The 72,089-nt window shown below is 43.2% G+C and overlaps 1 protein-coding gene across 1 annotated transcript; it reads right to left on the reverse strand.

Annotated features, from left to right (window-relative positions):
* Positions 1 to 27,451: 27,451 nt before the first annotated feature.
* Positions 27,452 to 28,198, reverse strand: LOC141134818 (olfactory receptor 5G25-like). Its single transcript, XM_073624252.1, has one exon. The coding sequence runs from the start codon at positions 28,196 to 28,198 to the stop codon at positions 27,452 to 27,454; it is 747 nt and encodes a 248-aa protein (XP_073480353.1).
* Between the last annotated feature and the right edge of the window lie 43,891 nt (positions 28,199 to 72,089).

The raw sequence follows: 72,089 nt of genomic DNA on the forward strand, positions 1-72,089 counted from the left end.
CATTATGAAATGGTGGGGAATTGAGTCTGGTACTGAGTAAGTTTCAGGATCTAGCTGTGCCCCATTATTAATACTTTTAAAGTCTGGTCTTAAGAGTTCCATTCCGAATTTTAGGAATTGGAATTTTGATTTGGGGGCCTTTTTCAGACTGGTGTCATTTAATGGTGCAAAGGGCGCATATTTTGATCTCCTGTTTTGAATGACTTGATTGATTCCTATGTCCCTGAGTTTGGCCTTTTTAAACTTAGATACTAAATTTTGGCTTGGTCTATGATTGGGGCTCATACACCAAGTTTTCTCTACTCCCTTATATGTGGCTGTAAAGACAATGGCTGCTATGTGGCAATTCCCATCCCTCCTTTGAATATGATACCCTGTAACAGCTTGAGCTTGGGCTTTGGACATTTGTCCGGCTACCTGAGTGCAGCAAGGATAAATAGAATTTCCCATGAAACCTCGCCGAGTACGGTTAGTATGATTTGAGGGGGGCTGAAACCCACAACTATTAGTCATCCAACATACAAAAGTGGCTAGCAGAATAATCTTAAATGTAATCATGATGGCAAAGGCTAAGATTATTTGAGTGGTGCATTTCCAGGGCCTCCGTTTGGGTGGATCCTGGAAACCTGGGAGAAATACTTGAACATCTACTACTCGAATGTCATTAGGTTTAAGGTCTCTGGGGCTCCGGAGTCCTCTAGGGAGGGTGCTGCAGGGGGGTTTGGGGGGGCTTGGGCAGGGGTTTGAGTTCAATGTCTCTTTCTTTTTTGGTTCTTGACTTGCTTCCAGGTTTGGTACTCTTTTTATCCTTGATGCATGGATCCATTGTGGTCTTGGTCTGTGAGGATGGCGGTTCGGGTTGCTTTAAGTACTTCAAATGGTCCTTGGTAGATGGGCCCTGGTACCTTCCTTGCTGCAAGCTGCTTTATCAAGACCTTGTCACCAGGTATGAAGGGGTGTGTAGGCTCTGTGGAGAGAGGAGGAAAAGTGACAGCTACCTTGTCATAGTTTTCAGTAAGGCTACTTACCAGATGTTTCACATGCTCTTCCTGTAAAGAATAAAGATTAACCTCCTCTCCCTCAATTGCTTTCTTCTGGGCCAGCCTTCCTATTAGTATTTCATATGGGAATAAGCCTGTCCTACTGCGGGGGGTGGTTCTTATCTGGAAGAGGACCCCTGGCAGGTATTTTAGCCAGTCTTTCATGGTACCATTGGTGACCTTTTTAAGTTTGTCCTTGATCGTTCTATTCACTCTTTCCACTACCCCTGAACTCTGTGGGTGGTATGGGATGTGTAGCTTCCACTGTATGCCTAATACCCTTGTCAATTCTTTCACCAGTTTTGAAGTAAATGCTGGGCCTTGGTCAGAGTATATGGTAGCAGGAAGTCCGTATCGACTGATCCAATGACTGATCAGACACCGGGCTGCAGTGCCTGCAGTTTACCCTGTAACGGGTATGGCCTCTGGCCAAGTTGAAAATTTGTCCACCATTACACACAAATATTTGAGATTACCTCTCTGCCTGGGCATGTCTGTGAAGTCTATCTGTGATGCCGCGTACACACGGTCGGACTTTTCGTCTACAAAAGTCCGACAGCCTGTCCGACAGACTTCCGACGTACCTTCGGCGGACTTGCGGCAGACTTTCTTACGAACGGACTTACACACACACGACCACACAAAAGTACGACAGCCTAGTACGCGGTGACGTACACCAAGTCCGACGAGACTATAAAACGGAAGTTCAATAGCCCGTACGACACCCTTTGGGCTCCTTCTGCTAATCTCGTGTTTATCTCGTGTTAGTAGAAGTTTGGTGAGAGACGATTCGCGCTTGTGAGACTCGTATTTTTCAGTTCGTTTTAACTGTTGTCCAGTCTGTGCTTGTGAGGTTTGTATCTGCTTTTCAGTGCGTTTGGTCAGTTGGCATTGAGAAATCTTTGTTTTATTGGCCGCTCGTTCCTGATTTTCAGGTCGTTCTTCACAGGCCTTGCTGTTCTTCAGTGCGTTCTGTTTAGTGCGTTCTGACCAGCCGACCGTTTTGAAGCCATGTTACCTGTACGTACTCGTCGTAGAGCTCGTGCATTGTATGTGCTTGGTGCTGTAGTTTATTCTTCAGCCCAAGACCAGTCCATGAACAGGGCGAGGAGGAGTTCATGGACCAAGAATTGGTTGCTTCAGCGTGACCAGTTCTGTCACATGCCTTTGCTCCGTGAGATCCGTGAGAATAATCCTGAGGATTTCAGGAACTTTCTCCGGATGACGGACCCCGTTTTTGACCGTTTGTTGGCTTTGCTGACCCCCTATATCAGCAGGCAGGATACCTGCATGAGGCAAGCCATCACTCCGGAGCAGAGGTTGGTCGCTACCTTGCGGTATTTGGCCACAGGGAGAAGCCTGCAGGACCTTAAGTTCTCGACAGGCATCTCCCCCCAGGCTCTGGGGATCATTATCCCAGAGACCTGTTCTGCCATCATACAGGTCCTGCAGAAGGACTATATTAAGGTAAGATATTTTTCTTTTATTAGCATCACATGTTCTTTTATGTAATCTTTGATAATATAATGTATTTCTTGCTTCAAACACTACTTACCATCATTGCAATATAGTGTGAATGTCCCCTTTTTATCCTCACACATGCTGGATTTTTTTCCTGTTATTTTTTGTCATGCATGTATATTTTCCTTCAATAACCTTCCCAGCATGAAGTGATGGGAACATATCCACCTAGTCTACTCATTTGGAATGTATTTTGTTTGAGTGTATTTAGTGTGCTGCTAATGAGCAATTATCTAGATTTCACAAACCCCCCCCCCCCCACCTAAACTCACTCCAAATAGTGTGCTGCTAATGAGCAATTATCTAGATTTCACAACCCCACCCCCCCCCCACCTAAACTCACTCCAAATAGTGTGCTGCTAATGAGCAATTATCTAGATTTCACAACCCCACCCCCCCCCCACCTAAACTCACTCCAAATAGTGTGCTGCTAATGAGCAATTATCTAGATTTCACAACCCCACCCCCCCCCACCTAAACTCACTCCAAATAGTTTGCTGCTAATGAGCAATTATCTAGATTTCACAACCCCCCCACCCCCACCCTCGTTAAAATTTGCTGGAATGTTCTGTGGTGTTGATTTGTCTAAAGCAAATATATGTTGCACTTTGCAAAATGCATGTGCACTCTACAAGTGCATTTGTTCCAGTGCTTTAGTAAATGAGCAGAAGCTCTGCTGATTTCCATCATCAAATCATATGCAAGCCTCAAAGTGTTTTCATTAATTGCCCTTGCATGTGATTGTGTACTCCTTGCAACATGAATGCCTTTTTACATTACCTCATTTACTGTAAGCTGGTTAGCAACTGCACCTGCAGAGTGCGACAACTGCAGTCTTGTAGCCTTTTTAGTCCCTAAATTCCTGCGTGTCCTAAAAGTAATTTTTTTTAGGGATTTCACAACCCCCTAAAATGTAATCAATGTTCCATCAGAGGGGGTGAGCAATCTGATAAGTGTGCCTTTCCATATTAGTTATTCCAGAACAATTAAATTATTGAATGTTATACTGATGCTGGGGAATAATGTTTTTAATTGTCTAATTTTCTTGCAATGTTAGCTTCCAAATTAATTGATTTTGGTTTTCTTGTTTGATTTCCCAGTTTCCTTCAACGCCACAGGAATGGCAGACTGTGGCATCCCATTTTGCCAGCCGTTGGGACTTTCCCAATTGTGGAGGGGCTATAGATGGGAAACATGTCCACATTGTGCCACCACCCCATTCGGGGTCATATTATTTTAATTATAAGGGGTTCCACAGTATTGTTTTAATGGCGGTGGTGTCGGCACACTATGATTTTTTATATGTGGACGTGGGGAAGAATGGCCGGATGTCGGATGGAGGAGTATTTGCCCAGACGGAGTTCTGCCAGCGTCTCCAGAGTGGTGGCCTGGGATTGCCACCTGATGAGGATAACGTGGAAGGACTCCCCTTTGTCTTCATTGCCGATGAAGCCTTCGCTCTCAGCAAGCACCTCATGAGGCCATTCCCCCAAAGAACACTCACCCCGGAGAGGAGGGTTTTTAATTACCGGCTGGCCAGAGCTAGAAGAGTGGTTGAGAATGCGTTTGGAATTCTGGCCAGCCGGTTCCGCCTGTTTCAAACAGCCATTAATTTGGCGGAATACAAACTTAATTTTATCATTTTATCGTGCTGCATTCTGCACAACTTTTTAAATAAGCATGCTCCAAATTATATAGGCACAGTTGGGCCTGAGGCCGGACAAATAGAAGCCAACCTTACAGGCCTGGATACTGTCCGTACTGGCTTGGCCCCCCAAAGTGCCCGTCAAGTTAGACAGCAATATGTTAATTATTTTATGGGTAGGGGGGCCATTGCAATGGGCCAGGATATATAATTTTTGACAATAAAAAAATTATTGATGAAATCTTGCATTATATTTATTGCTTGCCTTTCTTTTGGGCTGTCTCCTAGGTTATGGTCGAGCAGTTGTAGTGCCAACTGTATTGTAATTTTAAATGTCTAAATAAGCTCCATTGCCACTGTAAACAACTTTTTTACAATTATAACTAAAATGATACTGAGCCTTGAAATAACAAACCACACATTTATTTAATTCCTATAAGGAGATGTTTTTATTAATGGTTGTTATGCATTCAGTTCTGCATTTAGTAGAAAATGTTCATAGACAAAAATAGAATGATATCTTAATAATGTAGCAAAATATAATTATATCTAAATATTTATACCTAATCCACAAAAAAATATTTTTGGCTTTTTGATTTTCACAAACAGGCTTTTTTTTTTGTTTTGGGAAAATCAAGTTTTGTTTTGTGTTTTTTTTTTTTTTTTTTTAAAGCAATTTTTTTGTTTATGTTTTTTTTTTTTTAGCAAGTTATTTTTGTTTTTATTATTTTTTTTTAAGAAAGTTTGTATATTTTTTTTTTTGCTTTTTTAAAATCAAGTTTTTTATTTTTTTTGCTTTTTTAAAATCAAGTTTTTTATTTTTTTTGCTTTTTTAAAATCAAGTTTTTTATTTTTTTGCTTTTTTAAAATCAAGTTTTTTATTTTTTTTGCTTTTTTAAAATCAAGTTTTTTATTTTTTTTGCTTTTTTAAAATCAAGTTTTTTATTTTTTTTGGTTTTTTAAAATCAAGTTTTTTATTTTTTTTGGTTTTTTAAAATCAAGTTTTTTATTTTTTTTTTTTTTTTTTAAATCAAGTTTTTTATTTTTTATGGTTTTTTAAAATCAAGTTTTTTATTTTTTATGGTTTTTTAAAATCAAGTTTTTTTTTTTTTTTTTTAAAATCAAGTTTTTTATTTTTTTTTTTTTTTGTGTTTTTTTGAAAATCAATTTTTATTTTTTTGTGGATTTTTGAGGTATTTCCGAGAAACAGCCCTCCTTTTTTACATTAGGTTAAACAGCCATTTATGTTCTGGCAAAAAAAAAGAGAAGGCCCAGAATGGGGTCAGCAAAACAGGAAATGAAGGACATGATTGATGTTTTGGGGTTTAAAAAAGGGCATTTAGATTCAACCCAAAACATCAATCATGTCCTTCATTTCCTGCTGCATACAATCCAGCCGATTCCGCATTTGATCGATCTCCCCATTCCAGGCCATGATTTGAGCAATTAGCCGTTGGGCACTGTCTGTGGTGAAATAGTCAGTTGGACCTAAAGTGGAATGAAAAAAAAAATATGTTTAGAAATATGCACACATAAGTTTACCTTACCATAAAGCTGGTGTCTCAAACACTGACCTGGTGGGGTGCCCATGTCGCAAACTTCATGAACATCCTCGGGGGTGGCGCTGTTGCTTGACTCAAGCACAACCAGATCACCTAAAATAGAGTAGAAAAATTACATAAAATAAAAGGCAGCCATGCATAGATTACCGTAAGCTGGTGTGTCAGACACTCACCTGGTGGGGTGCCCATGTCGCCCACCTCTCCTTCCTCCACATCCTCAATGGGACTTGGGCTTATTTCCCAATCATTTTTTGCTTGGGGTGGACTGTCTTCTGGTTGTTGGCTGAGTGATTTTTCCCCTATGTGAAACAAAAAATTATTAATCTAATTAGCACACAGATATTTTAGTACATAGTAATTTTCCAACATTTGTAATGAAGTGGTTTGTGTAGAGTTCCTATTTTACCTCAATATTTAAAATTAGAAAGACATATCGGATAGATAGATATCAATATCTCAAAATATAGTTAATAATCTTTTGATCTCTCTCTATATCTGGAACAAAATCTCAAACTATCTAACTAAATGTAAAGCCAAAAAATTAAGATAACTTCAAATCTTCAAAAAGAATGTTTTACATTTCTATATCTATCTATCTACCTATCTCTATATTTCTCTCTCTCTCTCTCTATATATTTCTCTCTCTCTCTCTCTCTCTCTCTCTATATATATCTCTATATCTATATCTCAATAGATATATATATATATATATATATATATATATATATCTATCTATCTATCTATCTATCTATCTATCTATCTCTCTCTCTCTCTCTCTCTCTCTCTCTCTCTCTAGTTATATATATATATATATATATATATATATATATATAGTTATATATATATATATATATATATATATAGTTATATATTTATATATATATATATAGTTATATATATAGTTATATATATGTATATATATATATATATGTATATATATATATATGTATATATATGTATGTGTATATATATATATGTATGTGTATATATATATATATGTATATGTATATATATGTATGTGTGTATATATATATATGTGTGTGTATATATATATATATATATATATATATATATATATATATATATATATATATATATATATATATATATGTATATATATATATATATACATGTATATATATGTGTATATGTATATATAGATATATATCTATAGATATGTAACGAGGTTTCTTAAAAGATCGTTTAAAACGATGAAAACAAAAATCGGATAGGAAGGAAAAGCACATGGAGCAATATACAAGGTAATAAACACAAGAGAAAAACACGACAAGTACTTACTTTTTTTAAGAACTTTCCGGATACGTCGGTATTGATCCGGCTCCCTGAGTTTCAGGTCAGACCATCTTTTTCGCAGTTGATCTTTGGAGCGCTGGACCCCAAAAGATGCCTGCAAAGTCTCCACGACCTTCGCCATTATTTTGGCCTTGCGCAAATTTGGCCGTGCGTACGGCCCATAATTGCCATCATAGTCGTCTTTGTGAAGAATGGCCACCATCTCCACCATCTCTTTAAAACTCATATTAGAGGCCTTAAATCTAGGCCTCATAGATTTCGCTGACGTTCCTGCCTCCGGGCTGTCTCCACTACCTGAGGTCGTCAACATTTCAGGTGTCTCCGCCATTCTTTAACTCCACTACGCGCCGTAACAAAAAATGGGCGGAGAACATGAGTTAAAATCGAACGTCAGGGGCGGGCGACGCAGGCGGAGTTTCACACATGCGTAGTGTATAAAGAGGGGCCTTGCGCACGTGTCGTACGTACGTTCTGTGCGTCGAATTAGGGGGCGGAGAACATGAGTTAATTTCGAACGTCAGGGGCGGGCGACGCAGGCGGAGTTTCACACATGCGTAGTGTATAAAGAGGGGCCTTGCGCACGTGTCGTACGTACGTTCTGTGCGTCGAATTAGGGGGCGGAGAACATGAGTTAATTTCGAACGTCAGGGGCGGGCGACGCAGGCGGAGTTTCACACATGCGTAGTGTATAAAGAGGGGCCTTGCGCACGTGTCGTACGTACGTTCTGTGCGTCGAATTAGGGGGCGGAGAACATGAGTTAATTTCGAACGTCAGGGGCGGGCGACGCAGGCGGAGTTTCACACATGCGTAGTGTATAAAGAGGGGCCTTGCGCACGTGTCGTACGTACGTTCTGTGGTAGGTGATAGTGGACCTGGACGTTACAAAACGAAGGTAATTTTAGATTTTTTTTTTTTTTTTTTGGTTTTTATGGTCATGACTTTGTAGCAAGCGGCCTATATGGCTTGATAGATTGATGAGGCCTACATAGGGAGAAGATGATGAGGGGGTTAGCCGAAACCTATAATAAAAGTGTTTTTTGTCTTGTGACTTCATCTTTTCCAGATATAATGAATCCCCTATTTAAGGATCCAGAGTTCCTTACATCTTTTATTTCCAAATATCGAGAGATGAGGAATTTGTGGGAGGTGAAACACCCTCAGTATTATGCTAAGCATGTGAGGAAGTCAACGCTGGAGAGACTTCTGGCCTTTGTCCAGGCGACCATCCCGGAAGCAACAATGGAGACATTGCTCAAAAAAATTGGGGTCTTGAGGAACATGTATAAGAGGGAGCATAAGAAGATCCAGGAATCAAGGAGATCAGGAGCATCAGCAGATGATGTTTATGTACCCAGGCTGTGGTACTACAATCAACTCCGTTTTCTGGATGACCAGAATGAAGCCAGGCCATCACTTTCAACCCTTCCCTCCACCCTTCCCTCCACCCTTCCCTCCACCCCAGCAGAGGCTGATGAGGAGCAAGCTGGGTCTTCCATCCTGGATGAACCAGATATGACCATCTGGAGTCAGGTAAATTATTTTAACAAATATTTACTGTACTAATATTAATGATGTTAACTGGATGTTATAATTGTCTAAAATAATTTGGCACTCAAAATTGGGTATACATATCAATTGACAGTAGTGGCTAAATATGTTTGGCACCTGCTTGAAATAATTAGGGTGTCTGATTAGACTCTTTTATTAAAGAGAAGTATTCACATTGAATTTGCTATTCATGAGAAGCAAACTGTGTGTCATTGATGAACCCCAAAAAATATACTCAAACTATTGTCCTTTTTTTATACACAGGATGAGTCCATCCAGGAGGAATGTGGGGAAAGTGGCAGGCAGGAGGAGACCGGGCCCATGGACAGCCTGGAGGAGGCCGGATTCACCATCATCCTGGAGGAGGCTGGGCCCAGTGTCAGGCAGGAGGTGGCTGCTCCCAGTGAGGTGGCTGCTCCCAGTGAGGTGGCTGGGCCAAGTGAGGTGGCTGGGCCAAGTGAGGTGGCTGGGCCCAGTAGGAGCCTGACCGAATCCCAAGTGCCTCCCCTCCACCTTCCCAAAAAAAGGGCCAGGAAGGGGATGGTCACACAGGACGCATCCCTGCGCCTCATGCAAGAGGCCACCCGTTTTTTAAGGAGCCCCCCCGAAGCGGAAGAATCCTATGGCTGCTACTTAGCCAGCAGGCTTCTTCAGATGAATAGGGAGCAGCGCCTCATTTGTGAGCGCCTATTTGGGGAAACAATCCATAAGGGGCTGCAGGGCACGCTAACACAAAACACCCAACTACATGAGGCAGCCCCCCCTCCTCCTCCTCCTCCTCCTCCTCCTCCTCCTCCTGCCACAACTGAAACACCAGAGCCACAGCCTCAAAAGAAGGCTACAGGGAAGGCTGCAGGGCAGCGTGGAGGAAAGGCTGCAGGGAAGAGAAGAAAATGATGACCTGGGTTCAGTCTGGTCTGACAGAAGACGCAGGCTGTTGTAGGACCACAGTCTGGGGACATCTAGATCATCTGCTGGTGCTGTTGATCTCTGGGATTCTTGGACCAGATTGTGCTCCCTCTTATATGGACTCCTCAAGATCCCAATTTTCTGGTACACCGACTTTTTCCAGCGTTGACTTCCTCTTTATTTTATTTTGACCATGAATAAATGGATATTTTTTGAGTTTAGCAAAAGACTTTATGTGTTTTCTTTGAAATCATTGATTTTACACACAATGTTAAATTAACAAGGGACAACAATCTCATTGAGTTAGAAAAAAAACACACCAAAAATACATTACTAATGTTAATAATGTTCAAGTGGTAAGTCTTGAAAATCAAAAAAATTACGTAACCAAAAACGGTGCTTTGGGTTAACTTTATCTAAAAACTAAAAAATAAACACTATAAAAAAAAAAAATAAGAATGGGTTCTTTGTGTTAACTTTACAAACCTAAAAAAAAAAAAAAAAAAAAAAAAAAAGGGGGAAAAAGTATTATTAGTATGGAAACATTGTTTTAAAAAGGCATACTATATCATTCATGAGATCAAAGAGAAAAAGAATCCAGAAATCAGTTTGGGAGAACTCTGATTATGAACAGCAAAACACCTTCGTTCTTTAGAGCCTTCGTAAAGAAGAAATAAAATGCGCTGCATTCAACGATCACAGATTTTGCAGCGTGATGAATGTGCTACCTACAATACGAACACTAGTTTTACTAGACCGAGTGCTTCCGTTTAGTTTTTGCTTATGAGCATGCGTCGTTTTTTTGTCCGTCGGACTAGCATACAGACGAGCGGACTTCGGGGTCCGTCGTACTTACGACGTAAAGATTTGAAGCATGCTTCAAATCTAAAGTCCGTCGGATTTTAGGCTAAAAAAGTCCGTTGAAAGTCCGGAGAAGCCCACACACGATCGGATTACCAGCCAGCTTTAGTCCGTCAGCGTCCGTTGGACTTTTGTAGACGAAAAGTCCGACCGTGTGTACGCGGCATAAGTCTTGTAACGGGCCTAATGGTGGTGGCAAGTGTCCATGTTTCCCATGTTGAGGGCCCTGAACATTGTTCTGAGCACAAGTCAGATAGGAGGAGACAAGCTGTTGTACTAGGTCGTGTGCTTTGCGTGTACTGAAACACTGGTACTGTTTTAAGAGTGGTTTGGATCCTATGTGTCCTGGACCGTGGAGGTAAGACAATAATAGGGGCGCTGACGCTCTAGGTATGCCTATGATTCCCTCCTTGTTTGTCCAGAGACCCGTAGGGTCTCTGGTTAAACCTACCTCAGTCCAGTAGTCCAGGTCATCAGCCGATGCCTGTTTCTGTAAGAGTGCTGATGTGTGTTGGAATGAGGGGGTTGTAAAGTCATTTTGGAATAACAGAAGCTTTGTGTCGTGTGGCTGTGGTTGTCTTTCTGCTGCAGCTTTTGCGACCCTGTCTGCTAGAGCATTTCCCTGGGACTCTAGGGATCCGTCTGTGGCATGTCCCTTAATCTTGACAATGTTTAATTTATGGGGCTGCTGTATTGCATCTATGAGATCGGACACATACATGCTGTTGTTTATTTTCTTGTTATCTGCGGTACGGAATCCACGTCTAGACCAGATCATGGTGAAATTGTGCGCGACCCTGAATGCATACCTGCTGTCTGTGTAAATGTTAACTTTTTTATCTTTGTGGATTAAGCAGGCTCTTGTGAGTGCATATAACTCAGCCTGCTGTGCGGAGGTTGCGCCAGCAAGGTAACCATCTTCTAGAATGAGATCCGGTAGCATTACCACCGAATATTCCTGTTTTGTATTGATTGTCTGTTGGACGTGTGCAGCTCCCATCTACAAAGACGTTAGGGTAATCGGGGTTAGGTAGATCGGAGAGATCTCTGTGAGGTGCTGTGACAGTGAGAAGTTCCTGTGTGCAGTCATGACAGTCTTGGGGGGTGACTGGGAGTTTTAGTAAAGCATGTAAGAGTTTGATTGCCGGTGTTACTTCAGCACAGCTTTTGATTGTTAAGTTGTGTGTGTTTGTAAGAATGATTTCATACCCTGATGAGCGCTGTGTAGTCATGTGTTGTAGATATAAGGAGTACTGAAGCGCTGATGTGAATAAATAACCAAAAAATCATGTGATGATGAGAGATAGCCAAATAATATAGCTGCAATTAATTAGTGTGTGGTAAGTGATAAATTATATGTAAGTGGATAATTGCGCTAATATTAACCTCTCATATGCCAACCTAGGTGTATTTATATAAACTTATAGTTTACCCAGGAGAATTAGCACAGAATGCACTAAGGTTTTTAACTTTGGACAGAATTTTGGTGATGCACTTAAGTGATTTACGCAGTTTTTGGGAATTTTAGGACTATTGTGGTATTTATTATACTTCACAGTTTTTTGTCAGGTATATTTATACAGAATTTATTCATATATTTATGTAATTTTCTGCCACATACTAAGGTATACACCTAGGTTGGCATATGAGATGTTAATATTAGTGCAATTATCCACTTACATATAATTAGTCATGTGTTGTGTATTCATGTTTTGTAGCAAATGAAGGACACTATGTGAAGTGTATAGGGTGGTTGGAGTCCCTAAGGTGATCTTTTGTGCATCTTTTACGGTCATGGCACAGGCAGCCAATGCTTGTTAGCAGTCCGGCATCCCTTGGACTGTTACCGGCTGTTTTTTTGAGAAGTAGGCTACTGGGCGGTAGTGGGTGCCATGCATTTGGGCCAGAACGGCAGCAAAGGCATGACCCCTGACCACACAGTATAGGGCAAAGGGATTTTCATAATTAGGGAGGCCAAGCGCCGGAGCCGAGGCCAGTGATTTTAAAAGAATTTGAAAGGCTTCACTCATTTCTGGTGTGTATGTGATCAGTTTCGGTGCCTGTGCTGTTGTTGCCTGTCGTAGCAGGGAGTCATAGTAGGAACAATCAGGTATCCACTGCCTGCATTATACTATAGAGCCTAGGAAGGACAATAGTGATACTTTATCTTTAGGTGGGCCGAGACAAGTGAGGGCTTCGACCCGTTTTGGAGACACCATCCATGTTTCTTCTGCAATGACACACCCCAGGTACTCTACCTGCTCTTGGCACCATTGGATCTTCTTACAGGATGCCAAATCGCCCTTGAGTGCTAGGTGTGACATCAGACTCTTGGAATCGACCTCACATTGTGCCCTGGTTTCACTGCATAACAGCAGATCATCGACATACTGCAAGAGTGTGGATTTCATAGGGGGGACCCAATCATGTAAGGTGGCTTTTAGCACCATCGAGAAGACGGCCAGACTGTCCACATAACCTTGAGGAAGCCTAGTCCAGGTTAGCTGGCCAGTGGCCAGTTCGGTGTACCATGTGAAGGCAAAGATATCTTGGAAGTCCTCATGCACTTCTATACTGAAAAATGTATTTGATAGGTCTAGTACCGTGGAGGACCATGCAGGGATATTGATGAATATTCCTGTGATGTCTGCCACTAGTGGGGGTAGGGGTTGTATGCTTTTGTTAACTGCCCTAAGATCCTGCACCATCCTCCATTCCCCGTTAGCCTTTTTAACTGGATTAATTGGTGTGTTCCAGGGACTAATTATACGTCTTAGAACACCTAATCCTAAGTATTCTTCTATCTGGGGCTGTAGTCCCATGATCTTTTCCCTTGGCAAAGGATATTGTTTCTGGAATATGGGCGCTATGTCTGGTTTGAAGGTAGGCACCTACGGTGTACATGGTATGTGTCCTACATCAGTTTTGGATTTTGCCCATATGGGGTGTGTTTCTAGGTGTGTAGGAACTGTCATGAAGTAACACAGAAAATCTTGTCTTTTTGGCATCTGCAAATCACAGTGGGGGATTGGGCAATAATCCCTCCTTCTGCTGTAAAGGTTATGTGCAATTTCAATTTAGACATGAGGTTCCGGCCCATTAGGCATAGGGGACATTGTGGTAATATTGGTTGGTTAATACGCTATTCTCCAAGTCACAGACCTCTAAGAGAGGTGTAATTTTGTGTACCACATCAGTTCCATTGATCCCTATAGAGCAACCCTCCGTACAATCTTCGCACACAAATGTTTCATCGTTTAAACAGCTGCTAGTCGCGCCTGTGTCTAATAAGGAATTGACCACTTGACCCCTGATTTTGAGGGTAACTTGTGGTAAGATTTTCCAATGATCTGAAAACATGTGAAGTACCAGGGCTGGAACCTGCTCTGGGCATCCCTATTGTCTAAAGGGGTTATTGTTGTGGTTGTCTGAATGTCCAGAGTTACCTGGTCAATTCATTTGCACTCTCTGTTGGGTACTGGTGTCAGTTTGGTTGTTCCGGTCGCTTCTAGGGTTTGGTCTGGTTCTGTGGTCTGCCTGGGTTGTATCCTCTACCCCGTCACCTTTGAGGTGGGCCATTACCGCATTTGGGTCTATATCCTCTTCTATGTGGGCAGTCTGATTTTCAATGTGAAGGGTCCCCACAATTGAAACAACCCTGATCTGTGTGGTGAACATTGTCCCTGTTTTGGTATTGTTGCCTGTATGCATAGGTGGGCATTGGGAGAGAAGTACACATTGATGTGATATCTTCTTTTACTCCAGAGTCCTCTACTACAGTAAAGAGTCCTCCTTTTGTGTTAAAGACACCAGATGCTGCCCTTGTTTTTATGTCTTCCATAAATTCCTGTGCTGTTTGTGTTCCCCATTCCGTATTTACTAGTTTTATGATCTGGGCTGATTTGGGATCCCCATTATTCATCACAGTACTGACAAATAAGGGGTCACTTTCTATGCCACAGGAGACATAAATTTTGTATAGTCAAGAGACAAAGGCGTGAAAAGATTCTCCGAGTAATTGTTTAAATGATATTAAGTCATTGATGGGCATCTCAGGTCTATAAGCTTTTCTCCAAGCAGCTAACAATAATGCTCCAAATTTTTCCCAATCTTCCCCATCCGCATATAGTTTACTTTCTGTTACCCATGTGTCTATTTTAATCTCGGCTGTACTGTCAGGGTCCACTGCGTTAATGATAATCTGTAGATCCTCCGCTGACATTCTTCCACCCAAACAATATCATTTTAAAAAGTTAACTGCTTGTTTCGGATCTTTATTAGGTTTGGGGCATGTGTCTTTTATTTCTTTAATTGTGCCCAGTGGGAGGGGTATTTTTACTTGAGTTGTTCCCATTGTGATAAGGGTACATATGGTCTCTTTGGTGGTTAAGGGCATGTCTGTGGTAAACAAAGTCTGTGTATGTGGAGACTCCTCAGTTTGTCCTGCAAAATGGGTGTTCCGGGGGGTTGATGGAATAACCTTAATCTCCCTTATACTCTCCTCTTCGGCCCCTGACTCTTCTGATTCACCTTCCTCCCTTCCTCCCATCTTCTGTCTCCTCCATCAGCTTATGGTTTTCCATAATTGCCTCAAATCTCTGTCTGGCGGCTCTAGTTACCATTTGTCCTTCTTGGTCTATCTCATTCAATATTTTTTTTGTTTTAGCAGTTAGTCTATTTTTTTCTGTCTCTTTTGACTTTCTGTTTTGTTGGATTTTTTTTCACTCTCTAATGTGTAGTGGGTGTCTATAGTGCCGGTTTGAGTATCTATAGTAGATACATATTCTTTGATAGCTCTTCTCTTATTCTCTTGTTCATCTAAAGAGGTTTGACCTTTATCCTGTGCTATAGCCATAAGTCCCCCTAAAGTTAATTCTAAAGAGGGATACAATTTCTTCCTTTCTTTAACTGTAGCTTTCTTCTCATTAATTTCCCTGTCTTTCTCCTCGTTTTCTTGGTCTAGATTTGAGAATATATAAGGGGGAGGTGGGCAAGTCACAGGATCTCTGAATGGATTGGGAGGTGGATATGTATATGTAATATTTGATGCTAGGGGGGCACTGGATATTGGACGGGATATGGGATTTTTGTAGATAAATCTCTACGATCACAGACCGACAATGAATTAGGACAGACAGTATAAGTTTGTTTAAAGAAATGTTCAATAAGACTCCTGACACCACCTACTGTCAAATTTGGTTTTAAAGGAACCTGATTATGAATCTTAGAGTCCAAACCTTTGGATCTCCTTCTTCAAAACAAGGTCCCTTTCCAATTCTATGTACGTAACCTCCTGGACAAGTTGCTTTCAATATTGCGCTAGAACCTTCATACACAAATAACAATCCAAGACTATAATTATCGCAGCGTCCTGTGTGAAATTTATCACTCTTGGTGGCCACCTTAGTTTTATCAGACATATCTCAATACACCATAGGTATTCTTTAGTCCTATTTCTTTTAGTAAAATATTTACAATATTCTACTAGTCCTGGCCAACCTAGCGGGGACACTTATATAATTATTCTTCCTATTATATTTTGACAAGCTACTTGACCTTACCAGATCCTGGAGTCCGGTCAAGCACAAGACCTCTTTGTAAAAAAAATTAGAGACCTTACCTTTTGGCTTTTGGCCAAACCTTTTGGCTTGACCGGAACTTCAGGACCCCACTTCTGGTACCATTTCTTATGGTCAGCTGGTCAACTGGTCAAATGCGCCCCCAAACCTTTTCCTCGCTCGAGCTGGACTTGGACACCAAGAAGATCTTTCAGTCGATTGGGAAATCAAGACACCATACACAGTGATGGGTTATCAAGAGTACAATGTATTATGGGCAATTCACATGTTATATAGGGCAACAACATTATACATCACTAGGGGCAGACTAAGGGGCAGTCCCCTAGTTTATCCAATCACAAGAGTACAAGTATTACAAGTTACATGTTATATGACATATTAAAATTTGCATAGTATTCTGCCCAGAGACGTACCTAAAAAGTCCCTTGTCTAAATATACCTTCTTAGCTTAGTTTCTTAGAAGCTAAATAAGATGGGAATAACCTTTATAGATACTCTCGGTCATGGACCATTGGCTTCAGGCCCAGGTGTGCGGTAAGATGTACTAGCTAGTTCCCGTACATCTATTAAAAGGTTATCACCGCAAGTACTTTCCTGTTTTGCACCTGTGCAGTTAGCTTGCTAGTAAATTTCCATTTGACATTATAAAAGCCTTGCGATAGCATTTCATATAGCATGTGTCATAAGTTCGGGCCCCTTATCAAAAGTGTATAGTGAACCAAAGTGCAGCCATAAGTGCAGCCATTTTCCTTACAGGGGAGACAATATTTGAGAAGCAGCAGAAGAGAGTCCAGTCTAGTAAAGTTGTTGTCAAGATGGATTCAAGCTCTCAACATGAGGTTCCGCAGAGACCACTTTTATCTGAAAGAGGACCACCCGCTGAAGCGGATACCGGGCTTATGGCAGCTATCTACTGCCATAACAATGGTAGTCCTCTTCAAACAGCCAACGTACAACTGTGGCGGGCGGTCCTTAAGTGGTAACGGAACAGGTTAACAAACGATTTAAAGAAAAATTTGTTTGTTCTTGTCTTCATTATTATTTATAGCAAATGTTTTATTTTCGCTACTCTTTTCTAAGTTCCACCCTAGTTCCTGGTGGCCGATTGTAGTGGAGGATACTTAGATCAGATGCATTTCCAAATATTGTAGAAATGAAGTAAACAATTATAGGTTACACATACAAACAGTAGGGTCTACCGTATTTATCGGCGTACAACACGCACTTTTTCCCCCTTAAAATAGGGGTAAAATTGCGTGTGCGTGTTATACACCGATATAGGCTGCCACCGAGGGGAAGGAGGGGTTGAGCGCTGCCGAAATAGAGCCAGATCTCCTGTGTACTCATCTCGGCTCGCCGTTACGCTCAGTCCTGACCCTGGACATCTCCTAGCATTGACATCCCAGCATTGGACCGGAGTTATGTCCATCATAGGATCCAGGCCAAGGGCCAGGACTCGGCGTGACGCTGCGCTGAGTACACAGGAGAATGGGCTCTATTTCGGCAGCGCTCATCCCCTCCTACTGATTAGGCTGCATATGGGCACTGATTAGACTGCAGATGGGCACTGATTAGACTGCAGATGGGCACTGATCAGACTGCAGATGGGTACTGATTAGACTGCATATGGGCATTGATTAGAATGCAGATGGGCACTGATTAGGCTGCAGATGGGCACTGATTAGACTGCATATGGGCACAGATCTGGCTGCACTGAAGCTGCAGATGGGCACTAATCAGGCTGCATTGATGCTCTGACCATTATTTTGCTTCAAAGTGGTTTATTTATTTATTTTTTTTAATTTCCTGAAACGTGTTATATGCCGAAAAATACGGTATTTATTAAAGGCAAGTTTACTTTCCACTACAAGTGCACTTGGAAGTCCAGTCCCTGTAGATCTGAGGGGGACATGCAAGGAAAATAAAAAAACAGAATTTTTGCTTGCACATGATTGGATGATAAAATCAGCAGAGCTTACTCTCATTTCGGATTTTCCCCTCAGATTTACAACGACTGCACTTCTGGGGAGGACATCCCTCCCACTGTTTGTAATAACAGTCAAGTGGCTGCTTAGCCACATGGGTTGTTATCACAAGAAAGCCAACCATCCACTATAATAAAATGTCTGCAGCTGCAAGCATCACCCCAGTACAACACCTTGAAGCACTATCGGTAATATTGGTAAGTTTGTGAACGATAATGATTCTTACAAACGAGTGACTATCGACCACCAATAATCAGTCGACCCCTAGTTTGAGGTGTGTGTATGAACTTAAAAATAGATGGTTGTTAAATAGCTTTTTATGTGTTTTATAAAGCCTGTGTGTAAAGTGTGGACGGTGATGGTGCCTTGTGTCCTGTTTCTTTATATTGGCAGCTTGTGTACTCTACTTACGTTGAGGAGTAATGGGCCGCTGCTTCCTGATAGAATCTGATGCTGGAGGGTCCGGGATACGGCTCAGGCTTTCTGTTGAAGATAGAATAAAAGAGTTAAGGTAACCACTTCTGGACCAAGCCTATTTCTGTTATTGTTTACAATGTAAAAAGTTTTTACTGGAAAATAACTCAGAACCACTAACATTATATATATTTTGTTAGCAACAAAATGGCGGTCGTTGCAATATTTTATGTCACACGGTATTTGCGCAGCGGTCTTTCAAACGCAATTTGAACTAAATGAACTAAACTGAAAAATAAAATTAGTAGTAAATTTATTTTGCCCAATTTTTTTAGATATTGTGAAAGATGATGTTACTCCAAGTAAATAGATACTGAACATGTTACGGTTTTAAATTGCAAAAACTCGTGGAATGGTGACAAACTACGGTACTTAAAAATCACTATAGATGAGCATGGAAATTTTTTTAACGATTACCAGTTTAGAGTTACATAGGAGATCTTTTGCTATAATTATTTCTCTCGCTGTGATGATCGCGGAGATACCTCACAAGTGTGATTTAAACACTGTTTACATTTGAAATTCAAATTTGTTTTTTTTTTTGCTTTTATTTATTTTTTCCCACTGTCTTTAACTCTGGCATGCCGACGGATGTGCCGGCTGGTCGCTCCGGTCTCCCTGGGGGACTGGAAACCCAGACAAAGTGGTGGAAGGCGGCAGGATGGAGGGTGTGTCCTCTCCCGCTCCTTATGATAATAGATCGGCTTCTAAGCCGCATCGGTTGTTATGATGACAAAGCTGACCAACAGCTCTAAAAAATGGTACTGGGGTGAAGGCTGCAGCTGCATATCACCCCGGTATAACCACTTCCTCAAAGCGCTGTACAGGTACGTTGTTTTGCGGGAAGTGGTATGCTACAGGACTTATTTGAGCTTTAATTAATATTTTTTTTTTCCTTGCACAGTGTGCCATTTATTGTCTGAGAACAATCAGCTGATCTCTCGGCCAGAGAATGGACGGCAGAATTGTCATCCCGCTTCAGCAGCACAGCAAAAGCCAGGTTCAAAAATCTGACTTCATAACAAAAAAGGATCCTAGCAAGTCCCAGGTAAGAGGACAAATTGTTGCTAAAAGGTTTGTGCTTTAACAGCCTCTCCTCTTTTATTTCTCAATCCCATTCTTACATCAGTTTCCTCAGTCCCCCTGCATATCACAATCCCCCTTTCACATCACAGTTTACCCTTCACCGTAGTGTTCTGAACCCCTATTCACAATGATATCTTAAATCTTCTCTCTCACCTTCACAGCACCTCCCCACAGCTTTGTCCTCTGCCCCCCTTCATATTTTAACCCCCTGCCACTCTGCCCTCCTTCACATCACAGCCCCCTGAATCTCTGGCCCCCTTCACATTACACAGCGCCCTACATCTCTGGCCCCCTTCACATTACACAGCCCCCTGTATCTCTGGCCCTCTTCACATTACACAGCCCCCTGCATCTATGGCCCTCTTCACATTACACAGCCTCCTGCATCTCTGGCTCTCTTAACATTACACAGCCCCCTGCATCTCTGGCCCCCTTCACATTACACAGACCCCTGCATCTCTGGCCCTCTTCACATTACACAGCACCCTGTATCTCTGGCCCTCTTCTCATTACACAGCCCCCTGCATCTCTGGGCCCCTTCACATTACACAGCATCCCTGCACCCCTGCCAGTTTCACATCTTAACCCTCCCAGCTCTGCCCCCATCACGATACAGCCTCCACAGCTCTGCCTCTTGCTACCTTATTTGGGCACACAGAGCTGGAGACACAGTGGGAGACCCAGCATTACTGAATAGTGGGCAGGAGCGAGAGGCGCTGAAGTTAACCAGCAGGTGATTGGTTGCTAGGGCTGCCTAGCAACCAATCACCTGCTGGTTAACGTGGAAACTTATCTTCAGAAGCTCCGTTCTTGGGCTGTTGGGCTGCTGTGTCTCCCGCTGTGTCTCTGGCTCTGTGTGCAGAATGGTTCTGCCTCCTGCTCTTTGCTCCAATGTGATAGTGACAGCGGCGGAGGCAGGGACCTAAATGGCTGGACTGCGGCGATCTGGATGGCACAGTGACTTGGTCTGCATTCGGCCCACAGTCCGCCATTTAGTGATGTCTGCTTTAAATGTTAAATAGATGTTTGTTATTATTATGCTTTGTGTTTGTTTTAGGTACTCACCATTGCCAGAATATTGAGGGCAGGAACTTGGAGCTGATCCCTCCACAGATGACATTGCTCAATCTGGAAAACATGAATGTAAAGCAAAACGTAAGTCTCACATGAGTAGTCCTAAAAAAAAAAAATAGTGTGCTGAAAACAACCATATAACTGCAATATATAATGATATGTTTCATTTTACTCACCAGCTCTCTGATGCTCGGCTGGACCCTTGCTGCTGACTCCAGGGACATCCTCATCTGCAAGCAGGCCATCTCTCAGTTCTGCCTCCCACTGTCTGAAGACCATGGCCTTTCCTCCAGTAGACTGGACCAGGAGAGGCTTCTCTATCTTTTTATTGACTTAAGACTGACAATCATAAAACCTGCAAATTAACCACTTGCTTACCAGGCACTTAAACCCCCCTCCTATCCAGACCAATTTTCAGCTTTCAGCGCTGACGCACTTTGAATGACAATTGCGCGGTCATGCAACACTGTACCCAAATGAAATTTTTATCATTTTTTTCCTACAAATAGAGCTTTCTTTTGGTGGCATTTGATCACCTCTGCGGTTTTTATTTTTTGTTAAAAAAATGTAAAAAGACCGAATTTTTAAAAAAAAAATTATTTTTTTTTATATTTTGTTATAAAATTTTTTAAAAGGGTAATTTTTCTCCTTCATTGATGTACGCTGATGAGGCGGCACCAATTGGCACTGATAGGTGGCAGTGATGGGCACTGATGGGTGGCAGTGATGGGCACTGATTGGTGGCAATAATGGGCACTGATCTTGTACACTGCTAGGTGGCACTGATTGGCACCACTGGTGGGCATTGTTAGGTGGCAATGGTGGGCATTGATAGGTGGCACTTGTAGGCATTGATAGGTGGCACTTATGGGCATTGATACGTGGCACTGGTGGGCACTGTGGGCACTGTGATGTGGCAATGTCAGGTTGCACTGTCAGTGGGTACTGTTGGCACAATTGTGGCACAATTGAGGCATTATTGCCTCCTCCTCTTCGGGACCGATGTCCCTTGCTGCTGAGCCGGTGATCGGCTTTTTTTTCTCCTCGCACTGTCAGCGCGAGGAGAAAAAAAAAACGATCACAGAGCTTTTGTTTTGATCATGTGATCAGCTGTCATTGGCTGACAGCTGATCACATGGTAAGGGGCCGGGACCGGCCCCTTACACAGATCGGTGATCACCCGAGTCTCAGTGACTCGGTGATCACAGCGCGCTCCACGCGCGCCCTGTAGGGTGCGCGCAGGGCTTGTGCACAGGGGAGGCCGTCATATGACGGCCTCCCGGGAATTCAGGTCCGCGCTGTAGCCGTCATTCGGCTATAGCGCGGATGCCAAGCGGTTAAAAAAAGATACAGTATAGTTAATACACGTTACAATATTATTTTACATGTTACTTTTCTGTATGTGTCTGTGCCAAATAAATATTTGTGTTATGTTCAACTCAGTTTACTTTTTATTGACTAGACTACTATACTGTGTATTTTTCACATATATGTGTTGTGTTCTAAGAGTGATATAATATTTGAATAATTACCTGTATCTGACGCCATTGGTGGTCCTGCGAACCTTGGAGACCGCATTCACTGTGTCCCGGACTCGTTCCCAGGCTGCTCTCTTAGCAGAGGTTGAGACATTTAGGCTGAAGAGTCTCACTTTGTCTCTGTTCACTGCAGAAACCAATGCAGAATTCTCCTCTGGGGTAAATACGGGCCCCCTTGATCTTCTCTGTCTCTTGGTTCACTGGCGCTGGTGCAGGTCGGCGTCAGCAATCTCTTGTAGGGGGGAAACATGCCTCCTTTTTTGGCCATGCTCCCGCTCCACTCCACCTCTATCGGCATGCTCTCTTCCATGCCTTGGCTCCACTCCACGCCTCCGTTCACCTTCACTCCTCCTCTCCCCTCCATGCCTCCTTTTCCCTCTATGCTCTCATACCAACTCTCATACCAATACCAACATTCTCACTCTCAAGACTCACACGTCCATTCTCACTCCCAGACATTCTAATTTCACCAAAAGCACCAAACCACACAAAAACAACCACAAATCCAACAATACCACTCTCTGCTCTATGCTCCTCCCTCACCACACCACTAGGGATGAGCCGAACACCCCCGGTTCTGTTCGCAGCGGAACATGCGAACATGCAAAAAGTTTGTTCGAACACCGTTAAAGTCTATGGGACACGTATGTGAAACAACAAAAGTGCTAATTTTAAAGGCTTATATGGAAGTTATTGTCATGAAAAGTGTTTGGGGACCCGGGTCCTGCCCCAGGGGACATGTATTAATGCAAAAAGAAGTTTTAAAAACATCCATTTTTTCGGGAGCAGTGATTTTAATATGGCTTAAAGTGAAATAATAAAAATTAAATATTCCTTTAAATATCGTGCCTGGGAGGTGTCCTTAGTATGCCTGTAAAGTGGAAAAGTTTCCCTGTGTTTAGAACAATACCACAGCAAAATTAAATTTCTAAAGGAAAAATAGCCATTTAAAACTGCTGGCGGCTGTAATGTATTGTCGGGTGTCGGCAATATACATGAAAATCATTGAGAAAAACGGCATGGGTTCCCCCAGGTTACCAGGCCCTTTGGGTCTGTTATGGATATTAACAGGAACCCCGCACCCAAATTAAAAAAAAATGGTGTGGGGGGCCCCCAGGCACTATATACTCTGAACAAAAGTATATATACTATACGACCTGCACTATATACTCTGCAGAAAATTGGGCCTTACGTGTTGGTGGTACCAGAACACTGTAAGCCCTCACAGTTACTCTTGGTGAGTGCAGGAACAGTGTAAGAGAACTGCTCTAGTGCACACACATGCGCATGAGTGTGCCCATGGGCAACAGTGGACTTCCAGAGAGCTGATGCACACGCATGTGTGCAACGGACTGTGTGCGTGCGCAGGAGCGCATCCCTAATACCAATTGGCGCCTAACGGCCTATTTAAAGGGTGCTCTGACTCACAAACAGCACTGACTGGTCTTCAGCTGTGTCTCAATCTTCTGATTCCTGTTGTACTCTGCCTGATACCTGTTGCTGAACCCGGCTTACCCTGACTCTGCCTCTGGACTCTGATACATTCCTGATCACTGGTTCCTGATCTCGGCTTACATTTTGACCTTGCTTCTGCTCATGCCTTTGTACTTTGCTGCCCGTCTGTTACTGAACCCGCCTATCCTTGAGACCCCGCTCCTGCTCTTCACCTGGCTCAAATACTGCCTGTTGTACCTGTTGTCCTGCCTGTGCCACCGAGCCTACTACTCCATCTGTAAGTTCTGCAAGCAACACTTACAGGCACTCGTGTTCCTCATGGTCCTAGCCACCATCTGTTCCACCTTCAGTGGGGCTTGGGCTGGAGATACAAGGGAGGCCAACCTTGTCATATCAGACTCCGACCAGGTATGTGACAAATGGTCCTGCTGTGAAATACTATATCAAAAATTGTAATTACATGCCCCTCTTAAACAGGGGCAGAAAAATTGGGCCTTTGGTGGTGGTGGTGCCACAACACTTTAAGCCCTCACAGATATTCTTGTTGGGTGCAGGAACGGGCCCTGCATTGAAATATTTCAAAAATTGTAATTACATGCCCCTGTTAAACAGGGGCAAAAAAATTGGGCCTTTGGTGGTGCCACAACAATGTAAGCCCTCATAGTTACGCTTCTTGGGTGCAGGAATGGGCCCTGCTATGAAATATTATATCAATAATTGTAATTACATGCCCCTGTTAAACTGGGGCAGAAAAATTGGGCCTTGGGTGGTGGTGGTGGTGATGCACAACACTGTAAGCCCTCACAAATACACATATTGGGCGCAGGAACGGGCCCTGCATTGAAATATTATATAAAAAATTGTAATTACATGCCCCACCAAAGGCCCAGAAAAATTGGGCCTTTGGTGGTTGTGGTAGAAGAAAGGGGGGATTTGGGACTTTATGTGTGGCACATGTGTGGTGTGCCTCCATCCCTGATTCAGAAAAAAGATTGGGAATTTTGGGACTTTGAAATGAGGTCCATGGAAAGCACGGAGGTAGATTGAATACAATATGTATTTATTTGTCATAAATGTATCAAACATATCACAAACATGAACCACATCAGAGAAAAGAACATTATAATAAATGTAATTCCATAATTGTTTATATGCAGTAAAGGTGATGGATTGGCCAAGCATGTCTCCAGACCTAAACCCTATTGAGCATCTGTGGGGCATCCTCAAACAGAAGGTGGAGGAGCGCAAGGTCTCTAACATCCACCACCTCCGTGATGTCATAATGGAGGAGTGGAAGAGGACTCCAGTGGCCACTTGTGAAGCTCTGGTGAACTCCATGGTCAAGAGGGTTAAGGCAGTGCTGGAAAATAATGGTGGCCACACAAAATATTGATACTTTGGGCCCAATTTGGACATTTTCACTTCTGTTGCCAGTCTAACAAGCTGTACACTCACTACTTTACATTGTAGCAAAGTGTCATTTCTTCAGTGTTGTCACATGAAAAGATAGAAGAAAATATTTACAAAAATGTGAGGGGTGTACTCACTTTTGTGAGATACTATATATATATATATATATATATATATATATATATATATATATATATACTAGACTATCTGTATATATATATCAAATACACCACCTGAAGTACATTGGAAATAGTACACCACGGAATGCACTGTAAATATAGGCTACACTGGATGCTGCAGAGGATATGTATATATATATATATATATATATATATATATATATATATATATATATATATATATATATACTAGACTGTCTGTATATACAGTGGGGACGGAAAGTGTTCAGACCCCTTAAATATTTCACTCTTTGTTATATTGCAGCCATTTGCTAAAATCATTTAAGTTCATTTTTTTTCTCATTAATGTACACACAGCACCCCATATTGACAGAAAAACACAGAACTGTTGACATTTTTGCAGATTTATTAAAAAAAAAAAACTGAAATATCACATGGTCCTAAGTATTCAGACCCTTTGCTCAGTATTTAGTAGAAACACCCTTTTGATCTAATACAGCCATGAGTCTTTTTGGGAAAGATGCAACAAGTTTTTCAACATTTTTTTGTAACCTTGGACAGATCTGTGCCTTGCCACAATTTTATCTCTGAGCTCTTCAGGCAGTTCCTTTGACCTCATGATTCTCATTTGCTCTGACATGCATTGTGAGCTGTAAGGTCTTATATAGACAGGTGTGTGGCTTTCCTAATCAAGTCCAATCAGTATAATCAAACACAGCTGGACTCAAATGAAGGCATAGAACCATCTCAAGGATGATCAGAAGAAATGGACAGCACTTGAGTTAAATATATGAGTGTCACAGCAAAGGGTCTGAATACTTAGGACCATGTGATATTTCAGTTTTTCTTTTTTAATAAATCTGCAAAAATGTCGACAATTCTGTGTTTTTCTGTCAATATGGGGTGCTGTGTGTACATTAATGAGGAAAAAAAATGAACTTAAATGATTTTAGCAAATGGCTGCAATATAACAAAGAGTGAAAAATGTAAGGGGGTCTGAATACTTTCCGTCCCCACTGTATATATCAAATACACCGCCTGAAGTAGATTAGAAATAGTACACCACAGAATGCACTGTAGATATAGGCTACACTGGATGCTGCAGAGTATATATATATATATATATATATATATATATAAATATATATATATATATTAGACTGACTATATATATATACATATATATATATATATATATATATATATATATATATATATATATATATATATATATATATATCAATCAAATACACTGCCACTAACTGAGTAACATACCTGCTTAATCTAAATCACACTATCTCTCCATCCACACCAACAACACTACACAGGGCCACCATGTAGGCAGCCTTATATAGTGTGGGGCGTTGACTTAGTCCCCCTGAGCCATGACTGGCCAAAGGCACCCTGCTTTTGGCCAATTATGGCTCTCTTAGCAGAGGGCACTGGGATTGGCCAAAGCATGCAGGTCAGGTGCATGCTTTGGCCAATCATCATACAGCAATGCAATGCGATCTCGCAGTACATTACTGGGCATTCCATGGCGCTCAAATTTCCTGTGAACGCCCCATAATGTTCATTCTTCGGTGAACAAACGAACACCCGATGTTCGAGTTGAACTTATGTTCAACCCGAACATCAAGCTTATCCCTACACACCACTATAATCCCTCTCAAAATGGTGTACAGGGGCGGAGGCTATAGCCGCATGTCAAAAATGAAAGTAAAATACAAGATTTTGAATCGTTACGAATAACCGCAATGTATTTAGAAAAGTGTGAATCCGTTCAAAGCACGTTAGGCAGCGCCATTGTGAGAGAGACACGGAAAATTTTGAATCAACGGGGGAAAAAAAGTTAGGAAAGTAAGAAAGAGTTGTGTCCAGAATCAACGAAAAACAATGTACTCTACCAAAAGTACAAATTATAAATCAACTAAAAATAAGGCTTACAGAAATACGAATCATTCTGATTCAACGAAAAATGTCACTTGCGAAAATACGAATTCGTCCGAACACGAAAAATCACGTTTTGCGAAATTACAAATGATTACGAATCAATGGCACCGAAAAGAAACGAAACTAAACAAAACTAATTTTTCCATTGTGCACAAGTGTAGCGGAGACTGCGAGTGAGGCCTTGTCATCCAACATCAGCGCCTGACCTCACAAATGCGCTTCTGGAAGAATGGTCAAACATTCCCATAGACACACTCCTAAACCTTGTGGTAATACAGCATAAAGAAGACTAATTGCTGAGAAGAATGTACTTAATATTTACTTATTGATCATGTTTGCATTTTTAATTAAAAAAATTAGGATTTTATTTTTTCAATAGCTTTTTTAAAGTCCTTGTTCCTGAAGGTGTATATGACCGGATTGAGCAATGGAGTCATCACAGTGTAAAAGAGAGAGAGGACCTTGCTTAGAATATCTAGTTGTCCTTTCTCTGGGAACAAATACGCAGCAATTAGAGTACCAAAGAAAATGCACACTACGGTCAAGTGAGAACTGCAGGTGGTGAAGGCTTTCTTTCTTCCTGTAATTGATTTTATTTTGAGGATGGTTATACCAATATAGATATACGATATAAAAATTATCATAAAAGGTGCTACAATACCAATGAGACCTACTACGTATGTCTGAATGGAAATCCATGAAGTATCAGAGCAGGAAAGCTCTAGTATTTTTAGATAGTCACAGAAGAAGTGATGAATGATGTTTGGTCCACAGTAGTATAAACTGCACAAAGACATAGAATTAAGCAATGTAATTTTGAAGCCCAGTGACCAAATGGTAATCGCTGATTTAATGCAATTTGATTGGCTCATTATAGAGTTGTAATGTAGGGGCTTACAAATGGCCAAATACCGGTCATAGGACATCACAGTCAGTAGAAAACACTCTGAGGTCTCAGTATGTGAAAAGAAGGAGAACTGGATGATACATTCAGGAAAAGACATGGTACGTCCATCATGTAAGATGATATAAAGAAGGTTGGGAAGAATATCTGTAGACAGAATTATATCAAGTAATGATAGTTGGGTGATAAAGAGGTACATTGGAGACTGAAGTGTTTTACTCAGATGAAATAAAACCACAATAAAGAGATTTCCAGAAATAGTAACACAATATATAAAAAAAAGCACCAAGAAAAATAAAATGTTATAGTATTTTAGAGTCGTGAAACCTGTTAGCACAACGTTGGTTAAATTATTATGATAGACCACCTGGTAAAACAACATAAAATACATAATTTAGGTTGGAATAAAGAGAACATCCACCATGTTCAATTTTTTCAGTGGAAGGCAAAACAAAAAAATGTTTTTGCCAATTATCCATTCAATTTTGTTAAGAACCGTTTACCATATATTACCATTGGGCCAAGTTTTAACCATTCCTCATAATAAATAAATGTCTTTATTGTATCCAGCTTTATCAGTGGTGTACACCAGTGGTTTCGGATGTGTAGTTTTCCATTGAGGCATAAGAAAATGATTTACATCTCTGCCTACGAATCGGAAAGCACAGAGTCCTGACCTCAACCCGATAGAACACCTTTGGGATAAATTAGAGTGGAGAAAGCAAACCAGACCTTCTCGTCCAACATCAGTGCCTGACCTCACAAATGCGCTCCTGTAAGAATGGTCAAACATTCCCATAGACACACTCCTAAACCTTGTGGACAGCCTTCCCAGAGAAGCTGTTATAGCTGCAAAGGTTAGGCCAAACTCAATATTGAACCCTATAAACTAAGACTGGGATGCCATTAAAGTTCCTGTGTGTGTAAAGACAGGCATCCCAATACTTTTGGTAATATATTGTATTTTTGCTTTAAGAATCAGGCATTGGACATGTTTTTCTACTTAGTGTGTGGCTTCTTTCTAAAGGAAACCAACTAAGATTTGGAACACCTTCTTCTCTTTTTTTCTTTTTATGCACCTGAAAAAAATGTAGCTGCTTTAAAGAGAAAGTTACGTTGGGTCTCAATGAATATGCAATATTTCATCTTTGCTTGACTAAAAATTGAATATATTTTTAAATTGTTAGTTTTTATTCTTGAGCATAAATAAAGACAATAAATACAAAAATACATGATACTTCCTAAAAGAAGGATGGAGAAAAAAAAACAGCAGATAGTCAGTCAGGAAGTTTGATAATTAGACATTGCCAAGTATTTGCATTGTAAGTTCAAAATGTAACCAATATTATAAGAATACACTGAACCAGGAAAGCTCAAAATCCTAGACATACAATGCAATTTTTTTGACATTAGTTGAGTTGAGTTGAAAATGATGGCATAATAATTAGAAAAGACCCAGGTAAATTGAATGATAATAAGAGAAGCTCTGAAGCATACAGTATATAATGTTATACATCTTATACTTCTACACTACTTAATCTGTATGGAAACACAAAACAGCAATTCTATGATGTGTCTATATTTTCATTTATCTCTAAACATACTTACATACTTCACCTCAATTCTGTGAGCATTATTAGGGATGACGTCTGGATGTATTCCTTTACTTTGAAAATCCCTGGCAAACAATGTCAGATCAGCCATGAAAAATGTTACCACTTACAGTGATATTAGTCTATGTTATGTACTGAGTGGATCTGAAAACCTTTTATACCTTTTATACGTTTACTCCTCCTTGGTTGGCTGTTTTTTGCATGGCTAATTTACCTGATTGCTAATAATCTTTTGGGAATTCTTTTTTTTTTTTTAGAATCCGGCTTCCCCTGACACACACCCTTTATTTATCTTAAGTTGAAAGCAGTAGGGGACTTCATGTTTATTGTTACAGATTTTATCCACTCACCTTTTTTCTACCATTGCCTCTGGCTATTAAATTGAACATAAACTACAAGGGCAATATTGGCCATTTAGTTTATCATATTTTAATATGTATATTTCTTATATAGATATGATTATTATAATTTATTATGTTGTAGATAACATTGATTTACCACTCCTGAGGAAGGGCTAAGCACCGTGAAACATGTAGAGGACCATGGGGGGCACATGCACGGCGCGACCAAGAAGGAGGCAAGGGCTAAGAGCTCCGAGAGCCACGGAGACGAACGGCACTTCCCCAGGCCTATCATCACACTTTTTTTTCTCTGATTTCTTCCTGCACTCCTAGCGGAATACTCAGCACATGCCGGGACAGAAAAATCACCACAGTAAACCGGCCCAAAAGTCCCTAACAAAATACTTACTGAGAGTGAGGGAGCAGAGCATGATGTCCCAAGATGGCACCCAGACGAAGCAGACGCAGGCACATCCACAAGCTACAGCCTCCTCACCATTACACTTCCTGGGAGACTGTGAGTATTCTCTGTAACTCACTAAAGATGAGAGTCTCACCCTGATGTATGACAAAATTGCCCAGACATTTCAATCTGAGCTGCACAAATCCACCAACACTTTATCCCTGGAGATTGCAGCCCTGGGTAGCAAAACTGATCTATTAGAGACTAAACACGATGAGCTTGCTCTGGTCTGTTCAGATCTCAGAAAAGAGCAAGAGTCCCTTTCAGAGACTGTCCTGCAGCTATTAGCCCACATTGAGGACCTGGACAACAGGAACAGACAAAATAATCTTAGGGTGCGGGGGGTCCCAGAGTCGGTGATTGACTTACAACCTACGATCCAGAAGCTGTTTCAGGCTCTCTTGCCTGACTCCCCTCTTTCAGCCTTTTCCTGCGACAGGATCCACAGAGCCCTGCGCCCACCCCCCCTTCTGAGAAGCCCCCTAGGGATATAGTGCTATGCCTCAAGGACTTCCTAATTAAAGACCACATCCTTCGGGCCTCAAGGAACACTCCTAATATACGTTTGGAGGGTAACCCCATTCAAATATACCCAGATATATCCCACACCACCATGGACAAGTGCAGGAAGATGAAAGAAGTCACATCAGTCCTCCAGTTGGCCAATATCCACTACCATTGGGGGTTCCCGTTCAAGCTTCAAGTCCCTCATAATGGCACAATGGTTACCACGATCATAGAGGGCAAGGAACTATTGGTGAAGCTAGGCCTCTTAGATGCAGCGGCTCTACCCAGGATGCCATCCACTCCTCGCCATTCTGCCGTTTGGGCCTCCCCATCTCCCAGAAGAGACCACCGGAATCAACATTGAGACTAACTTTTTTTTCTCCCCCTGTTTGATCCTTGGTTATTCATGGTTACGGATAACGGGGTACTCCTGCCATACTTTGCAGCAACTGGACTCTCCCGTCTCAAAGCTGAATTCCAGGCAGGTCCACTTGACTGTCCCCCCTACTCTACACCAGTTGGGGTCTGTTGGCCTCCCATCTGCTCAATGGTGTCCGAGCTGACGCCCCCCCCACAGGTATTTAAGCATAACAAATTACAGTATATGCTGAGTCCACGGACCCACAGGTTTAGAGTACTGGACCCTACGGTCCAAATTGACATTGTTCTTTGGGTCAGTGGGAAGTCTTCTCCCCTGACCCCCCAAGACTATGCATTGCCATTTTATGGCCCAGTTTCAAAGTTACTGGTTCTTCTGTTTTTTCTTGCATTTATTTTTCTTTTTTAAGTTACCAACTTCAGTTTTTTACCACAAATGTGCTACAATTATTGACATTGTACCAGATATGTCCACCAGATGGTGTGGTACCCCACACAAATTCCTTACACCTACTGTATTTACTCTCAAAGGTATTGTGGACTGTTATGTAAATGCGCCTCTTGGCCAGGACTCCCCCTGACCTTCAATCTCCCACTCTTAACATAACATGGGTCTTAAAGTAATCCCCCACAACATTAAGGGGTTTAACTCCCCTCATAAGAGGAGAAAAGTCACTTAAATCACTAGGAGCTGACATTCTCCTACTGCAGGAGATGCATTTTTGGATAAATCATTTAAACAATGTTAATTTTCCACCTATGAGTTCAGGTCTAGAGGGCGGCTGTCCTTATTAAAAATTCTGTGATGTTTCGGGTTCAACAAACTTACAGAGACCCGAACAGTCGATTTGTAATTGTCAGGGGCTCCATCCAGGAAAACTGATAACCTTGGCCTCAGTGTATGCCCCTAATGCATCACAGGCCACATTCTTTAAAAATTTCTTTCAGGTCCTAGACAGAATTCACTCACCCTCCATACTAATCGGAGGGGATTTCAACCTAGTAGCCCACTCTGTTATGGATAGAAGTCATACAGGTTCCTACTCTAATGCCTTCCCAAAATCCCTTCAACACTCCCTAAAGTCCCATCAACTGATAGATGCCTGGAGGGCTCCCAAAGTAGGTGTAACACCTTTTATTCACACCCTCACGACAGCTACTCTCGCCTGGATTATATTTTCTGCACTCCCTCCCTGTCAGGTCACCTTGAGGCTAGGTGACAGATGCACTCTGTAGGAGTCAGAAGTGCACCGCTAAGGTAGTAGACCCTAGGACTGACTGCTGCGGATTGAACCCTGGGAGGTTCAGGAAGCAGGTCTACTGGATCACTGACACAGAACCCACTGGGAGCTAGAGCATAGATTCTCCAGGGTGCGGTGTCTAAGAGCCAGTAGGTGTTCACCAGAGCCTTTAGTGGTAAGGATGGACTGCGCTGCAGTCTGGCTCCAGGTCACGGCCCTGAGGGTCTCACAGCTCACGCTCACAGTGAACTACAGGAGAAGAGGAAAGAGGCAGCAGGCTGGAACAACAAGGAAAGTAAGGGACAAGCCAAGGTCGGGGCCACAAGCAGACAAAGGACAACAGAGTACACGCCAAGGTTCAGGGTCACAGGCAAACAGGGATGGTCGGGGACACGCCAAAGGTCAGGGTCACGAGCAAACAGGAATAGTTAAGAACAGGCCAAAGTCGGTAACTGGAATCAGACGTAGGAAACACAGCAAGTACACCTGAAAGCTAACACACAATGGTTGATCAGCACTGCTGGCTTGCAGTGCACAGGTTAATATAGGGTTTCCTGATAGGGCCTGGGGTGGGGCCATGCTTAGAGGAGAGGTTATAAAACCAGTCAGGTGAGAGGCAGCTGGTCTTTAGAGATGATACACAGGTAAGCTGACAAAGAAACTCTATTGCATAACCATGACAGTACCCCCTCTCTTATGAGGCCTCCCCCTCCCCCGCCTGGGCCCTGGCTTAAAGGGAAACTCCAGATGAAACCTCCTCAACAGATGAGGTGCAAAGATCTCAGATGCAGTGATCCAAGACCTCTCCTCAGGACCAAACCCTTCCCAATGTACGAGGTACTAAAGAATGCCTCTATGGCGCCGGGAATCGAGAACTTGACTAACCTCGTACTTAAGATTATCCTCAGAGACCGAAACTGAGGTAGGGAGAGGACGAGAGGACTTATTGAGATCTAAAGGCTTCTTAGGAATGGGTAAAGGCATAAGAAGGCCATCAGGAGTCTGAGCAGGGTCCCCCAGACCCTTAAAGATGAGCTGGACATCCAACACAGGATCATCAGACTGGGCAGAAGTCAGTGGATCCCTGAGGCCAGGTTGGTTAGAAAGTGATGTGTCACAGAAGTCAAGCTGGATAGCTTCACTGGGCATAGGCTGAACTGGTGCAGAGGCCGACTGAACAGCATTGCCAGGTGCAGCAACCACCAGAATCGCATCACAGGGCGTAGCGACTGTGGAACTGGTAGACGAGTCAGCCTGGGTGTGCGTCCAAGGGGGTCTAGGAACAGGCAAAGGTAAATGACCATGAAAACTGGAGTGAATGATCGGCTCAAGTTTACAGGTGGGCTCCTCATCCAGAGTGCCACATGACCCAGAGAGTGCCTCAGCCCGACTATTGCAGGAGACATTCCAGAAATCGCTATATGCAGCGGGAAGAGCAGAAGATACTGGGATGGTGGCAACAGGAAGTTTCTCTTTTGGGGTAACCTTGAGTAGGCAGGAAGAGGAACAGGAGGAACCCCAAGCCAGGATCCGTCCAGCAGTCCAGTCAATGTGTGGAGAATGGAACCGTAACCAAGGAAGACCTAATATGATAGGAGATGATGCTTTAGGCAAGACAAGGAAGGATATCCACTCCTGGTGGAGTGTCCCTACCAAAATCTTAACAGGAAGGGTCTGGAAGCGGATAGGACCCCCTGGGAGAACAGTGCCATCAATCAACAAGACCACCAATGGCATTGAAAGGGGTAAAAGGGTAAGTCTCATGGAAGATGCAGTTTTCCAATCCATGAAATTGCCAGCGGCTCCAGAATCCAGATGTGCCGAGACCGAACATGAGGAATCGCCGACATGAAGGAACACAGAAAGAAGAAGACGAGAAGGTGAAGGTGATACTTCAGGGTCTAATACTCCACCTTCCAGATGTATTAGCCCTGATCGTTTTTCCGGATGAAGAGAACAAGAGTAAAAAAAAATGACCTTTGGCTGCATAGGTTCCTCAGCGGGCAGGGGGTGCTCCTCGAGTCGAAGAGAAGGGACTGGGAGCTCAAGCTGCCTAAGGAACAGGTAGTGCTGGCATCTTTTTTCAGGATCCTCTCCTGAAAGCGAATATCGATCTGGTTACACAAGGTGATGACACTGTCCAGATCAGCAGGAAGGGATCTTCCTGCTAATTCATCCTTCACTCTATCAGAGAGGTCATGTAAAAAGGTTGCAACTAGGGCCTCATTATTCCAGCTCAATTCAGCTGTGAGGATATGGAACTGAAGAGCATACTGTCCCACAGAAGCGGACTCTTGACGGAGATGTAAAAGAGCGCTAGCCGCTGAGGAGACACGACCCGGTTCCTCGAAGATATTCCGAAAAAGTTTCAAGAAATCAGACAGGCAAGAAACCACTGGATCATTCAGTTCCCACAGAGGGGCAGCCCAAGCTAGCGTCTCGCCGGACAGAAGGGATATAATATAGGCTACTTTTGCCCGATCGGACAGAAAGTTTGGGGCTGAAGTTCAAAATTATTCGTGCACTGGCTAAGGAACCCCCTGCAAGCCTTGGAGTCCCCAGAGAAAAGGGCCGGGGGTGGCAGTTGTAATGAATGTGTGGCTGCGACTGGTTGCTATAGGTGCAGCAGCAGATAGCGGTTGAGGTTGTTGAACCGGGGGTCCTAATGAGGCCTGAACCTGTTCAAAACGGGATGCCAAATCCCGAAGGAATTGCATCACTTGGGTCTGATGCGATTCCTGGGTCTCAAGTCTGCGAACTAAGCCCTGCAACGGATCATCTGCGGGTAGCGGCACATCAGCCGGGTCCATGGCTGATCAAACTGTCAGGTCACTTTGAGGCTAGGTGACAGATGCACTCTGTAGGAGTCAGAAGTGCACCGCTAAGGTAGTGGACCCTAGGACTGACTGCTGTGGATTGAACCCTGGGAGGTTCAGGAAGCAGGTCTACTGGATCACTGACACAGATCCTACTGGGAGCTAGAGCATAGATTCCCCAGGGTGCAGAGTCTAAGAGCCAGCAGGTGTTCACCAGAGCCTTTAGTGGTAAGGATGGACTGCGCTGCAGTCTGGCTCCAGGTCGCGGCCACCAGGGTCTCACAGCTCACGCTCATGGTAGACTACAGGAGAAGAGGAAGGAGGCAGCAGGCTGGAACAAGAAGGAAAGTAAGGGACAAGCCAAGGTCGGGGCCACAAGCAGACAAGGACAACAGAGTTCATGCCAAGGTTCAGGGTCACAGGCAAACAGGGATGGTCGGGGATACGCCAAAGGTCAGGGTCACGAGCAGACAGGAATAGTTAAGAACAGGCCAAAGTCGGTAACTGGAATCAGACGTAGGAAACACAGCAAGTACACACGAAAGCTAACACACAATGGTTGATCAGCCCTGCTGGCTTGCAGTGCACAGGTTAATATAGGGTTCCCTGATAGGGCCTGGGGTGGGGCCATGCTTAGAGGAGAGGTTATAAAACCAGTCAGGTGAGAGGCAGCTGGTCTTTAGAGATGATACACATGGAGACAGGTAAGCTGACAAAAAAATTCTATTGCATAACCATGACACTCCCTAATTGCAAACTCCACCTCAGCAAACATACATGTCTGCCCGTGGTTGGACCACCAAATGGTATCCAGCCACCTTTCTTGTATAGGTCTCCCATACGCTACCAGAACCTGGTGCTTCAATGACGCATTACTTACGGACCCTATAGTATTGACCCAACTGTCTGAGTGCCTCACAGACTACTTTAGACACAACGACATAGACGAAATATCCCCCGCATCCCTTTGGGCAGCCCATAAAGCTGTGATGAGGGGACACTTAATAGAAATCTCCACCACTAGAAAACGCCAAAAACTACAGGAAACACGAAGGCTCACCTCTGACCTTGAGAAACTTTACCACAGGCACAGCCAGACTCCTTCACAAGACTTACTTCTCCAAATTAACGAAAAAAGAAGGGCCCTAGACACCCTACTCTCAGAACACACCGGAAAGTCCCTTAGATGGGCTAAGGCCCACTTCCTCCTTCATAGCAATTCAGCTTCAACTGTGTTTGAACGGAAACTCAAGCAGACCACCCAATCGACACACCTCTACAAACTAAGGAAATGTCCTGAGCATCTTTTCCTCCATCTACCAAAAGCTATTCTATGGCCCTACCCCCCCACTCCCTTCCTGCCCCCAAACCTTGTCAGACTCCCTTGCACTTTCCCAGCTCTCAGAGGAGCAATTGCAAATCATTAATGCCCCATGTACAACAGAGGAAATTGCCTCCATCATTTCCTCCCTTAAACCCTCTAAAATCCAGATGGATTCTCTGTCACTTATTACAAAAAATGAATCCCCAAATTGACCAAACTCTATAACCATATCCTAAAAGGAAAACACTTTCCCGAAGAAATGCTACTGGCTAATATCTCCCTAATACCTAAACCAGGAAAAGACCATACCCTCCCACAAAATTTCCACCCCATCTCTGTCATTAAGCCATTAACAATGGCTTAAAGATCTTTTGACGGATTTTAGCAGACCGCCTAACCTAAGTTATTACAACTTTAATATCCCCTGACGGGCTTTATGCCATCTAGACAAATCACCAACAACATTCGCTTAGCAACAAACATTCTCCAAGATGCTGAAATTCACTCCAAGAAGGTAATATTCCTGAGTCTGGACATTAATAAGGCCTTTGACAGTGTCCTCTGGCCCTATTTATACACAGTTTTATCCGTACACGTATCAAACTCCCAGGGTTCAACTCTGAATACTTCCCTTTAAACCATGGAACCAGACAGGGATGCCCGCTTTCCCCCCCTTTATTTGCTCTTGCTATGGAACCCCTGGCCCAATCCATCTCCAATAACCCTAACATTAAAGGATATAAAAAAGATGATCAGGAATTTTAAATCAGTCTATATGCTGATAATGTCCTCTTATTTATCCCTGACCCCCTAATTTCCCTTCCCAACCTTATGACATCTCTAGATTCCTTCTATCATCTTACAGGCCTAGGAGTGAACCCATCCAAATGTACAGCATTGCCTATCCACCTCCCCCAACCTTTAATGACTACTCTTAAAGACAAATATACATTCTCCTGGAACCACAGCTCACTGCAATACTTAGAAATAAAACTAGCCCTCTCACTTAGACAGATGTACTCATTAACTACCCACAAGCCTTTTCCAATGTTAAACGCCTTCTTAACCAATATATCATTTTTAGGTTGCATTCAAGCAGTCAAAATGTCTATCCTCCCAAAGCTCTTGTTCTTCATCAAGACATCACTCCACTTAATAATATTGTGGGCCAGTCTCTGTACCTCTGGTCTCTCTACTGGAATAAATTTGAATTAAAATCCGACACACCACTCCTGTCTTCCTTCATAGGAAAACCCTCATTCCCTCCAGCCCTTAACACAGGCACATTGTTTCATAACTGGAATGAGCATGGGCTGGTAAACTTGGAATCTCTGTTACAGGGCACATCCTTTTGCTCATTCACACATTTACAGCAAACTTTTACCCTTAGTAGAATGGATTTTTACCAATACTTACAGATAAGACACTTTTACTCCACTGCCCTGGTTGGCGGAATAGAACTGAAAAAACACCATTTGAATACCTATGTGGAGAGGCCTCCAGGGATAGGTGGAATATCTCAACTCTATACCAATACCTCAATGACTACAATACCACTGTAAAATCTGTTGGAATGGTGAGATGGGAGGCTGAGACGGCTCAGGAATTCCCAGAGGAAGACTGGCAAGACATGATTAACAACATGCACAAATGCACACAAACTATATCCATTAAAGAAACCGTCCTCAAACTACATACCCGCTGGTACTATACCCCAGACCGCCTACACAGGATGTACCCACTGGTTCCCGACACATGCTTTAGAGCATGTCAGGGGTATGCTCCTACACACATTCTGGAGTTGCAAAGAATTAGGACCCATTTGGCATAAAACTGCCTCACTGAAAGTCCAGCTAACTGAAGCTTCTGTTACCCTGACTTACCAAATGCGTATATTGTTTGCATAACTCACAGGAGTCCGCCCCCCCACAACAGAAATTAGCTCACACACTCTTTAGTGCCATCCAATGGGCAGTCACACTGAATTGGAAATGCCCCTCTCTGTCATGGTCGCAAGTGCTTCTATGCATGGAGTCCATTAGATTGATGGAAAGGATACACCATACTCTCCTGGACTCCATGCACATCTTTGATCGCAAATAGGGCATATGGACAACCCACCTGCTTAGCACAGGACTTGAGGATCCCTCGGTCCCTACTCCTGATGCCCAGATGGACTAAAGTCATCTAATATAACTTGTACAGTAGACATTTATGACACTCACCTTTACGGACACATTACGCTTTTGTGATTTGTATTCTGGTCAAATGGTATTACAATCCCTACATCTGTGTTGTTTGAATAGCATGGATTTTTGTTTTCTCTGTTATTTTTTCATTTTTCTTTTCCTCCCCAATTATTGGGTTTACTGCTTATTTTATTATGCTGTTCAAAGACAACATGAGAGATGTACATGTAAGCTGTTTTATCCTATCTCACGAATGTACATATTGTCCTGTCTGTGCCTGTACACCATGTTTTTATGTTATTCTTATAATAAAAATGTTTGTAAACAGAAACATGTAGAGGACCATGTCAAGATCTGCCATATTTGGTATCCCCAGTACTCATTGGGGATTATTGACCCTATAAAATCAATAATGTTGCACAGCTGTAACTATTGTTTTTATAATGTTTAAATTTGTATGTTCTTTGCTTTTTTATTAATCAAAAATGTTTACCAATAAAATGTTAATTTTTTTATTTAATCATTGTCAAATACTTGGGTACTGAGATAGTCCATTTCTCCATTTGGCCAGGGGCAATTTTTTGGGTAGCCCTAGGCTCCTTTTTCCATTATATAGAAATGAAATAAAGGGTTTTTTTGCTATGAGTTATTCGTTTGTTAGTACCATCACCATTGTCTGTGAAGGTTGTCATTAAATCAGGCCATGGTAAAGCTAATATTAGTAAAATTCAACTGGACTTGTTATGTAATGTTGGAGATGTTTCATAGTGTTACCAAAGCCACTTTCTAAATTCTGATGAAAAATATGAACATACCCCAGAATGTATATCCACATAGGTAGCAAAGATGCCTTAATCAAATCACTAAAAGGACAAAAACAGTCTGGCGCCAGAAAAATGGGACATATGTTGCACTGGGAACCTTGTGAATGTCCAGCAAGAGCCCGAAAACCAGCTGTGTGGGTGAGCACACCAAGAGGGGTGTAAATACAAGTAAAAACATTCAGGGACAAACACAATTGGAAGCACTGATCGGGACAGTCTTCACAAACAATCAAAAAGCTTAATGAGATAAAATCATGTGCCGATTTAATAATGACATATACTTAGATGAACAGTTATCTAAAAATCTCCTTGCATAGATGGAGCAACTGCAAAACGTGCTCCTCATTGTGACAGTACCTTGAGCAACAGTCGGTGGTGGACTGGCTTGGTGAAGCAATGCTGCGATGGCAAAACCTTCATGTATTCCTGGATGTCACTAGAAGGAGGGAAGCCAGCGAAGCAGAGCCAGATGGACAATATGAGGCCTCGATCAAATCCCCAATGATATGTGGCAGGATGGTGGAACAGCAACGGAACAAGGAAGGGACTGAGAGGCCACCAGAAAAAAACACAGACCGGAGCTGGTGGATGGAAACACCCAAGCGTGACGTCTTATGATCAAGGAACACAAGTCCAAAACGAGGCTTAAAGCGGTGGAAAAACCAATCATGGTTCCTTTAAATTTGTGATCCTTCCCTCGGTCCACCCCTATTTAAACCATTGGATGTCTATGTCAAATGACCTTAGGAAGGACCACAATATAGAATTACATAAAGTATAAAATACACGATTTTGGCTGAAATAAGAAAAACATCAATTCCTGTGCCTTGCAAAAGTATTCACCCCCCTTGTTTTAGGATGTGCATCATTTAATTTACAGAACATGCCCACAACTTTGAAGATTTTTTTTTTTTATTGTGAAGCAAACAACAAATAGGACACAATAACAGAAAACGTCAATGTGCATAACTATTCACCCCCTAAAGTCAATACATTGTAGAGCCACCTTTTGCAGCTATCATAGCTCCAAGTCACTTTGGATAAGTCTCTATGAGCTTGCCACATCTTACCACTGGAAGTTTTTCCCATTCCTCCTTGCAAAACTGCTCCAGCTCCTTCGAGTTGGATGGTCTGCGCTTGGGAACAGCAATCTTTAAGTCTGACCACAGATTTTCTATTGGATTGAGGTCTGGGCTTTGACTAGGCTATTACAAGACATTTTAATGTTTCCCCTTAAACCACTCAAGTGTTGCTTTAGCAGTGTGTTTGGGGTCATTGTCCTGCTGGAAGGTCAACCTCCGTCCTACCTTCAAATCACACACAGAGTGGTACAGGTTTTGCTCAAGAATATCCCTGTATTTAGCACCATCCATCTTTGCCTCAACTCTGACCGGTTTTCCAGTCCAGAGTGCTGAAAAACATCCCCACAGCATGATGCTGCCACCACCATGTTTTACTGTGGGGATGGTGTTCTTTGGGAGATGTGATGTGTTGGGTTTGTGCCAGACCAGAGCACCATATATTTTGGGGGTCTCCAACATGCCGTTTCGCAAACTCAAAATGTGCCATTTTGTTCTTTGCTGAAAGTAATGGCTTTCTTCTGGCCACTCTACCATAAAGCCCATGTCTATGGAGCGAACGGCTTATTGTCATCCTATGTACAGATACTCCAGTCTCTGCTGTCGAACTCTGCAGCTCCTCCAGGGTTACCTTAGGTCTCTGTGCTGCCTCTCTGATTAATGCCCTCCTTGCCCGGTCCGTGAGTTTTGGTGTGCGGCCGTCTCTTGGCAGGTTTGCTGTTGTGCCATGTTCTTTCCATTTGGTTATGATAGATTTGATGGTGCTCCTAAGGATCATCAAAGATTTGGACTGTTTTTATAACCTAACCCTGACTTGTACTTTTCAACAACATTGTCCCTTACTTTTTTGGAGAGTTCCATGGTCTTCATGGCAGTGTTTGGTTAGTGGTGCCTTTTGCTTAGGTATTGCAGCCTCTGGGGCCTTTCAAAAAGGTGTGTATATGTAATGACAAATCATGTGACACTTAGATTGCACACAGGTGGACATCATTTCACTAATTATGTGACTTCTGAAGGTAATTGGTTGCACCAGAGCTTTTTATGGGCTTCATAACAAAGGGGGTGAACACATACGCACATGCCAATTGTCAGTTTTTTATTTGTGAAAAATAGTTTTATGTATATATTTTTAAAATTTTACTTCACAAACTTAGAGTTTTGTGTTCTGATCCATCACATATAATTCAGATTAAAAAAAAAACATTGAACTAAAGGCTGTAATGCAACAAAAAGGTAAAAAGCAAGGCACTGTAAGTTCAACTTTTCACGATTCCAGTGAGATTCCATATCAAATACAAATGGGGCTACCCCTTTGTTTTCTATTTCTCCTGTCAGGGACAGCGTTAATCCTGTCATACCTTGGAAGTACAATCTACCTTGAAAGTCCTCCACCTGTCCTCCCTGACCCTATTCTGGAAGAGCTACATTTTACATTGGAAGACCTCCATTTGTCATCCCTGACCCCATACCAAGAAAGTTCATGTAGATGCATAATCTCTCACTCTCCCTTAAAATGTGTCCCTGCCTCGTTGAACCATAGGTTACAAGACCCCCATAAACAAGGCTGATACTCATCTCCATTTTACCCACCACCATCCCTTATGGGCTGACTTTCAGAGATCAAAGCTAAGGATTATGCCTTGTCTTGGAAAAGTGCCATTGTGGCCAAGCTAAAACACTCGTAAAATGTTGCTGCTACTTATAGTAATGCTTCTTACACAATGATTTTTTTTTTCTGCACTTCACTTGTCCAAGTAGTACTATCACCTTGACAGCTACTCTGCTTGCATTGTGTTACAACTGCTATAGCTGGCCGGCTTATGACTCTCCAATGCATATTCTATGCGATTTTGATGTAAGTGTAATATTTAATATTTACAGGTTGGATTAGAGTTTGTATGGTTTTACACTATGGTGAGCTTTATATATTTTTGGGGAACTTCCATGAGCAGGATAATCTGAAGGGGGATTTGGTGCCTTACGGGCTCAGTGGAGGGTTTCTGCTGAGACTGTGTTGCGATTGTTGCTGCACCTGTTCTCTGGGAAATACATTTACAGTGGGAGTCTCCATTTTATTTTTAAATGTTTTTATTGAGTTTTCTACAATAATAACAAAAGGTTACATAACATAGACATAATAGACAGTGATGTATGTCAATGAGTAGAGAAGTTTTACATTTATACAGTTGTATAACATTGCAGAATTAGCTAGTAACCAAGTCCAAAGAAAGCATGGAAATTGGGCTCCTCTTGGACGATGGTGTTGTCCCTGTCTCCCAGGCACCCTTAATGCAAACTAACTGTGCCACGGGACACAGGCAACACCTTCCCATCCTATGTAAAAAAAAAAAAAAAAAAAACATGGTCACATGTCTACGTTAAAAGTTAAAATCCATACCTCTAGAATATATGTAACCTTGAGAGATTAGACATTAATGCTATTAATATAACATAAGGGAAAATAAGAATATAAAGAAAAACTAACAACTTGTACCATACTGATATGTGATTGGTCAGAATATTAATGCTTTTTCCTTTCAAGAATCATTTAGTCATCAATAAATGCTGAATTTATTCATTTAGTCATTAAGCCATCAACCGGATGACAATCCGCCCATGCATTCCAGCAAAAATTAATTTAGGGAGGTTTTGGGACCTCATAGCAAAATATTTTTCATAAGTGTATTGTGACTTAACTCTATATATTACCTCAGAAACATTAGGGGCCATTGTGGACTTCCATTTGAATGTGATAGTTAATCTTGCTACTATGAGAGTATGCGTAATCCAGGTTCTAAACTGTGTGGGTACAGTGGGTATACCTATATTAAGTAAAGCCATCTGTGGTGTCGGGAGAATGATCAGGCCAGTAACCTTAGTGACTAGAGAGAAAACTGCTTTCAAGAAACTTTTTACGCCTTTGCACCTCCAAAGTATATGCAGTATGCCACCTTTTTCCCCACAATCTCTCCAACAAGTGGAAGAAGATTCTGGGTATATCTGGGCTAATCTAATTGGAGTCAAATAGGTCCTATATAGTATTTTTAACATTAGCTCCCAGTGGTTCACACAATGTGAGAAGCAATAATGAGACTGTTTGCCATCCCTTCTGTGTGTAGGTGGAATATAATTCCTTCTCCCAATTTTGCAAGTTGGAAGATTTTTGAAAGTCACCTTTATATTGGAGGGTATTGTAGAACCATGACAACCCTTTGGGTTTCTCATGATTAGACAGTAGGTCCAAGTTTTTATGTGAACCCTATGTGTATGTTCGGGTTACTATTGTGAACGTGGGTAATTTGAATATGAGAGAAAGATGTGGGTCTGGGTTGTTTGAATAACATTTCTTTGTAGGTCAGTATCTTATCTTGTAACCATGGTTGGATTTTTAAATTAGGTATTGTATACTCGTAGATTTGTAATGGGCAGTCAGTACATTTGTCTAATGTATCAGGGGGTATTATTGCATGTAGTTTGTTCCATGCTTGTAGTGTGGCGTCTATGGAAGGAAAAGCCCTATAGTTTCGTTTCAGATGAGTCAGATATGATAGCAAAAGAGAGGGTAAATGTCTATTGCCTACCACGTGTTTTTCAATGTGAACCCATAGTTTATCTGAGTGTGGGTCGAACCAATGCTTTGATCTGGTCTAAAAGGGCCGCATAGTAGTCATTTTTAAGATTGGGAAAGTTTACTTTCCCTTTAAGCTTATGTTTCAATAGTAAAGGAAATGAGATTCTGGCCATCTTTTTCCCCAAATGAATTGTCTAAATAATTTTTCTGTAACCCTAAAAAAGTGTTCCGGTATCGTTATTGGTATGGTTCTAAAGTTATATATGATTTTAGGTAATAGTATCATTTTCATAGCTGCTATTTTCCCCATCCAGGACAGTTCATGACGAGATATATGCTGCAAGTTTTTCTTAAATGTATCAAGCAATTTAGGAAAGTTTGAGTCGTAAGTTGAAGTTGATGGGGATGATAGTGTTACCCCTAATTATGATAGGTTGTTATTGACCCACTGGTCTTTCAGTTTCCTTGTCAAGCCTATGGGCATGGTAGATGATTTTGTTGAATTTAGCTTGTAATAGAATGCCAAACCAAATTTATCTAATAATATTTATACATTTTAAAGAGAAGAAGCCGGATTTGTTAGTGTTAAACCACGTCATCGGCAAATAATCCTATTTTGTGGAAATATCCGCCTACTTCAATACCTGAAATTTAGTCACAAGATCTAATGGCCTCCACCAGGGGTTCCATTTTTAATTCCAATAGTTTTTATTGATTTTTCAGTAAATAATTAACAGAGAATAAAGTATAATACATTCAATGAGAGTTGTCACAATTTTTTAACTTTCAAAGGTTAATGTTGAAGCAAGTATAATTATAAGTATACATCATATTACAACTTGAGGAAATAGATATACCAGGGATGTTACTCACCTCCCCTAGACACCCCCCTGGGAACTAACTGTGTCCTGTAGGGGGGAGATTTTCACAGCCCAACTATATCCTGTTGAGTCTAGTTTTCAGTCAAAACATAGGTGTATTCCATACTTGCATGTTGTATCTCTTGCTATGACAACATTTGAACAGAATCGCAAAAGAAATAGTAACAAAACTTTTTAACTCATATCCGCAGTTAGAAAATTATGTCTATTGACCATCCGTAATGTATTGACTTGTTGTATATATCAGTGTGCCATATATTATTAGGTTATTTAATTAAGAATATTTAATTATTTAAATTATTTAATTATTTATCATTCCCATAGAAGTTAAGATCTAAGTTTTTTGGATACCATGTTAACCAGGAATTCCATACAGTAGAGGCCTGGTTAAAGTTCCCCCTGCTACGAGCAAATTGTATCTCATATGCACTGTGTGTAATCATTATGCTTAGGATTTCCACTATTAAGGGTGGGCTAGTCTCCTTCCAATGTCTAACTATAGTGAGTCTAGCTGCTATAAGTAAATGAGATACTACTGTTCTCAGTGGTGCAGGTATTAATTCTATTCCTAATGACAGAAGTGCCATACCTGGGGTATATGTAGCTTTAGTACCTGAGATTTGTTCTATTGTATTGAACACAAGGGTCCAATACCTTTTAAGGCGTGGGCAAGACCACATTATGTGTAGCAATGTACCCCTGTGACCACAGTTTCTCCAACAATCAGGGGATGCTGCAGTTGCACATTTGGAAATCCTATGTGGGGTGAGATACCACAGCAAAAGTATTTTAAAGTACAATTCCCAAAGGTTAGCACTTTTTGTGGAATTATATGTAACCTTGAACGCTTTTGTCCACTGTTCTTCTGTGTAGGTCCTCTCTAAGTCCCTTTCCCACGCTATAATATTAGTAGTTTTGCAGAAGGAATGTTTATCTTGTAGGTACTTATAGAATAATGATGTTCCTTTTTGGGTCGATTTGGTGGTTGTGTAGAAGAAAGCTAATTTCCAAGGTAGTTGGGTAGTTAGATTGCCACTCTTTTTGTCTAATAGGTGGGATAACTGGATATATTTGTAGAACTCGGAGGCTGGTATGGAATATTCGATCTGTAATTATCTAAATGATTTCAGTGTTGGTCCTATAAAGAGGTCCTCTAAAAGGAGTGTTTTACTTGTACACCAAGTAGTTAGTGATAAGTCAGGGATAACATGTTCCAATGCTGTGATCGGGAATTTTAGGAGAATTTGTGGATCTCCTTGAGATATATTTGTAAGTAAATATTTCCAGGATTTAACAGAAGCCTGTATGGTAGGTGCACACGGCGATGTTTTTGTATAGTGATGTGGACTGGAAATCAGGTAGTTATATAGGTTCCCCCCTTTAATTTGTGCGCTTTCTAGATCCGACCATAATGTGGTGGTGTTTTGAGGGAACCAATCCATTACTTGAGTAAGTATGGTAGCTACATAATAATCTTTTATAGATACATGTCCTATCTCCCCCCATCTGTTTAATTTTAATAAGTTTGTTGAAAGCACAACGTGCTTTTTTACCTGCCCACAAATACCTGTCGACTGTGAGTTGAGCTTATTGGAAGAAGGAATGTGGAACAGGTATTGGTAAGGTCCTAAATAGATATAGAAATTGTGGTAGAATTTGCATTTTAAATGCTGCCAGTCTGCCTGACCATGATAGTTCGAACTTTTGCAGTTTGTCAAGTTTGTATTTTAAGGAATCTAAGAATGGGGTGTAGTTTTCTTTAACCAATTCTGAGGTTTTAGGTGTAAGAGTAATCCCTAGGTATGCAATTCCCTTTTCTTTCCATCTATATGGGAACTTAGAAGTAATGTTTTGTCTCACTTTTTCTGTAAGACCCATACCCAGTAGGTAGGATTTGGTGCCATTTACTTTATAGTAAGATATAGCATTAAATAAATGTAGAGCATCATGAACCGAAGCCAGAGAGGACGGTATGTCTGTAAGAATCAAAATTATATCGTCCGCAAATAGACTTATGGTATGCATTTTGTTCCCGCTTATCAATCCTTTAATTTTGGGGTGTTGACGGATATATGCTGCCAAGGGTTCCATTAAGAGATTAAAAATTAATGGGGATAGTGGGCACCCTTGGCGTGTCCCAAATGGAGTTGAGAGCATACCAGATATGTAAACCTGTGCTGACGGTGTTGTGTAAAGTGCCATAATAGCTTGATATATTTGGCCCACGAAACCAAACTTAGTCAAAACGTGTTCTAGGTATGTACAGTGGATCCTATCGAACGCCTTCTCTGCATCCAAAGCAAGGAGCAGAGAAGGCGTTCCAGTCCTGTTGGCTGAATATATAAGATTGATCAAGCGTCTGGTTGCATCCGCTGTTTGGCGTCCCTTGGTGAAACCAGATTGATCAGGATGAATTAAAGATGGCAGGAGTTCAACTATTCTACTGGCTATTAGTTTGGCATATAATTTTAAATCATTGTTAAGTAATGATATTGGGCAGAAGTTTTGTGGGGTGTCTGGGTCCTTCCCTGGCTTCGGCAATGCTACAATCATCGCTTTCAACATTTCAGAGGGGAATGAGGAGGTGGAGGCAGCTTGGTTAAATATTTCAGTGAGTCTAGGTGACAATATTTCCTTAAACGCTTGGAAATATTCTCCTGTAAATCCGTCAGGTCCAGGAGATTTATTTTTTGGTAATGAATCTATCCCTTGAGACACTTCTTGTGTCGTGAAAGGGGAGTTCAATGTTTCAATTTGGTTTTCTGTGAGATGAGGTAAATTTATTTTGCTGAGAAATTTGGAGATAGAATCGGTTGATGGTTGAGTTACTTGAGGATCTTTTTTTAGGTTATATAAAGACCCGTAGTAAGTGCTAAAGGCGTCTGCTATTGCCTGGGGATGGTATCATTTTTTCTGAGTTTCTGGGTGAATAATGCAGGGAATTTTAGATTTATGTCTAATGCCTCCTAACCGAGTTGCTAATAATTTCCCTGCCTTATTTCCAGTGGCGTAATATGTCATTTTTAACCTTCTGGAAGATTTCTCAAAATCATCCAGCAGTATAAGCCGTAAGTCATGTCTTAGCTTGGTTATTTCTTCGGTTATCCTATTATTGAAATTGGCTTTGTTTTGTTCTTCTAATGTTTGGATTTGCTTGGAAATATCCAATATGCGCTGCCCCCTCTTCCTCTTAGCCCTGGCCCCTAGTTTTATTAGAAGACCCCTCATAAACGCCTTATGCGTATTCCATGTAACAAAAGGGTCATTAACTGAACCTACATTATGTTCAAAAAATTCTTCCAGATCCCTTTGTAAGGCAGACCTGGAAGGATCATCCTGAAATAGGTGTGGGTTGGATCTCCAAATAAAGGTGGCACTGTTAGCGGATTTATCATCCACCAGCAGTGAGACTGACGCGTGATCCGACCAGGTAATGCTATTAATTTGCAATGCTTTAATTTTGGTTAACAACCATCTATCTGTCAAAAAAAGATCTAGTCTAGAATACATTTTGTGGCTAGCTGAAAAGAAGGAGTAGTCCCTTTCTGAAGCATGAAGACATGTCCATGCATCATATATATCATACGTCTTCAAAAGGGGTTGAAGTGTTTGGGGTTTCCTCTTAGTTATTGAGCTAGAATCCATGCTAGAATCCGGTGGTAGGTTAAAGCCTCCTCAGAGAATCAGGTGTTCCTTCTGTATTCGCAGCACTTTTTTCAATAGTTTATGAAGAAAGCGGGTCTGGTGAGTGTTAGGGGCATATAAGTTCACCACTGTGTAAGTGGTATTATTGATATCACATATTAAAATGAGGTATCTGCCTTGTGCATCTTGTATTTCCTCATGGAGGTGAAAGGCTACTGTGTCTTTTATTGCTGTGAGGACTCCTCTTCTTTTGGTATTAGAGTTTGCAAAAAATATGTGCGGGAATTTAGGATGAGAGCATGTAGGTTGAGCCTGCTTTTTGAAATGTGTCTCCTGTAAACAGAATATGTCCCCTTTATGTTGAATCGCTTCTGTCCACATGGATCTGCGTTTGGCCGGATGGTTAAGGCCTCTAGCATTGACTGTGAGAAAAGTTATAGGCATCTGTTGAGAGTAGGATTGGGTGCGTAATGAGGTATGTGTATATAACACTTACATTTGATGGTTAGCTTGTCAGGATGTATCTTGATGCGACTGAAGAATGGGAGGATGAGGTTGCAGTAGTTCTGCTGTACGGCTTGGTCAATCTTGAGGGATGTAGCAAAGTTCTGCGGCTGCGGATATAACTGGTAAACAACTAAAAAGAAAAAAAAAGGTAAAGTAGAACAAGAAACAGTAAATAGGTCCTTACGACCTGGGTGTGACAATAAGTCACTCATGTTGTAATCTGGGGTTATACCAAATTTCATTTCAGCTTAACAGTAGGGATGAGCCGAACACCCAGAACCTGCGAACGGACCGAAAGTTCGCACGAACGTTAGAACCCCATTGACGTCTATGGGACTCGAACGTTCGAAATCAAAAGTGCTCATTTTAAAAACTAATTTGCATGGTATTGTCCTAAAAAGGGTTTGGGGACCCGGGTCCTACCCCAGGGGACATGTATCAATGCAAAAAAAACTTTTAAAAAGGGCTGTTTTTTCGGGAGCAGTGATTTTAATGATGCGTAGCCTCCCTGGCGGTATTCCCGAGTGTGGCTTGGGGTTAAAATTCAGTACCATTAGCGGTAACCCCGAGCCACACTCGGGATCGCATTGCAGGATCCTGGGGCGGCTTTACTTACCTTGTCCCCGGGATCCTGCGATGTCCCCCGCAGTGTCCGAGGGCTCCGTCCTCCTCCGAAGCCTCTCTGTGCCAGGCTCCGTTCCCTGCGAGCGGCGCGACGCACGGGGGCGGAGCCTGGCGGCAAATTCAAAAAAAGTAAAAAATCATAACACATACAGTACTGTAATCTTACAGATTACAGTACTGTATGAAATGATTTCACATCCCTTTTGTCCCCAGTGCTCTGGCCCATGCCCTGCATGCAGTTTTACATGATATACACTGTTCTTTCTGCCTGGAAACTGGAGATTGTCCATAGCAACCAAAAAGTGTCCCTTTACGTCAAAAGTGGCTTTAGACCAGCTAGAAAACAGCGATAGTAAATTAGAACACTTGCAGAATTGAGCGATAGTGAATTGTGGGGAAATTTATTTTATTACTATTTTTTTAAATTTTTTTTAATTATGTATTTTTATTTATTATATTATAATTTATGTTTTTGTGTTTCAAACTTTATCATACCCGGGATATCTACTAGACTCTGGTTTGGACAGATTTAAGTGTGTTATTGTTAAGATTTACAGACCTACAATATAAAACGCCAAATTTCCATGCAAAATAATTGTACCGCTTTCAGCACCTAAAATCCGAAAGAATCATACCGCCAGGGAGGTTAAAGTAAAAAAAAAAAAAAGTGAAATATTCCTTTAAATATCGTACCTGAGGGGTGTCTATAGAATGCCTGTAAACTGACGCGTGTTTCCCGTGTTTAGAACAGTCCCTGCACCAAATGTCATTTTTAAAGGAAAAAATCTCATTTAAAACTGCTTGCGGGTTTAATGTCATGTCGGGTCCTGGCAATATGGATGAAAATCAGTGAGACAAACGGCATGGGTACCCCCCAGTCCATTACCAGGCCCTTTGGGTCTTGTATGGATATTAAGGGGAACCCCACACCCAAATTAAAATAAGGAAAGGTGTGGGGCCACCAGGCCCTATATACTCTGAACAGCAGTATACAGGCGGTGCAAACAAGACAGGGACTGTAGACTTGTTGTTAAGTAGAATCTCTTTGTAATTTTGAACGGGTACATTTTTAACGTGTTTAGCTCCAGCCAAAAAATCTTTTTTAAGCTTTTTGAAAAACATAGGGAAGGGTTATCACCCCTGTGACATTTGTTTTGCTGTCTTTCCTCCTCTTCAGAAGATTTCACCTCACTTTTTGTCCCAATGGATTGGAAAGCATCAGTGGAAAGGAGAAATGTTTTTCCCATATTAACTCTTACAGGAGAGAATTTCCCTTCCTAGGGGTAGATTTCATCTTACTTCCTGTTGTCTCCTTCCGTTTGCAAGTAGGAGTCGTTTGTAAGTTAGTTGTTTGAAAGTAGGGTCCTGCCCTATATACTCAGCAGAAATTTGGGCCTTAGGTGTTGCTGTGGCCACAACACTGTAAGCCCTCACAGGGCCCTGCTGTGAAATATTAGATCAAGAATTGTAATTACATGCCCCTGTTGAACAGGAGCTGAAAAATTAGGCCTTAGGCACTGGTGCTGGTGCCACAACACTGCAACCCCTCACAGACACTCTAGTTGGAGCGCAGGAACGAGCCCTGCTGCAAAGTATTGCATCAAAAATTGTAATTACACGCCCCTGTTAAACAAGGGCTGAAAAATTGGGCCTTAGGCACTGGTGCTGGTGCCACAACACTGCAACCCCTCACAGACACTCTAGTTGGAACGCAAGAACGAGCCCTGCTGCAAAGTATTGCATCAAAAATTGTAATTACACGCCCCTGTTAAACAGGGGCAGAAAAAATGGGCCTTAGGCACTGGTGCTGGTGCCACAACACTGCAACCCCTCACAGACACTCTAGTTGGAACGCAGGAACGAGCCCTGCTGCAAAGTATTGCATCAAAAATTGTAATTACACGCCCCTGTTAAACAGGGGCTGAAAAAATGCGTCTTAGGCACTGGTGCTGGTGCTACAACACTGCAACCCCTCACAGACACTCTAGTTGGAACGCAGGAACGAGCCCTGCTGCAAAGTATTGCATCAAAAATTGTAATTACACGCCCCTGTTAAACAGGGGCAGAAAAAATGGGCCTTAGGCACTGGTGCTGGTGCCACAACACTGCAACCCCTCACAGACACTCTAGTTGGAATGCAGGAACGAGCCCTGCTGCAAAGTATTATATCAAAAATTGTAATTACACACCCCTGTTAAACAGGGGCTGAAAAATTGTGCCTTAGGCACTGGTGGTGGCGCCCAGAACCAAAAATGTTCTTACAAGCTATCAGCGTGATGATTGAGGAGGAAGAGGATAATTACTCAGGGATAGTAACTCAGCATCAGCATAGGCAGTCTTTGAAGGGATCTGAGATTTCAAAAAAAATTATTCGGTTACATCAGCATCAGGTGCTTGGTAGCTGGTGGTGATCCAAGACTGATTCATTTTTATGAAGGTCAGTCGATCGACCGAGTCAGTGGACAGACGCACCCTGTGATCGGTTACCACGCCTCCAGCAGCACTGAATGTGCGTTCCAAAAGAACGCTGGATGCAGGACAGACCAGTAGCTTAGTTGCATACTGTGCAAGCTCTGGCCAGTGATCCATCCTCAAGACCCAGTAACCCAGAGGATTTTCGGTGGGAAAGGTGTCCAAGTCTGATCTTGCCCCTAGGTATTCCTGCACCATGTAAAACAGACGCTGGCGATGGTTGCTGGAACCGATCATACCTTGGGGCTGCGGACCAAAAAATTGTCTGAACGCATCGGTCAGATGACCACCTTCTCCACCGCTCCGTCTTTGACTGACCGAAGCCTCAGCAACACATTGTCCAGAAACAGGAGTTTGTAACCTCCCAGTCTCTGGGAACGCGTTGCACAGACCTTTCTGCAAGGCCTCCCGAAGATGTTTCATCCTCTGCTCCCTCTGCGATGGCAAGATAAGGTCCACAACCTTACCCTTGTAACGTGGATCAAGGAGGGTTGCCAGCCAGTATTGGTCCTTCTCCTTGATACCACAAATACGAGGATCCTTACGCAGGCTTTGCAGGATCAGGGAGGCCATGCAGCGTAGGTTTGCTGAGGCATTCGGTCCGGAGTCCTCTGGGTCACTAAGGACGACATGGTCCGCAGCCACCTCCTCCCAGCCACGTACAAGTCCATGTGTTTCTTGGGACTGATCCCTTAAAGACTGCTGCTGATGCTGAGTGCCAGGCTCCACCTCCATACTGACACAATCTTCCTCCTCCTCCTCCTCGTCCTCTTCCTGTGTGATCGGCGGGCACGCAGGAACACTGTCTGGATAAAGGGGGCCTCTGTTCTGCCTCAAGTGCCCTGTCCATTATTCCACGCAGCGTATGCTCCAACAGGTGGACAAGGGGGACAGTGTCACTGATGCATGCACTGTCACTGCTCACCATCCTCGTGGCCTTCTCAAATGGTGACAGGACAGTGCATGCATCCCTGATCATGGCCCACTGGCGTGGGGAAAAAAAAACAAGCTCCCCTGACCCTGTCCTGGTGCCATAGTCGCACAGGTACTCATTGATGGCCCTCTGCTGCGTGTGCAGCTGCTGCAGCATGGCCAACGTTGAGTTCCACCTGGTGGGCATGTCACAGATTAGGCGGTTCTTGGGCAGGTTAAACTCCTTTTGGAGGTCCGTCAGCCGAGCACTGGCATTATATGACCGGTGGAAATGCACACAGACTTTCCTGGCCTGCCTCAGGACATCCTGTAAGCCCGGGTACCTGCCCAAGAACCGCTGCACCACCAAGTTAAGGACGTGAGCCAAACAGGGCACATGGGTCATTTGTCCCTGTCGGAGGGCAGAGAGGAGGTTGGTGCCATTGTCGCAAACCACCATTCCTGCCTTAAGTTGGCGTGGCGTCAACCACCTCTGAACCTGCCCCTGCAGAGCTGACAGAACCTCTGCCCCAGTGTGGCTCCTGTCCCCCAAGCACACCAGCTCAAGCACCGCATGGCATCTTTTGGCCTGAGTACTTGCGTAGCCCCTTGAACGACTACGGAGCACCGCTGGTTCTGAGGAAGAGGCCATGGAGGAAGAAGAAGAGGAGGGGGTGGAGGAGAGAGGTGTGTCACAATCATTAGCATTTTGGAGGCGTGGTGGCGGAACAACCTCCAACACTACTGCACCTTGTCCTGCATCCTTCCCAGCTGCCAGCAGAGTCACCCAATGCGCCGTGAAACTTAGGTAACGTCCCTGTCCATGCCTGCTGGACCATGAGTCAGCGGTAATATGCACCTTACCGCTGACCGCCCTGTCCAGCGAGGCATGGACATTGCCTTCCACATGCTGGTAGAGAGCTGGAATCGCCTTCCGTGAGAAAAAGTTTCGTTTGGGTACCTGCCACTGAGGAACCACACATTCCACAAACTCACGGAAGGGGGCAGAGTCTACCAACTGAAAAGGCAGCAGTTGAAGTGCTAGCAATTTTGCCAAGCTAGCATTCAACCGCTGGGCATGTGGATGGCTGGGAGCAAACTTCTTTCGGCGGTGCAGCAGCTGGTGCAGGGAAATTTGCCTGGTACAATCTGACGACGGTGTACCGAAAGCAGATTGCCCACAAGTACTTGGCTGTGACACACCTAATTCTACACCTTCATTCCTCTCAGTGCAGGTCTCAGAGAGGACTGAAGGTCTAGTGGGGTTGGAAATCTCAGCTGATGAGGAGCAAGGAGAGGTCCTCTTTGTTCTTTGGTGTGGGTCTTTTAGATACGCTTGCCAACGAACTGCATGGCAGGTCAACATATGTCTGGTCAAGCATGTGGTACCTAAGCGGGAGATGTTTTGGCCACGCGAGATACGCTTGAGACATATGTTGCAAATAGCAGCGGTGCGATCTGATGCACTCGTCTCAAAAAAGGCCCACACCAAAGAACTTTTTGAATAACGCGCAGAGACTGCAGCGCCCTGCACATGTGGAGCTTTGGGGTGTGATGCAGTCAATGTGCTGCCCTTAGGCTGGCCCCTGGAGGGCATCCTGCCTCGTTGGTGATGAGCCGCCTCCTCCTCCTCCTCCTCCTCCTCTCTCCTATCAGGCACCCACGTTGAGTCAGTGACCTCATCATCCCCTCCCTCCTCATCACTGGAGCAAACCTGGCAGTATGCTGCAGCAGGGGGAGCATGACTGCCAGATTGCTGTCCTTCTTGGGCACCCCCTCTGTCCGTGCTCATGTTACTGCCTTCATCGAGCTCAGTATCATCATCAGAGCCTTCCAAACGCTGGGCATCCTCCTGGAGCATGTACCCAACACTGTGGTCAAACAGTTCGAGGGACTCCTGAGGAGGACATGGTGGGGCTAGGGAAGGAGTCACTGATGACATTGAGCCGAGGGAAGAGGCCGCTGCTTTGCCAGACAAAGTACCCTGGGCATGGGTGAGAGAGGATGAGGAGGATGAGGATGGCTTGGTCATCCACTCGACCAAGTCTTCCGCATGTTGCGGCTCAACATGGCCAGCTGCCGAAAAAAAGGCCAAGCGTGTCCCATGGCCACGTGCTGATGAGGATGCACCGTCTCCACGACCAGCACTAGACACAGAGCCTGCTTGCCCTCTCTTATTGGCTTGTGACTGTCTGCCTCTCCTTCTTGGCCTTCCAGACATACTAATGGCCTGTAGCTGCACTAAGCTGGGATATATATATATATATATATATATATATATATATATATATATATATATGTACTGATACTGCAGCTAGCAAAATCAACTGCCTGCCTGTAGTATGAGAACACCACCAACCTTCTACAGGTAGCTTTAGCTGAACACTGTGAGGTGGACGCACCCCACTAACTTGTAGGTTTAGCTGAACACTGAGAGCAGGACGCACTGCACTAACTGTAAATAGTCTAGCTGCCTGACTGTGGTACTAATAGGATCAAAAGAACACCAGCAATTTTCTTCAGGTAGCTGTATTTACTGTAACAAGACAAGCCTGCCTGTCAGTAAGAAGATAACAGAAACGGATCTAGCTGAACACTGTGAGCAGGACGCACCCCACTAGCTTGTAGGTTTAGCTGAACACTGTGAGGTGGACGCACCCCACTAACTTGTAGGTTTAGCTGAACACTGTGAGCAGGACGCACTGCACTAACTGTAAATAGTCTAGCTGCCTGACTGTGGTACTAATAGGATCAAAAGAACACCAGCAATTTTCTTCAGGTAGCTGTATTTACTGTAACAAGACAAGCCTGCCTGTCAGTAAGAAGATAACAGAAACGGATCTAGCTGAACACTGTGAGCAGGACGCACCCCACTAGCTTGTAGGTTTAGCTGAACACAGTGAGGTGGACGCACCCCACTAACTTGTAGGTTTAGCTGAACACTGTGAGCAGGACGCACTGCACTAACTGTAAATAGTCTAGCTGCCTGACTGTGGTACTAATAGGATCAAAAGAACACAAGCAATTTTCTTCAGGTAGCTGTATTTACTGTAACAAGACAAGCCTGCCTGTCAGTAAGAAGATAACAGAAACGGATCTAGCTGAACACTGTGAGCAGGACGCACCCCACTAACTTGTAGGTTTAGCAGAACACTGTGAGCAGGACGCTCTGCACTAAATGTAAATAGTCTAGCTGCCTGACTGTGGTACTAATAGGATCAAAAGAACACCAGTAATTTTCTTCAAAATACTGTAACAAGACAAGCCTGCCTGTCAGTAAGAAGATAACAGGAACGGATCTAGCTGAACACTGTGAGCAGGACGCACTGCACTAAATGTAAATAGTCTAACTGCCTGACTGTGGTACTAATAGGATCAAAAGAACACCAGCAATTTTCTTCAAAATACTGTAACAAGACAAGCCTGCCTGTCAGTAAGAAGATAACAGGAACGGATCTAGCTGAACACTGTGAGCAGGACGCACTGCACTAAATGTAAATAGTCTAGAAGATAACAGGAACGGATCTAGCTAAACTGAATACAGTGTATATATATATATATATATATATATATATATATATATGCAACACCTGGGATGCATATATATAGACAATACACTTTAAGTGCAGCTAACTGACTGACTGTCCTGCCTAATCTAGCTAACTCAAATGAAATGACACTGTCTCTCTCTCTCTATTTCTCAGCACACCGGAACACACTGCACAGGGCCGCCGTGCAGGCGGCCTTATATAGTGTGGGGTGTGTACTAAATCCCCTGAGCCATAATTGGCCAAAGCCTCCTTGGCTTTGGCCAATTACGGCTCTCTGTTAAGGCGGCGCTGTGATTGGCCAAGCATGCGGGTCATAGTGCATGCTTGGCCAATCATCAGCAAGCAATGCACTGCGATGCCGCAGTGAATTATGGGCCGTGACGCGCCACACGAATTTGGCGCGAACGGCCCATATCGTTCGCAATTCGACGAACGATCGAACAGCCGATGTTCGAGTCGAACATGGGTTCGACTCGAACACGAAGCTCATCCCTATTTGGGAGACTCCTCTGTGCATGATGGTGGGGCTAGGGAAGGAGTGACTGATGACATTGAACCAATGGAATAGGCCGCTTTGGCAGCTGCATTGGCAGGCAAACTACTCTGAGCCTGGATGACAGAGGATGAGGAGGATGAGGACTGCTTAGTTATCCAACTCTTCTACATGTTGTGGATCAACATGGCCAGCTGCCGAAAAAAAGGACAAGCGTGCCCCATGGCCACATGCTAAGGATGCACCGTGTCCAGGACCAGCACTGTTGGCTGTAGGCACAGAGCCTGCTTGCCCTCTTTTAGTGGCCTATGAGCATCTGCCTCTCCTTGGTGGCCTTTCAGACATGCTGTAAAATTTTATTAGCAAAACACCACCTGAAGTTTACTAGAAAAAGTGCACCAGGAATGGCCTGCAATCATATATAGGCTTGGAAAGAGTGGAATGCAGTGGATATGTATATGCAGGAGACTGTATATATATTTAATGCACTGCAGATCACTGAATCACCTACCTGCCTGCCTAAAAGTATATTTAAAAACATACACCATGTCAGGTCACCTGTATCCAGGTGACAGATGAACCCCGTTGGGGGCAGGAGTGCACCGCTATGATAGTGGACCCTAAGGCTGACTGCTGCAGATGGAACTCGGGGTGGTTCAGGAAGGCAGGTCCCCTGGAGCACCAACACGGATCCCAAAGTGAGTTAGAGCATAGATTCCCCAGGGCGCGGAGTCTAAGAGCCAGTTGGTGTTCACCAGAGCCTCTAGTGGTGAGGATGGACTGGGCTGCAACTGGCTCCAGGTCACGGCCCCCAGGGTCTCCCAGCTCACGCTCACGGTAGGCTACAGGAGGATGGAGAGGAAACAGCAGCCCAGGACAGCAAGGTATAGTAAGGAGGTAGCCAAATGTCAGGGCGACTAGCAGACAAGGACAACAGAGTACATGCCAAGGTTCAGGGTCACAGGCAAACAGGGATGGTCGGGGACACGCCAAAGGTCAGGGTCACGAGCAGACAGGAATAGTTAAGAATAGGCCAAAGTTGGTAACTGGAATCAGATATAGGAAACACAGCAAGTACACACAAAGGCTAACAAACAATGGATGATCAGCACTGCTGGCTTGCAGTGCACAGGTTAATATAGGGTTCCCTGATAGGGCCTGGGGTGGGGCCATGCTTAGAGGAGAGGTTACAAAAGCAGTCAGGTGAGGGTCAGCTGATCTCTAGAGATGAACACATGGAGACAGGTATGCTGATCGACAAACTCTATTGCATAACCATGACAGTACCCCCCTCTTAAGACCCCCCCCTCCCCCACCTGTGCCCAGGCTTAAAGGGAAACTCCAGATGGAACCTCCTCAATAGACGAGGAGCAAAGACCTCAGATGCAGTGATCCAAGACCTCTCCTCAGGACCAAACATTTTCCAATGTACGAGGTACTGAAGAATGCCTTTACGGAGCCGGGAATCCAAAACTTGATTAACCTCGTACTTTATATTATCCTCAGAGGGCGGAACCGAGGTAAGGAGAGGATGAAAGGACTTATTGAGGACTAAAGGCTTTTTAGAAATGGGTAAGGGCACGAGAAGACCATCAGAAGTCTGAGCAGGGTCCCCCAGACCCTTAAAGATGTGCTGGACATCCAACACAGGACCATCAGACTGGGTAGAGGTCAGTGGATCCCTGAGGTCAGGTTGGTTAAAAGGTGACGTGTCACAAGAGTTAAGCTGGATAGCTGGAACACAAACAGAATGCAGAGAGCCCTGAACAAAAGATTGAAAACCCCAGCTGGCCGAATGAGGCAGTCTATCCAAAGGATGGATTGAGCCTCTTAAACAGGTTTGAATGGACATAGTAGCAGTAGGGTGAGGCCAGGTTACAGAAGGTCCAGAACAAGAAGCAGGAAGCTCACTGGGCATAGGCTGGACTGGTGCAGAGGCCGACTGAACAGCATTGCCAGGTGCAGCGACCACCAGAATTGCATCACAGGGTGTAGCGACTGTGGAACTGGTGGACGAGTCAGCCTGGGTGTGTGTCCAAGGGGGTCCAGGGACAGGCAAAGGGAAATGGCCATGCAAACTGGAGTGACTGATCGGCTCAGGTTCACAGGCAGGCTCCTCATCCAGAGTGCCACATGACCCAGAGAGTGCCTCAGGCCGACTATTGCAGGAGACATTCCAGAAATCGCTATACGCAGTGGGAAGAGCAGAAGATACTGGGATGGTGGCAACAGGAGGATTCTCTTTTGGGGTAACCTTGAGTAGGCAGGAGGAGGAACAGGAGGAACCCCAAGTCAAGATCTGTCCAGCAGTCCAGTCAACATGTGGAGAATGGAGCCGTAACCAAGGAAGACCTAATATGATAGGAGATGAAGCCTTAGGTAAAACAAGCAAGGATATCCACTCCTGGTGGAGTGTCCCTACCGACATCCTAACAGGGAGGGTCTGGAAGCAGATAGGGCCCCCTGGGAGAACAGTGCCATCGATTGCCAAGACCACCAATAGTGTTGTAAGGGGCAAAAGGGTAAGTCTCATGGAAGACGCAGTTTCCCAGTTTATGAAATTGCCAGCGGCTCCGGAATCCAGATGTGCCGAGACCGAATGAGAGGAAGCGCCGACATGAAGGAACACAGAAAGAAGAAGACGAGAAGGTGAAGATGATACTTCAGGGTCTAATACTCCACCTTCCAGATGTATTAGCCCCGATCGTTTTTCTGGACGAAGAGAACAAGTATCACGAAAATGACCTTTGACGCCACAGTAGAGGCACAGGCCCAGAGTTCTGCGCCTAGTGCGTTCTTCGGGAGATAACTTGGTCCGGAACAGCTGCATAGGTTCCTCAGCAGGCAGGAGGTGCTCCTCGGAATGAAGAGAAGGGACATGGAGCTCAGGCTGCCTAAAGAACGGGGAGTGATGGCGTCTTTTTTCCAGGGCCCTCTCCTGAAAGCGAATATCGATCTGGTTACACAAGGTGATGACACCATCCAGATCAGCAGGGAGAGATCTTCCTGCCAATTCATCCTTCACTCTATCAGAGAGGCCATGTAAAAAGGTTGCAACTAGGGCCTCATTATTCTAACTCAGCTCAGCAGTCAAAGTACGAAAATGAAGAGCATACTGTCCCACAGAAGCAGACTCTTGACGGCGACGTAAAAGGGCGCTGGCCGCTGAGGAGACACGACCCGGTTCCTCGAAGATATTCCGAAAAAGTTTCAAGAAATCAGACAGGCTAGAAACTACTGGATCATTTAGATCCCACAGAGGGGCAGCCCAGGCTAACGCCTCACCGGACAGGAGGGATATAATATAGGCTACCTTTGCCCGTTTGGACAGGAAGTTTTGGGGCTGAAGCTCAAAATGAATTGTGCACTGACTAAGGAACCCCCTGCAGGTCTTGGAATCCCCAGAGAAATGGGCTCGGAGCTGGCAGATGTAATGAATGTGTGGCTGCGACAGGTGCGATAGGTGCAGCAGCAGATAGCGGTTGAGGTTGTTGAACCGGGGGTCCTAATGAGGCCTGAACCTGTTCAAAACGGGATGCCTAATCCTGAAGGAATCGCATCACCTGGGACTGATGCGATTCCTGGGTCTCAAGTCTGCGAACTAAGCCCTGCAACGGATCATCTGCAGGTAGCGGCACATCAGCCGGGTCCATGGCAGATCAAACTGTCAGGTCACCTGTATCCAGGTGACAGATGCACCCCGTTGGGGGCAGGAGTGCACCGCTATGATAGTGGACCCTAAGGCTGACTGCTGCAGATGGAACTTGGGGTGGTTCAGGAAGGCAGGTCCCCTGGAGCACCAACATGGATCCCACAGTGAGTTAGAGCATAGATTCCCCAGGGCGTGGAGTCTAAGAGCCAGTTGGTGTTCACCAGAGCCTCTAGTGGTGAGGATGGACTGGGCTGCAACTGGCTCCAGGTCGCGGCCCCCAGGGTCTCCCAGCTCACGCTCACGGTAGGCTACAGAAGGATGGAGAGGAAACAGCAGCCCAGGACAGCAAGGAATAGTAAGGAGGTAGCCAAATGTCGGGGCGACTAGCAGACAAGGACAACAGAGTACACGCCAAGGTTCAGGGTCACAGGCAAACAGGGATGGTCGGGAACACGCCAAAGGTCAGGGGCACGAGCAGACAGGAATAGTTAAGAACAGGCCAAAGTCGGTAACAGGAATCAGATATAGGAAACACATCAAATACACACAGAGGCTAGCACACAATGGATGATCAGCACTGCTGTCTTGCAGTGCACAGGTTAATATAGGGTTCCCTGATAGGGCCTGGGGTGGGGCCATGCTTAGAGGAGAGGTTACAAAAGCAGTCAGATGAGGGTCAGCTGGTCTCTAGAGAAGAACACATGGAGACAGGTATGCTGATCGACAAACTCTATTGCATAACCATGACACACCAGGAATGGCCTGCAGTCAGGTATAGGCTTGGCTAGACTAGAATGCAGTGGATATATATATATATATATATATGTAGGAGACTGTATATATATATATTTAATGCACTGCACATCACTGAATCACCTGCCTGCCTGCAAGTATATTTGAAAACGTACACCAGGAATGACCTGCAGTCAGATATAGGCTTGGCTAGACTAGAATGCAGTGGATATATATGAAGGAGACTTTATATATATTTTATGCACTGAAGCTCACTAAATCACTTGCCTGCCTGAAAGTATATTTGAAAACATACACCAGGAATAGCCTGCAGTCAGATATAGGCTTGGCTAAACTGGAATGCAGTGGATATATATATTTAGGAGACTGTATATATATTTTATGCACTGCAGCTCACTGAATCACCTGCCTGCCTGAAAGTATATTTGAAAACATACACCAGGAATAGCCTGCAGTCAGATATAGGCTTGGCTAAACTGGAATGCAGTGGATATATATATTTAGGAGACTGTATATATATTTTATGCACTGCAGCTCACTGAATCACCTGCCTGCCTGAGAGTATATTAGAAAAAGTACACCAGGAACAACCTGCAGTCAGATCTAGCTACACTGGATACAGTGGATGTATATATATATATATATATATATATATATATATATATATATGACTGTATATATATATTAAATATACTGCAGCTAGCTGAATCACCTACCTGCCTGAAGTATATTGGCATTCATGGACGTTTTTGATTGTTGATTTAAAATAATGAACATTAAGTTGTGTTGTTGTTAATTGATACTGTTGCACATTGTTTTAGCATCTAAATTAATTTAAGAAATAGCACCTTCCTTTACATGGTGCTTAATGATATCCTATAACCCCATAATATGGTTTCAGCATCTCTATCCCTGTGATTTCACAATTTAGACCTTTAGCCATATGATTCAGTGTATACCACCTATGATATGTATTCTTCTGACACCAAGGATTTGCTTATGCGCAGATTTTAAAAATATTAACTTTTCTATCACATTTGCATTATTTTTTATTTTTTTTATTGTATTTTTATTGAAAGTTTATTGGAATACAGATAAAGCAAGTTATACATATTAAAATCAGAGAAATCAAACATAAAAAGAAATGACAAAGAAATTAAAAAAAGAAATAAATAAAAACATGTTGATCATGATACAGGCAAAACTACTGAAAAGGCTATAGCCAATGACATTTGAGTGATATCTGGGTGTACACTGGGGACATAGATCTAGGAGGTATTAAGCAGTGGGCTGCTATGTGTAACTAGGTCAACAAGGAGATAGGGAGGATGGGTGATGACAGGGTGACATGGAGCTATATGCGGGGTACTGGAGGGATTCAGGGAAGAGAACCATAATCGGAATGATCCCACATATCCCAGATCTTGTCCAACCTGTCAACAGCATCCTCTACCATAGCTGTCATATAATCCATTCTACGTATGTCAGTAATAGTAATAGCTGAGCTTGGTTTGGGAGGGTGGGAGATAGCTAATACAATGAAATGACTCTCTTTGCAGCTAGTAAAATATAGGAAGCCAATCTATTCAAGGTCTTTCCCAGACCCGGAAATGCGAGGCCCAGGAGGAGATGTAACGGATCCAGCAAAATGGGGGACTCAAAAATTTGCTGGAGCAGAAACATCACCATGGACCAGAAAGGAACAATCAATTCAAACTGCCAGAAGATATGGTAGTGAGTTCCTCTAGTTTTACCACATCTCCAACAGAGGGGGGAGAGGGAGGGGTCATAATGATGTAATACCTCGGGGGTCCTATACCAAAAAAAAAACTGCTGTCTCTCTCAGTGCCACACATCTGGATATTTTGGAAGTTGAGGTCCATATTTTGGCCCACTGTTGGAGGGAGATTGGTTGTTGTATAATTTGAATCCATTTGCGCATGTAAGAGTGGGAGTCTACAGAGAGTGGAAGGGTCTCCTCAAGCAATTGGTATAAAGCAGATATTAGTCACATTTGATGGGAGCCCTGGGAACAGATGAGTTCAAAAGTTGTTGGTTTGGAAAGGGTAAGGGATGGGGAGAGAGTGGAGAAGTAGTGGGTTATTTGGAGATAGGAATATGACATATGTTTTGGGATCTGATATTTAGATTGGAAGTCTGCAAAAGGGCAAAATACAGTGTGATGGGGGGAAAGTGGCAAAGTTGGAACAGACCAGCCTGTGCCCAAGAGAACATCTGGGGGTGGGATAGGCTGTCGGGAATTAAAGGATTAAGGATTACATTGGAGAGAGGGAGAATTTGGTGTGACATGAGCGCCTAACCCTCAGTGAAAACAACATAGGGCCCAAACAGAGGCTATGGAGTTTGGGATCTGGAAATCATGCAGGTGACCATAAAGAGAGCAGGGATGAGCCGGAAACAGAGAACCCATCTTTATCTCCATCCACCTATTCGGTGGCCTTAAACTGGACCAGGCCACCACTGCACGAAGGTGGGAGGTCAGGTAATATTTGTAAATGTCCAGGGCTCCTGGTCCTCCATGGCTTCTGGGGGAAAATATCACCGAGCTTGTCACTCTATGTGCCCTGTCCTTCCAAATAAAGCTAAGAAACCATAGTTTAATCCATTTAAATTGGGCCATAGGAATAGGAATATGCAGGGTTTCAAAAAAATACAGTAGTTTTGGCATAACTTACATATTCAACACATTAATCCTACCTATCCAGGATATTGGGAGGGGATTCCATCGAGAAAGCATGGCCTTGATGTCCTTGAACAGGGGGATATAATTGGCTGAATATAGGGATGAGAACGATGGTGTGATTTGTACACCCAAGTACTTAAGAGATGAGGTGCACCAACGATAGGGGTAAGAGTTTTGGAGCGACAGAAGGTCTGCAGGTAGCGGTAGGGCTTCTGTTTTAGATGCGTTAATTTTGTATCCAGATAGAGAGCTAAACTGGGATAGGAGAGCATGCAGGGACAGGAGGAATATATGTAGGTTGGTAAAGTTTCAGAAGTACATCGTCTGCAAATAGAGAGAGTTTATATTCCCTGTGAAACATGGGGACCCCTCGGATGTCAGGATGAGATCTTATAGCCTCTGCTAGGGGTTCTAGGCATAGGATGAAAAGAAGTGGGGAGAAAGGGCAACCCTGTCTAGTGCCATTAGACATTGGAAAGGATTGGGACTTGAAAAAAGCCATTTGGACCTGGGATAAGGGGTTGGAGTAGAAGGTTTTAGGGCCGAGATGAAGGGACCCTTGAAACCAAATTTAGTAAGGGTGGCAAACATATAGGGCCAACTTAATCTATCAAATGCCTTTTGGGAGTCAAGGCTGAGGATCAAAGCAGGTCTATGTACTCTATTCAACATATCAATAGTGCGCCTGGTATTGTCACTCGCATGTCTGGTGGGGACAAAGCCCACTTGGTCTCTATTGATCAGCTTTGTCATAATTTGCGAAAGGCAGTTAGCCAAAATTTTTGTGAACAGATTATAATCTGAGTTTAAAAGTGCTATCGACCTGTAGCTATCTGGAAGCGACAAATCTTTGTCCAGTTTAGGTATAACTGTGATATAAGAGTGTAAGAACTGCTGATTGGGGGACTCGCCCTGAAGAAGAGAGTTATATAAGGATACTAGATGTGTTGATAGAATTGGGAGAAATGTCTTGTAGTGGGAGTATGGGAGGTCATCTGGACCAGGGGTTTTTTGGGTTGGTAGACTCTTAACAGTACTGGCTAGTTCCTCCCTAGTAATGGGGGCGTTCAGTGCATGCATGTCCGACCTGGTTAGTTTAGGCAACTTCATGTCTGACATAAACGCCTCGAAAGCCTCCTGGTCAAATGGGGAGTGTAGGTTGGGAGTAAGGCAGTTGTAGAGTTCATCATAAAACTCACCAAAGACCTGGGTCATGGTCTGTGGGCAGTGAGTGAAGGTACCATCCGGTCATTTGAGGTGATCCAGGAAGGATAGAGAAGGCCTAGGATTGAGCCTGGAGACCAGCATTCTATGTGGCTTATTGGAAAATCTTTGTTTTGCCCATAAGAGGGATTTATCTATGGCTGACATGTCTAGAGATTTTATTTGTTTGCACAGCGAGGTTACTGCCCGGAGTTGAACCACCGAGGGAGAGCAGAGCAGGGATCATTCAGCGGTTATCAGTTTGGTTAGTAAAGAGGATTTTTTCGTGAGCTTACAGAGATACACTGCCCCCTGAAGAACACCTTGTGAGCCTCCCATAAGGTGTATGGACTGGATACAGAACCCATATTTAGCTGGCAGTATTCAGTTAGTGCTTGTGAGAGTTAATCTTTGGTTTCAGGATGTTTTAGCGGAGATCATTGAGTATTCAGTGGCATTTCCTGGGAAATGCAGCTGAGAGCCAAAGATCCTGGGTCAGGGGCGCGTGATCCAACTAGGTGATGGGGCCCAGGTTGGATGACACTGTATGAGGTACAGTGCCTTGCAAAAGTATTCACCCCCTTGGCTTTTTACCTATTTTGTTAAATTAAGCCTTTAGTTCAATGTTTTTTTAATCTGAATTATATGTGATGGGTCAGAACACAATAATCTAAGTTGGTGAAGTAAAATTAGAAAAAATATATACATAAAACTATTTTTCAGAAATAAAAAACTGATAATTGGCATGTGCGTATGTATTCACCCCTTTGTTATGAAGCCCATAAAAAGCTCTGGTACAACCAATTACCTTCAGAAGTCACATAATTAGTGAAATGATGTTCAACCTGTGTGCAATCTAAGTGTCACATGATCTGTCATTACATATACACACCTTTTTGAAAGGCCCCAGAGGCTGCAACACCTAAGCAAAAGGCACCACTAACCAAACACTGCCATGAAGACCAAGGAACTCTCCAAACAAGTAAGGGACAATGTTGCTGAGAAGTACAAGTCAGGCTTAGGTTATAAAAAAATATCCAAATCTTTGATGATCCCTAAGAGCACCATCAAATCTATCATAACCAAATGGAAAGAACATGGCACAACAGCAAACCTGCCAAGAGATGGCCGCACACCAAAACTCACGGCAAGGAGGGCATTAATCAGAGAGGCAGCACAGAGACCTAAGGTAACCCTGGAGGAGTTGCAGAGTTCCATAACAGAGACTGGAGTATATGTACATAGGGCGTCAATTAGCCGTTTGCTCCATAAAGTTGGGCTTTATGGCAGAGTAGCCAGAAGAAAGCCATTACTTTCAGCAAAAAACAAAATGGTACGTTTTGAGTTTGTGAAAAGGCATGTGGGAGACTCCCAAAATGTATGGAGGAAGGTGCTCTGGTCTGAGGAGACTAAAATTGAACTTTTTGTCCAGCAAAGAAAACGCGATGTCTGGCGCAAACCCAACACATCACATCACCCAAAGAACACCATCCCCAGAGTGAAACATGGTGGTGGCAGCATCATGCTGTGGGGATGTTTTTCAGCAGTCGGGACTGGAAAACTGGTCAGAGTTGAGGGAAAGATGGATGGTGATAAACACAGGGATATTCTTAAGCAAAACCTGTACCACCTGGACGGAGGTTCGCCTTCCAGCAGGACAATGACCCAAAACACACTACTAAATTAACACTTGAGTGGTTTAAGGGGAAACATGTAAATGTGTTGGAATGGCCTAGTCAAAGCCCAGACCTCAATCCAATAGAAAATCTGTGGTCAGACTTAAAGATTGCTGTTCACAAGTGCAAACCATCCAACCTTCAAGGAATTGGAGCAGTTTTGCAAGGAGGAATGGGCAAAAATCCCAGTGGTAAGATGTGGCAAGCTCATAGAGACTTATCCAAAGTGACTTGGAGCTGTGATAGCCGCAAAAGGTGGCTCTACAAAGTATTGACTTTAGGGGGGTGAATAGTTATGCACATTGACTTTTTCTGTTATTTTGTCCTATTTGTTGTTTGCTTCACAATAAAAAAAAAACATCTTCAAAGTTGTGGGCAAGTTCTGTAAATTAAATGATGCAAATCCTTAAACAATCCATGTTAATTCCAGGTTGTGAGGCAACAAAACATGAAAAATGCCAAGGGGGTGAATACTTTTGCAGGGCACTGAAAAAGGGGGGGTTGTCACGAGGAAATAGTCCAATCCAGAGAACATCTTATGGGGGGAGAGTAAAATGAATATTGTTTACCAGTGGGGTGTTTGATCCTCCATGCATCAAACACACTGTGGCTTTGAGTCAATTTACGAAAGGAGGTGGCCAAGGATTGTGTTGCGAGGGGTAGTGTAGAATGGAACAAAGGTTTCTGATCTCGAGTGGGAGAGAGAGAGACAGCATTAAAATCTCCCCCAATCACCATAAAAGGCTGAGAAAAGCATTGCAGCCGTTCAAATGCATACGTTAGGAATTTAATCTGACCTATATTTGGAGCATATACATTCATTAGTGTTATAGGATTAGACAAATAGGTACCAGGTACCTTGCAGTATTATATAACGACCATGGGGATCTAAATGGGTGGACTTGATCTGGAGAGGGCAGGAGCGTCTGATTAACACTGCAACCCCAGCCTTTCCAGATGAGTCAGACACCATATAAAACACCAGGATATACTTAGAAGCAAATTCACATCCGCGCCAGAGGCCCTAAACTCCTTTAAAGCCATCCATCATTTTTTGATGGAATTCAGACCTTTCATGTTATAAGACAGCAGTTTCAAAGCCATAGTATAGCCGTGAAATTTAGCCAGTGAACCTTCAGTATAGTGGGCGATAGGCCATTGGTACAGACACTCATATATAGCCTTATAACAGGTAGTAATCTATTATGCCACATCGAGTAAAAAGACTGATCAACATTAATGCAGGAAAAAAAAAAAGAAAAAAGAAAACAACAAGAAAAGATTAAAAAAAAGTCCAAAAAATGGACCAAAAGAAATATTGCAGCGTAGTAACAAGAAGGCCGGTTTGGCCCATAAAACACAAAAAATGTAAACATCAGGTTTAGGCCCGAGAGGCAGCCGCATCTCAGAAATCCTCGGCCGCAGCCAGAGGACATGTGGGGGAGCAAATCGGTCTCCAACAAGGGGAAAAACGTGGCGTTCCGCCACGGTATTCCACATCTAGCGTTATCAAACCTGGAACTCCTTGGAACTTTGTAGAAGTCGGGAAGTAGAATTATGCAAAAAAAAGTTAAAAAACAGTTCAAGGCACCTCCATGGGTGAAGAATATAGAAGGCGAAACAGTCCCTTGAAGGAGTCAATGGGCAGTTGGGTTCCCATGTGGGAAAAAGAAGGGCAAAAAGGATGACTCCTATTAGGTCAAGTAGGAAGCCTGGTATGTTGAGAGCGATGGGGTGTGGAGTAGGCTCTCAATTGTCTTCCTCTCACTGGTGTCCAAAATTTAGAAGGAGCCAGTGGAGGGTGTGGAGTGGCAGGTGCGAACTGACCTTCTTCTGCAGGCAATGGTGGGAGGCCTAGGCACTTGAGAAAAAGAGGGGGGAGGTTGGGACTTTAAATGAGGTGCGCATGATGCAGCCCAATCACACTCACAGAGGTGCAAACATATGTATGTTTATTAAGGACCAATGATCAACATGGCATAAAAACGCATTGCATACATTAGACATAAAATAATCGCATATAGACAATAAATCTATATATATACAACCATGGGACAATGGTAGGTACAATTATGCATCTTAATCCCCCAAGCAAGTTAAAAGTCATGTGAAGTAAAAAACATCTGAAAATTGGTCAATGTGTGTTTGATGTATCAAAGGTAGGCCAGACGCTGCATTTCATGGACTTCAATCCACTCTTCAGGAGCCAGATGCATCTAAATTCTATAAAAAATGTATGAAAAGCAATATAGTTTCATGGGTCTAACAAAATCAGCAGAAAAGGGGGAAATGTGGGCATAATGGGCCATGCCAAAAAGGTTACTCACATGATAGCCAAAACTGGGACCGTGCGACAAAACAAAGCCAGGGGTAAGCCATGGAGCCTCCCCCCTCTTTTTCATGATATTAAGGATGGGGGTGCAAACCTTCCCTTGCGTCCCATTTAAAGTCCTAAGTTCACTTTTCCCCCTATTGCTTGCATTGATTAGGGATGGAGGTGCTCATGATTGTAGCCCATCGCTCTCTTATGGCGGATTCCTACCGGGTCCGGCCATAATTCAGCATGCTTTATATGGAACGTTTATTGCACTGACAGTTCACATACTTTGATCTTTTACTACTTTATACATTTTTTACTCCCTGTGGCCAGACTGGGTCTGTGTGACTCATTGTCGGTGGGTGGGCAGATGTCCTGTTTCCCGGGAGCTGCGATGCATGCTGGTGTCCGCCCTCCTACCTCCCCTCCACAGGGTTGGGGGTGGGTGGCTGGGCGGATCTTTCCACCGTGCATCGGCACCACGCCCCCGGCACTGTGCATGTGACTTCCTTGGTTGGGCGTCACACACACAGACGTCCGGTATATCAGCTGGGCTGACATGCGGTGAGCTTCTCTGGCGTTCACCGAGGTTTTGCTCCACTGTGTCGCGCCTGTGTGACGCTGAGGGGGAGCTAGCGTTCCATGCTGGGGCTGCATCTCACTCCCTGCTTCATGGTACTCAGAGATGGTACTGATACAACCTATGCACACCCTGATCCTCTCCTATCTATGTGGCTTCAAACATCACATGCATTCTTCAAGGTAATCTTCCGGGTGCTTTTTTCAATCACCGTGGTGATATCCGCAGCTTATATCATCTCGTTTTTTGTTACTTGTATCATCATAGATACATTTTATATATTTTCTACATTATAGAAGTCCCCTCCATTGTGGGGTGTTGGTATGTGCAGTCCAGTGTTCCTCATTGAGGTCCCCCTCTCAGCTCCCGGGCCAGGCTCCATGGCTTACCCCTGGCTTTGTTTTGTCGCACGGTCCCAGTTTTGGCATGTGAGTAACCTTTTTGGCATGGCCCATTATGCCCAAATTTCCCCCTTTTCTGCTGATTTTGTTAGACCCATGAAACTATATTGCTTTTCGTACATTTTTTTATAGAATTTAGATGCATCTGGCTCCTGAAGAGTGGATTGAAGTCCATGAAACGCAGCATTGGGCCTACCTTTGATGCATCAAACACACATTGACCAATTTTCAGATGTTTTTTACTTCACATGACTTTTATCTTGCTTGGGGGATTAAGATGCATAATTGTACGTACCCATGTCCCATGGTTGTATATACATAGATTTATTGTCTATATGCGATTATTTTATGTCTAATGTATGCAATGCGTTTTTATGCCATGTTGATCATTGGTCCTTAATAAACATACATATGCTTGCACCTCTGTGAGTGTGATTGGGCTGCATCATGCGCACCTCATTTAAAGTCCCAACCTCCCCCCCCTCTTTTTCATGATAATAAGGATGGGGGTGCAAACCTTCCCTTGCGTCCCATTTAAAGTCCTAAGTTCGCTTTTCCCCCTATTGCAGGCACTTGAGAAAGGAATCTCCTTCTTGCATATCACGAAGGACATGTTGGACACCATCCTTAGTGACATTGAGGTGAAAGGGGAAGCCCCAATAATAAGGGACCTTGTGTAGTTGAAGGTGAGAGGTGATGGGCCGTAGTGAGCAGTGTTTGACCAGGGTGATTGGGGAGAGGTCGCTGAATAGTTGAATTTTATCTCCCTTGTTTTCCTTGTCAAAAGAAGTTTATTGAGTATACAATGTTATAAAGATACATAAAGTAAGTTTAAAAGGATCTATAAAGTAAGCTCATTGTTTTACAGTAGGGTTTATATAGGTAAATATCATGAAATTTCAAATATTAAACATTGGGTTCACGTAAACCTAAATTAAAGATATATATCATTTCCTTAGTTACTTTTGTAGGTATTTAAATGATTTATACCTACTATACATATTGTTTACAAGTAGAGTGTATATAGGTCAAATAAATTCTGAAAATGAGCTTTAATCATAAGGTGGAGAAAAGGAAAGAGAAAGAAGAAAAAGGGTTGAAAGGTAGAGGTATGGTCCACAAGGTTGTCCCGCTCGTCAGTTTATTATTCTTTTTAGTTCTCTTTGAAGCCTTAGAATGGGTGTCTCTGTAAGTCATTTAATCTGTTACCATGGCAACAGGACAGAGTCATTGAAGTTTGACAGGAACTGTTGTTTTATCCAAGGATGCCAAAGTTTTTCAAATTTCGGAATTTGATTTTGATCGATGGCTACCATCTTAGCATGGGACATTGTATTATTCATTCTGTGAATTGTTTCTGCTAGTACCAATGT

The sequence above is a fragment of the Aquarana catesbeiana genome, linkage group LG03 (genome assembly GCF_042186555.1).
Source record: "Aquarana catesbeiana isolate 2022-GZ linkage group LG03, ASM4218655v1, whole genome shotgun sequence".
NCBI lineage: Eukaryota > Metazoa > Chordata > Amphibia > Anura > Ranidae > Aquarana > Aquarana catesbeiana.

What these genes read in the sequence shown, in the direction of transcription:
- LOC141134818 (XM_073624252.1), bottom strand. Translation starts at nt 28,198, where the DNA reads ATGTACCTCTTTATCACCCAACTATCATTACTTGATATAATTCTGTCT.